The sequence below is a fragment of the Heteronotia binoei genome, chromosome 7 (genome assembly GCF_032191835.1).
Source record: "Heteronotia binoei isolate CCM8104 ecotype False Entrance Well chromosome 7, APGP_CSIRO_Hbin_v1, whole genome shotgun sequence".
Classification (NCBI taxonomy): domain Eukaryota; kingdom Metazoa; phylum Chordata; class Lepidosauria; order Squamata; family Gekkonidae; genus Heteronotia; species Heteronotia binoei.
The window spans coordinates 101,197,244-101,269,332 of NC_083229.1; positions in this window are offsets into that span (position 1 = coordinate 101,197,244).

A 72,089-nucleotide genomic window follows, 5' to 3' on the forward strand; every position below is an offset into this window, starting at 1 on the left:
CTTTTTACTGATGTAATATCATTTTTCTCTGTACCGTATCTTATATGCTATGCTGGTTCAAATTTCTGTAATACTTGCCCTAATACATTTCTTATTAGAGATTTTATACTGTGTAATCTGTTTTGAGACTCAGTGAGAAAGGCAGAGACTATAAGTACATTAAAATTTTAAAATTACCTCTACTCTTGCATGTGCAGATCTTTTCCGTGGGATCAAACCCAGGTAGGTTGGAGCCTCTAGGTATTATTGTGGCTGGGGCTCAGTGGCAGAGCATCTGCTTTGCATGAAGACGGTCCCAGGTTTAATCCCTTACACTTTCAGTTAAAAGAATCAGAAAGTACAAGATATAAAAGTCCTCTTTCTGAAGCCCTGTAGAGTTGCTGCTAGTCAGAGGAGGCAATATTTTTGCACTTCTTTCATTATTAATTAAAATAATTATGGAAATGGGGTGTTTCACTATTATAATATAAAAACAGAACAAATTCTTCATTTAAACAGCCTGTCATTAAAAATTACAAGATTTTCTTGTATTTTTATTTTATTAGATTTGTATCCTGCCCTCCCCACAATCTTCCCCCCTCTCCGCAAACTTGGGCCTCTCTGACTCTACTAGTCTCACTTTTATAAGGCAGCCAGTGTTTTCCTAATAAAGGCATAAGCTGTGTTCCTTAAGAAGAGGCAGGAAAGGGGAGCTTTAGTTTCATGACTGATGGCAAGCCATGGCCACAGGGTTGCCAGGTCCCCTTGCCCATTTGGGGGGGGGGGCATTCCGGGGTGGGAATGTTGCACAGTGGCATCTCTGTTTAGGAGAGAGGTTTCCCCTGCCAGCCAGCTAGTCCATGGTGGTAAGAAGCCACCCAAATCAGGGGATCCCCCTCTGGGACTAGGGGCTGGCAACCCTATGGCCAGTAGAATTACATACTTGTGTGAAGTATTCCAATCCTGAAGGACATGGGGTTGAACTTCCAATGCCTGCCTTTCTATATCAAATATTCCATTGCACTCTGTTTGCCTATTGTTCTCCACAGGGTTGCCAGCTTGAGGTCAGGAAATTCCTGGAGATTTGGGAGTTAAGCCTGGGGATGGTGGGGTTTGGGTAAGGGAGGGTCTTCAGCAGGTTATAATTACATGCAGCACCCTCCATTTTCTCCAGGGGAACTTTGCTGTTGAGTCTGGAGAACAGTTGTAATTCTAGAAGGTTGGCATCCCTATCTCCAAACCTTATTCTTTGTCCAAAAAAATCTACCTCCAGGCCCTCCTTCTGCCTGCCTGCTGCCCAGATGCCTTTCCCTCCTTTAGACACCTAATTTTCTTGCCTTGTCAGTCCTCTTCTCCCTCATGTTACTGTCCTTCAATATAGGTGGCTGCAGTGCCAGATTCACTCACTGAATGCTGCTGTCTGCATTACGGTGTGTTTGGGAACCTTCCTATCAATTTTCATATATTCTTTAATGTTAAATATAGGTGCCTTTTATTCCCTCAAAAAGAAGAACACCATTATTCTGTCTGTCTGACATATGGGAATGTGTATGTTCTAGGGGAGTGTTATAATCCCTCTGATGTTTGTCCCAGTTTGAATGGGAAAACAAGAAGGAATGGACCCAAGAACAGCAGGTGCTGTCTTCCATTGAAACCCATGGGGAATAACAACAAAATAGAATTATGAAAATGAACCAACAATAACAAAAGAAACAATAAAACAAAACAACCCAATGATAAATCAGTCTCTTTTGGAATTAATAACAAAAATGAAAAGTATGAAACAAATTCCCATGCACAAATCTAGTACTTGCCTTAATAGACAAGGAATCTGTCTGAATATAAGGCAGCTTCTTATGTCCCTACAAACTGAAACTCAGCCCAAGTAACTAAAAAGCATCCATCAGGGACAGATCTAATTACCTCTGTCTTTCACATTATATAACATTGTATCCAACCTGTCTTCCAAGCATATAGGGTCCTCTCAATCTCTACTGTGTCCTCAAGGTCTTGTAAGCATGTTGGTTTACCTAGCAGATGTTTCTCTCTTTAGGAAATGAGAGCTATCCACTGTTGGGTAGTGGTTAGAGAGTCAGACTACTGGAAGACCCAGGTTCAAATCTCCACTCTGCTATAAAACTGTTTGGGTAAATCATGCTTTCTCGGCCTAGCCTGCTTCACTAGTCCACCAGAGGGTAAAATGGAGGACGGAAAATAATTTCTGCTGTTCTGAGCTCTTTAGAGGAAGGGCAGGATAAACATTTTATTTATTGATTGATTTGATTTGATTTATATCCCACCTTCCCTGCCGAAGCAGGCTCAGGGCGGCTCACAGTATAAAAATCACAACAAACCAATAAAATCAATACATATTATAAAAATTACACATTCAATAGTTAAAACAATCAGAATAATTTGGTACTAATCTCTTTGATACTATACGTTTTCAATGGTGACGATATTTCTTCAGTTTCCCTACGATACAGGCTCTGCATCAGTTGAAAGTCAACCGGAAAAGAGCAGTCTTACGGGCCTTGTGGAACTGGACAAGGTTCTACAAGGCCCTCACTTCCTCTGGTAGTTGATTCCACCAGAAGGGGGCTGCAATCGAGAAGGCCATCTCTCTAATGATCTTTAATTTGGCCTCCTTCAGCCCGGAGATTACTAAAAGATCCAGATTGAAGTACACTCTGGGGAACATGTGAGGAGAGATAGTCACTAAGGTAGGCAGGTCCTAGGCCATACAGGGCTTTAAAGGTAATAACCAGCACCTTGTAATGCCAATATACTATTGGCAGCCAGTGCAGTTCCTGCAGTCCCAGCTGTATGTGCTCCCACCTGGGAAGCCCCAACAGCAGCCTGGCCGCTGCATTCTGCACTAGCTGCATTTCCAGGTTCGACACAGGGGCAGCCTCAAGTAGAGGGCATTACAGTAGTCCAGCCTCAAGGTGACCGTTGCATGGATCACCATTGGCAGGTCACCGCGCTCTAGGAAGGGGACCAACTGCATCACCCACCTAAGATGGAAAAAAGTGGATTTAGCAGTGGCTGCTATCTGGGCCTCCATTGTCAAGGCAGGTTCCAGCAGCATCCCCAAGCTTCTGACCCTGAGTGCCATTGTCAGTGGTGCAGCATCAAATGCTAGTAAGGGGATTTCCCTGCCCAGACCACCGTGACTCAGGCAAAGGACCTCTGTCTTCGCTGGATTCAGCTTCAAGCAACTCAGCCCAAGCCATCCTATCATGGCTTGCAAAGCCAGATCCAGATTTTCTGGAACACAGCCAGGCTGGCCATCCTTCAGCAGATAGAGCTGGGTATCATCAGTGTACTGGTGGCAACCCAGTCCATACCTCCGGGCAATCTGGGCAAGGAGGTGCATGTAGATGTTGAACATCGAGGAGAGCACCAGCCCTGAGGCACCCCACAATTAAGCACATCCCTCTGGGACAGCTCTCCTCCAATTGCCACCCTTTGTCCCAATCCATCTAAGAAAGAGGAAAGCCATTGCAAGGCCAACCCCTGAATCCCCACATTAGCGAGGTGGCAGGTCAATAACTGATGGTCGACCGTATCAAACGCAGTTGATAGGTCTAACAACATCAGTATCACCGAGCCGCCTCAGTCCAGATGCCACTGGAGATCATCCACCAGGGAGACCAGCACTGTCTCCGTCCCATGACCCAGGCAGAAGCCAGACTGGTAGGGGTCTAAGACGGAAGCGTCATTCAGAAAACTCTGTAATGGTAGCGCTACTGCCCTTTGAATAATTTTACCCAAAAAGGGTAAATTCAAGACTGGCCGGTAGTGTGCCAATTCGGCTGGGTCTAATGTAGGTTTTTTTAAGAGAGGGCGGACCACAGCCTCTTTGAGAGGTGTTGGGAAAAGCTCTTCAGAGAGGGATCTATTTACAATATTCCGTATAGGATAACTGAGTTCCCTCTGGCAAACTTTAATTAGCCAGGAGGGGCAAGGGTTCAAATCACAGGTTGTTGGGCGCACAGTGAAGAGAATTCTGTCAACTTCCTCCAGGCTGAGTGTATCAAAGCAATCCAAGACTGGTCCAGAAGACAGGCACGGGGCTCGAGTTCACATACTGTTTCCAATGTGGCGGGGAGGTCATGGCAGAGCAACGAGATCTTATCTGCAAAAAGTTCACGAAAGCTTCACAGCCAATCTCCAATTCCCTAAAGTTTGGCCTGCCTTGTGGCAGTATTGTAAGAGTCTGAATTGTACTAAACAGGCTTGGGATGGGACAGCCTCACAAGCCTTGAGGGCATAGTGGTCCAACCATGGCACTGCTTCAGCAGTAATACCGTCCACTAAGACTCCCGCCACAAAGATCAAATCTAGCATGTGCCCCGCCTGGTGAGTGGGCGTTGTAACAAATTGGGAGAGTCCCAGTATCGCCATGGATGACACTAGGTCCATTGCCTGACTGGAGGTCGCGTCATTGGCATGGACATTGAAGTCACCTAGGATCACTAGCCTTGGGTACTCCAATGCCCAGCCTGTTACGGCCTCCATCAGGGATGGTAAGTCACTGGCTGGTGTGTTAGGCAGACGATACACCAGCCATATCACCAACCCTTCCCCAACGTCCCACGCCAGACCGGCACATTCAATGCCATTAATCTCTGGGGTTGGAAGAGCCCAGAAGGAGTAAGCCTCTCGTATGAATAGAGCCACCCCTCCCTCCCGCCCGCTAGTCCATGATTGGTGAAAGACTGAGTATCCTGGGGAGCTGTTTGGGAGAGAGCTACAGTCTCCCCATCTCGCAACCAGGTCTCAGTCACTCTAGCCAGGTCCACGTCCTGCTCGAGCAGGAAATCCCGAAGGACTGAGGTCTTATTATTTATGGACCTGGCATTGCATAACACCAATGATGGAGGCAAGTAATTCAACCTGACCCCACTACCTGCCACCCTTGGGATGGGACACAGACTGGAAGGGGGCCGAGTGCCTCCATGTCTTGGCTTCCTTCCCTTATAGCGATGTCTGTTCCCACCATCATATCTTCCCCTCCACAAGAGTACTAGAATCCCCAGACCGGTCATCCCCTACTGGTCTCCACCACAGCCTCAGACCAGTTGTGCAGAACACAGCTCACCACCATGCAACTAACTAACTCACTAACCCTCTCCACCCTTGCCAATTCAAGTCATCTTCCTAATTTTGTTTATACCTACCAAATAATCTAGTCTAATAGTTAATTAATATTGAAAAACCACAACCCCCACTAATCTCCTCTTTAATTAATTAGCTAATAATAATTCAATTAATTCTAATGGCTCATTAATTGTAAAACCCTCCCAATCAGATTGATACACCCCTAATTAATTTGCCAGAAATACAATAGTTTATATCAGATAGCCAATCAATTAATCAATCATTTCATCCGAATTAACCAACAAAACAATAAATTTAGCAGTCAAAAATGCAATCCTAATTCACCCTTATAGATTAGCAGCTGGAGACAGTTGGAGGTAGATGTTATAAAATGTGGAGCAAGATAAAGTGCTGCAGTGCTTTACTTCAGCTGTAATGTCTCTAAAGTGCAAGATATTAAATGCAACTGTCCTTAAAGTGCGGCAGTACAGTGTAGAGACCCCACTTCCCAGTCCTTCCCAGCATAAAATTTCTCTGTTCCAGCTGATCTTATTGCACAGTTTAGCAGACTCGAGGGGGGTAAGAGCCCTCCTCGCGTCTCCCACCTAAACAGCTGCCTGTGGAGTTCACAGTCATAGCAGGAGCTGTAGCAGCAGTGCAACAAGCGCTGCAGCAGGACATGCAGGGACAACAATCACTGATTGAACTTGCAGGTAGTTGCGGGAGCCCTCAGTCACCAGCCAAACTTGTGGACAGTCACATCCCAACGGGCACTAGCAACAGGTAGAGAAGTGTAACCACAGGGATGAATTCTAAAGGGGAAGTCGCTGCACAGCCAGACCACGGCGGGGCCACTGATGGTGCCCAACCCAGCAGTTGTATCGAACACCACTTCCACAATGGCTTGGCAGTTCCCCACTGCTTCCTCCGGCTGTCCAGTCACTGCTGGTGTCTCCCTTCCACCCGCACCCAAGCTCAACCACCTTTTGCCTGGGCTCCGCGGCCAACCTCTCTCTCCGGTGTCTGACCACCGCCATCATCCCAGCGCTCCACCCATGGCTCAGCTCATCCTGCACTCCAGCCCGCAGTCACACCAGCCCTCCACGTTGGCACCAGCCCCAACCCGCTGGAATTGTATGCGACGTTTCTTATGTATTTTCGGGAGGCTAGTAGTCTGCAAAGTTTTTGAAATTCATGCTGCACCTCCCCCCCAACAGCATATTTTCAAGCCCACATTTGAATATTGCTAACGCAGGGCTGGGCTAGCCGTAGGCTTTTTCATTTCAGGAGCTCTAGCACCGGAGCTCCTGTGTCGTCACCATCTTGTTATGTCTAAAGGAGAGGTTATGTGCTAAAGGAGAAGTTACCCTGGAGGTCTGCTTGATCAAACAAGCATCTTGGGCAAACCTTCCATTTCAGAATAAGAGAAATGCCTACAAAGCAACAAACAATTATGTGATTCCATTCCATACCTCCTTCTTTTGACTTCTTGATCTGAAGGAGATGATTTTCCTTATCTAAGTTACTGGAGAGAACATAATGTCAGACTACTAGAAAATACAGGTAACATGGCTATGGAAACTCTTCCTGTCAACAAGTATGTGAATCTGAGCATCTCCATGTTATAGTATGCAACACTGTGAGTTTATTATATGATTGCCCTGAAAACAGGCTGCACTGGGAAAAGAATAATCATCATCAATGATGACCTGCTATACAGATAGTCTAAGTTCACAGATATCCAAGGGGTGCCTGCTGTATCAAAAACACCAGATGGATTGAGGCCATATGCATACAGTACCCATGCAATGTGGTTGCCATGGTTAAACCAATGTCATTTGAACTCACTAATGGTCAAACATTTTGTGTATATATTAGTGCTGAGAAGTGGAGTTCCACTGTGTGGAGAAGTTTTAAACTGCAGAAGTAACACCAAAATAGATTTGTTTTCTCAGACTCCTTATGCTAGCATAGGAGTTCTAGGGCTTGTAGGACACATTACCTTGTGCCAACAAAAGTAAAAAGGAAGAAGCAAAATCTAGCTAATGTGTAGTACAGAAACACTGTAGTATTGTGACTGCAGGAAACTATGGTGACTTGTTATGGCATGTGATAGTCCACCCCCTTTCCAACTCATGAGAGCACTGACTATTTGGCTAAGATCATCATGGCAGCATGTCTACAGATTATGCCATATGAGGTCCATATTGTGGAGACAGGACTCTGTTCAGTGCCATCTATCAACAGATTGCTCCTGTCAGTGTAATGAAACCCTTTGCAAGATTACAGAGAACACCAACTAGGAATATACTAAGCTTGCTAAATTAATTATTTAAAGATGCATTCGTGGTGAATGGCAGACATTTTTTTGGGGGGGGGAGGGGTTCCTCTCAAATATTAGAGAAATTAATTGTGTGTGTAGGAGTTCCAATGCACCTGTTAACACTGCACGATTTTATGCTGGTTTGGGAACTTCTGCATATGTACCATGGCAATAGCACTTCAATTTAAATATGTTTCATTTCATTTTGATTTAGTGCCCACATTTCAAAAAAAACAAAAAACCCTTCACTTAGCATAGAGAGGAATGATGCTGAGATCAGGAGATCCTGAACTTACACCCATAACAGTTTGCAAGAAAATAGGTATCATTGCAAGGAAGAAGCTTCCTTCTTTTTTACTATATATATATATTGTAAAAAAGAAGGAAGCTCTCTTTATCCTCCTATCCCTTGCAAAAATCTGCTATCAAACAATGACCCAGAAGAAATATGGGTGATTGCACTGCTCCCTTAAAAAAAAAAAAAAAAACCTAGGCTGGTATCAAGGGACCTTGCTAGGATACTTAGGAGAATATTTTCCATTGAAGTCAACTGACCATCCATCTCCCTTTTTAACTAGTGTCAAGGCTGGTTTACTTGATGATGATTTGATGCCCAGCAATTGCTCCCCCTTGCCCACTGAAAATGAGTGATGACAGGGGAACAGCCGTCAAATAGAACAAGCTGAGATATTGTAGCAGGGAACGGCGCTAAGCGGAGTCCTGAAAAAAGGAAACACTATTATAAAAGGATGAAACGCCAAAAAACAAAAGAAAGAAAGCTGTTTTATAGTCTGCTTTGCAGGAAATAGAATTTTTCCTCTAGATTTGTAGGGTGTATATTGCACATGAAACAAGCAGTTCAAGGATCCTCCATTTCTGTTTATGCTGATACATTTGCACATGGCCAAAATTTTTTTAAAAAGCCTTCAAACCATCTTCCATCACAGACAAGAAATAAAACTGAAGAGACTGGCTGTTTTCATTTTGTAAGGGTTACACGTTTCAGTTCATGATGGCAGCTCAAAATTCTTATAGCTTCAGATGTTTGCACCAAATTTCCCAGGCATTCGCTCTTGTGAAGAAAATACTTGAGAAACGTGAAAAGATGTGAAACATTTCATGTTTCTTTTAAAAAAATGCTTTGTTCAGCATTACAAAAATGTTAAAAGTTCAAGTATAAGGAATAAAATATTTACCCCTTAATCCATGAATAAGCACACAGTGACCATAATTTTTAAGCATGCATGCAAATTTTCCAACGTGGTGGCTCATTGTTTAATTAGCACATGAAAGTGTTTATCCACAAAGCAATACTCAAGTGTGGTCAAGACATGTTTTGATGATCAGATTTGCAATCACCAACAGCATTACCATTAAATAAAGAAAGGCATTCGGAACCCTCGATCAGGGATAGCCCTCCACACGCATCATTCCCAGTAAGCTGAACAGACGCTTGTGGGAAAGCTGAATTTTCGTTACAAAAAGACAAAAAACAGTTTAGTGCATCACACAAAGAAAGCTGTGTTCTAGCCCTTATAGCAGCATAGCTCTTCTGCAGACCATTTTTAATGAGAGGAAACAACAGCTCAGCTTATGAATCAAACAAATACCTTCTGATGTATATACAGGGTTTTTTTCCAGCATGAACTTATTTGCATATTAGGCCACAACTCTGACATCACCATTGTTTCACACAGGGCTTTTCTTGGTAGCAAAAGCCCAGTAAGAACTCATTTACGTATTAGGCCATACCCCCTGATGCCAAGCCAGTCAGAACTGTGTTCCTGTGCGTTCCTGGTCAAAAAAAGCCCTGTGTGGATGAATATGTCAATGTGTAGAGAATTTCTGCATGAACCGCTGTCCCCATTCACTCAATAGAAGAAGTAGTTCCTCACAATAGCATACACTCATCACTTTCTGTACACAGTCCTGCCTGCCCAACTTCTCCATGGAAGTGAGATTGAGGTAGGGAGCTTGTGTATTGTAGCTTCCATTCAAAATGGCTTACCAGCTATTCTCTCTGCTTCAGGTTGAAACTGTGGGTTGATACTTACTTTTTCTTCAATTTTTGCTTTGTACAGAAGTCCTGTGCACCTCCAAAAATTCACTTTCAGTATTATCTCAACATTTTCAATTTATTTTTCTCATGCTTCCTCTTCTGCAAGTGGAAAGGCGCTTTTGTTTCCACATACTGGGGACTGATTTCTACACATTTCATCTTTCACATTGCAAATCCACAAGCCACATCTCACACCATTTCTGGAGATCCCCAAACTCTCAGCATGACCTCAGAGGATAGCCAAAGGGTTTTGACAGAAAGGGGGAGACAAGCAAGATCTGTACCAGAAATGGGTGGTTTATATGTACATACATTTTTATAATGCAATATATAACTACCAGGAATAACTATATCACTTGTTAGTTTGGCAGGCCTCCAAAGCTACTGTTGATTTCCCACAAATTAAAAAGGGGGGGGGGGGACAACAGTGATTTATACAATCCAATTCTACAAGCCAGAGTTTCTTTTAGAAGCTGCTTCCAGTTAAGCTTAAATGGCCTTTTATTGCATAAAGAACTGTGAAGTGATATGAAAAATTAATTTTTTTTCTTCACAGCATGATTCCCTGTAAATCAAGCCCATTGAACACAGATCTAAAACCCCTGTCTTCTCTGCTCTGAAACACAAGCCCACAGTCTGCTGTTTTGGTGCCACTTTGCAACATTTGGGTGATGAAAGGTTGAGAGAGCTCTAAGGATGGATTCTGGCACAGTTTGCACTCTGCTCGAATTTCACACCCGCTGATTTAAGCCTAACAGTGGTGGAACATCCGCCAATAGCAAGTCTGTGCCAATGAGGTCAATACAAGACACTGCAGAGGATTAGCAAGCCCTTTTTTGGTGGAAGATATGGTTTGATTTTCAAGAAGAACTTATTAAAATGAACTGGCTCCTGTGTACATAGCAGCGATCCATCATAGAATTAATTTCAGTCCCCCTCTGTTATGTTAATGAGATATGAAAAGCCTCCTTATTCCTTTCAAAGATATCAGTTGTAAAAACATTAATGACATTGAATCCACTCCAGTGAATGGGAGAGAATGAGTTCACCTATGCTATGATTTATAATTGGCTCACTCATGGGATTTGAGTTCTTTGCATAAAAACTAGAGCTGCTGGAGCTTTTAAATGTGCGCCATTCAGGCTTGCATTGTCGCAAAAAAAAGGGGTCTCAAGCAATCAGCTTGAATCTAATTAAGGCTCTGCCATTTAGGCTGTGGCAGTCAAGACACTCTAGAGTAGTTCTGGGCAAATACTCTTGACTCCAATGAGACTGAATTGCACCCTGTATCAGCTGTTTGAAAACTGTTGTCTGGGTCTTACCTGCGCTGTTACCTCTCTTTATTTTCAAAAGCCCAAAAGAACAGGACATTAAAATCAAGGGGGGAGCCCAGCAGGAACTCATTTACATATTAGGCCACACCCCCTGATGTCACCATTGTTTCACGTGGGGCTTTTTGGTAGAAAAAGCCCAGCAGGAACTCATTTGCACATTAGACCACACCCCCTGATGCCAAGCCAGCTGGAACTATGTTCCTGTGCATTCCTGCTCAAAAAAAAAGCCCTGTTGATATGACATTCCAATGTGTTCATGGCATACCACATACATTATGTTATTGAGATCTTTACAACTACTTACTCTGTGTTACATTATTTTCATGTTCTCCCATAGGAGAAGGACCTGCATTATCTGTTTTCAGAACTCAGTTCCCAGGTGTGTGGTGCTAAATGGGGTCCAGATGATAATACGTGGGAACAAAAGGCTCCAGCCTTCTCCAGCCATGTCTTTTTCCCAACCTGAAAGGGCCCCAGGAAGTTGTCACTTGCCCCATTTAAGAAACCTACATATAACGATGGCAGCACATAGGGTATCCCAGACAGATTTGTTCCCAAGGGTGTTTCAAGTTGGAAAAATGGGGGAGGAGGCTGAAGACCCTGCCCTCTCATGCCATGATCATAATATAAATTGGGCCACTGTGTACCTGGAGACAGAGTTCTGAGCAAAGAGCTTGAAAGGCACACCTGATCAGAAGTTCTTTTGGGCAGACATTAGGAGAACTCAAGAATAATGTGACATTGTTAGGCTGATATAAGCTGAGACAGGGAGAGTAGCTTGTCTAAAGCCGTCTAGTGTAGCAGTTCCAAGCCTTTTCAGCATTCTGACCCAAAAGCCCAATTTTACTTGGTAAGGTGACATAAGAACATAAGAGAAGCCATGTTGGATCAGGCCAATGGCCCATCCAGTCAACACTCTGTGTCACACAGCGGCCCCCCCCAAAAAAAGCGCCATCAGGCTAGAAGCCCTCCCACTGTGCCCCCCCCAAGCACCAAGAATACAGAGCATCACTCCCCCGGACCTATCTTGAACTGTTCCCAAGTTTTTGGGAGGTCTGGGCAAGCTATGACCTTGGCACCAGTGTTCCCTCTAAGCTGAGTTAGCATGAGCTAAATGATTTTTAGCCTCCAGCTTACACATTTTTGTCTTAGCTCAGGAAAAATGGCCCAGAGCACAATAATTTATGCAGTAGCTCACAACTTTAATGCCAGTAGCTCACAACTTGACTACCAACAGCTCACAAAGTAGAATTTTTGCTCACAAGACTCTGCAGCTTAGTGGGAACATTGGCACCCATCTAGTTCAGCATTCCATTTTCTGCAGTGGCTAACAATTTTTTTTTAGAAACAAACATCACACAAAGGGTGCAGCTGCTTCCAGTATAAACCCACTGAAATAATTAACGGGACTATGGTGGATACAGAGCAACACTTAATATACATCACCATGAAATGTGCTGCATAGGTATACATTCTAATTTTACCTACAGAAATTATAATAAATACTTCAATAAAATTATATGACTCAATATATTTGTATGTGTTTTAATTTTTTTATCAAGAATCCATATTTTTCCAAAAATCCACCATGTATCACTAGCACATAGACAATACTTCAAAAACATATACAGATAGTAAGCTGTCCAATGACTCAAATATCTATGATATCTTATATTATATTGTGTTTGCATTGAAGAAAAAATACCAATTAATGTATGACATGCAAGATACTGTTTCTAGTATCAGATCTTGGTTTCCAAGATACAGAACTAAGCAATAGAAAGGGCAGGGGTAGCCATTTAGAAAGACTGGCCTGTGATCCATCTGTAGAGGCTTCTTGGGTCTCAACCCACAGGTTGGGAAACACTTACCTAGTGAGCATGTGACAGAAGCACAGATTCAAACTGGGTATTTCCTGATTTATACTTCAGTCTTTTAAGAATTTTTAAGATATTCTCTGGTGATAGGGTGAACATGCATAAAGAGGAATAATGATGAGGGCCACAAAGTTCCCTGACCTATATGGGATCATGTGCATGTAAAGAGCCTATGCAACTACAGCTGTCTTCATATGAAAAACAACCCAGGTTTGCAGAAGAATATGAAATCTTTTTTTAAAAAAAATGCTGAGGAATTACAAACCCTCCAAACAGTTGAAGCACTCCCTATAGCCAGTCAACTTCAACTGGCCTTCAAGCCTTGGTTTCTGTCAGTAAAATACAGTGAGAGGGCCCTTTCCAGGGCTGTTTTTATTTTATTTATTTATTTATTTATTTATTTATTTGGGATTTATATCCCGCCCTTCCCACGGATGGCTCAGGGCGGCTTCCAACAATTAATCAACATAAAATTTAAACAATTTCAGGTATAAAAACAATTAAATATTTAAACAGTTAAAACTTTAAAACAGAATATTTCAATTTACTGTAAACAGATGGCTGGCCAGTTACATCAGTTGTCATTCTGGCTATGTATAGGCTAGCCGGAAGAGGGTCATCTTACAGGCCCTGCGGAACTGCGCCAAGTCCCGCAGGGCCCTCACCTCTTCCGGCAGCTGATTCCACCATACGGGGGCCATAACGGAGAAAGCCCTTTCTCTGGTGGCTTTCAGACGGGCTTCTTTTGGCCCGGGGATAGTGAGGAGATTTTGTGTTCCTGACCTCAGTGCTCTCTGGGGAACATGTGGGGAGAGACGGTCCTTCAGGTAGGCAGATCCCAGGCCATATAGGGCTTTAAAGGTGATAACCAGCACCTTGTACTGGACTCGGTATATCACTGGAAGCCAGTGCAGAGTCCGGAGACCCGGCCGGATGTGTCCCCACTTTGGGAGACCCAGTAACAGCCGGGCCGCGGCATTCTGCATCAGCTGCAGTTTCCGGGTCCGAGACAAGGGCAGCCCTATGTAGAGGGCATTGCAGTAGTCCAACCTTGAGGTGACCGTAGCATGGATCACTGTTGCTAGGTCGTCGCGCTCCAGAAAGGGGGCCAGCTGCCTTGTCCGCCTAAGATGAAAAAATGCGGACTTAGCAGTGGCTGCTATCTGAGCCTCCATCTTTAAGGAAGGCTCCAATAGCACCCCCAAGCTCTTGACCCTGTCCGCCGCCATCAGCGGCACACCATCAAAAGCCGGCAGGGGGATCCCCCTCCCCAGGCCGCGGCGACCCAAGCAAAGGACCTCTGTCTTCGTAGGATTTAGCTTCAGCCCACTCAGTCTGAGCCACTCAGCCACGGCCCGTAATGCCCGGTCAAGATTTTCCGGGGCGCAGACAGGCTGGCCGTCCATCAGTAGATAGAGCTGGGTGTCATCAGCATACTGGTGACACCCCAGCCCATACCTTCGGGCCATCTGGGCAAGAGGCCGCATGTAGATGTTAAATAACATCGGGGAGAGAACCGCCCCCTGGGGCACACCACAATCGAGTGTGCGCCTCCGGGATAGCTCCCCCCCAATTGTGACCCTTTGTCCCCGACCTTCCAGGAAAGAGGAAAGCCACTGTAAGGCCAACCCCTGAATCCCCGCGTCGGCGAGGCGGCACGTCAGTAGCCGATGGTCGACCGTGTCGAACGCAGCCGACAGGTCTAACAACATCAGCACCGCCGAGCCACCCCGATCCAGATGTCGTTGAAGGTCATCCACTAGGGCAACCAACACCGTCTCCATCCCGTGTCCCGGGCGAAAGCCGGACTGAAATGGGTCAAGGACGGAAGTGTCCTCCAGGAAAGTCTGTAACTGCATTGCCACTGCCCTCTCAATGAGTTTACCCAGGAAGGGCAAATTTGAAACCAGCTGGTAGTGTGTCAATTGGGCCGGATCTAAAGATGGCTTTTTTAGGAGGGGTCGGACCACAGCCTCTTTGAGTGGCGTTGGAAAGTGCCCTTCCATTAGGGATCTATTTATGATATCCCGCACGGGATATCTAAGATCCCCCTGGCAAGATTTAATAAGCCAGGAAGGGCATGGGTCTAATTTACAAGTTGTTGGGCGAGCAGATACAAGAATCCTGTCAACTTCCTCCAGACTGAGGGGGCCAAAGCCATCCAGAGTATACTCCGAAGACAGGCTCGGGGCCTCAGGTTCGCTAACTGTCTCCAAACTGGCAGGGGGGTCGGGGCGGAGTGACGCGACTTTATCCGCAAAAAATTTCGCAAAAGCCTCACAGCCAATTTCCAATTCAATAGAATTTAACCTGCCTTGCGGCAGCGATGTGAGTCCTCTAATTACGTCGAATAATTGTGCCGGGCGCGAAGTTGCGGACGCAATCTTAGCCGCAAAGAATGCTCTCTTTGCGGATTTGATTGCCATCTCATAGGCCTTCAAACTCTCTCTATAAGATGTTCGGGTCGCTTCGTCTCGAGTACGCCGCCATTGCCTCTCTAGTCGTCTGAGCCCCCGCTTTTGTTGCCGCAGCTCCCGGTTAAACCAAGGCGACGGTTTCAGGCGGGGGCGCAGAGGGCACCTGGGTGCGATCTCCTCGATGGCCCTGGAGAGCCCATCGTTCCAGGACTCTACCAGATCATCCAGGGAATCGCCAGTGGGCCAGGTATCCCGTAGAGCCGTTAGGAACCGTTCCGGGTCCATCAGGCTCTGCGGGTGAGCTAAAATACGCTCTCCGCCTAAGCGGGTTTTGGGTGACACCTCCATACGGGCCTTAAGGGCAAAGTGATCTGACCATGGCACTGCTTCCATTGCAATATCAGTCACTGATATTCCGGCCGCAAAGACCAGGTCTAACATGTGTCCCGCCTGATGAGTGGGTGTTGTAACAACCTGGGAGAGTCCTAGTGTCGCCATGGATGACACCAGGTCCATCACCTGGCTGGACGCCGCGTCGTCGGCATGGACATTGAAGTCACCCAAGACCAAAAGCCTTGGGTGCTCCAACGCCCAGCCCGCCGCAGCCTCCACCAGGGATGATAAGGTGCCGGCCGGTGCGTTAGGCGGTCGGTACACCAGCCAGATCGCCAACCCCTCCCCAAAATCCCACATCAGGCCAACACATTCGACGCCTGGGATCTCTGGAGCCGGAAGAGCCCTAAAGGAGTAAGCCTCTTGTATGAAAAGTGCCACCCCGCCCCCCCACCCGCTAGTCCGTGACTGGTGAAAGACCGAGTATCCCGGGGGAACGGTCTGGGAGAGAGCCACCGTCTCCCCCTCGCGCACCCAGGTCTCGGTCACGCAAGCCAGGTCCATGTCCTGTTCGGTCAGGAACTCCTGCAGGACAGAGGTCTTATTATTAATAGACCTGGCGTTGCATAACACCAGTGACGGAGGCGAGTAATTCAACCTGGCCCTACTACCTGTCACCGTCGGGATGGGACGAAGACTGGAAGGGGGTCGAGCACTGTTATGTCTTGATCTCCTTCCTTTATAATTCTGCCTTGTCCTACCGTCATATCTTCCCCTCCCCAGGAGCACTTGGCATTTGAGGGATGATTCATTGGGCCTGGGCAGCAACCACATGGTCCCTTGATACCACACAATTTGATAAGTCACCCAGGACTGGTTGCTTTCTACTGTTCAACAGCAGCCACCCCATCAAAGCCAATGTAGCTCAATAGTTAGAGTTTCAGACTAGGAACTGGGGGACCCAGTTATGAATCACCACTCTGTCATGGATCATCAGTAAGTGACCATGATGGGCAAGGGGCAAAGAAGGGGGTGACATAGGGCAGGTGAATCTGTGTGGGGGCCACAGAGAAAAAAAGAGGTGAGTTGGCAGGCAGAGTGGTGAGAATGGGGATGGAAAGAATAGCTCAGAGAGGGGATGAGCAGACAAAGCAGTGATGGGGGTGGGTGGATAGGTCTAATTGCAAGGGGATGACTGGAAGGCAGAATGGCTAGGAGGTGGATGGATGGGTAAGCTAAGAAGTAAAGCAGAGGTGGGCAGGTAGACAAGTGAGGAAAGGGGTGGGGAAGAATGACAAAGAGGCAGTGGGCAGACAAAGTGGGCAATGGGCAGTCAGAATGAGGGGGAAAGGGCTGTATGGATGGATAACATGACAAGGAGGTGATGGGCTGGCACAGCAGCAAAGAGAGGGGTGGGCAGAATGGAAAGGAGATGGTGGATAATCGTAGCAGTGTGCAGACTCATGGATGGGTAGGATGGCAATGGAAGGTAGCAGAACAGAAAAGAGATGGGTGGGCAGGCAGAATGTCACAGAAAGTGGGAAGGCAAAGCACTAAGGAAGATGGTCCGTGGAAGAGGGGTGAGCAGGGTGGCAGCTGAGAAGGTAGGGACCAGTGCTGAAGCTTGAGTTTCTGCCACTAAAAGGTGGGGAAATCTTTCCAGGTCTATTCTGGCCTTTGAGGGAAGCTCATCAGGACCAGGGCCAGCAGCAACCACTGGGTGACTTGATACTATGTGACCTTCATGACTCATCCAGGGCTGTCTGTTCTGTTCAACAGCAGCAGCCCCACTAAAACCAGTGGGGAGACCTGGGTTTGAATCTCCACTCTGCCATGGAAGCTCACAGGGTGACCTTGGGGCAGTTTAAGGATAAAATGGAGGAGGAAAAAACAATGTAAACTGCTTTGGGTGCAAAAAGATGGGGTATAAATGAAACAAATAAATAATAAATGTAGCTGAATATGGGTGGTAGATAAAAGATAGGTTAGAGGCCAGGCGGGAAAGACAGAACAAAGCAGGAAAGATTATCAAGAGGAGGGAAAGAGGAAATAGCGTATGGAGGGGGATACAGGAGAAAGTGAGGTGCCATTGCAAGTCATTAAAGGTTCCACATTATGCTGACCTCAGCCCAGTTTGACATCCATAACTAGGCCCAGCTGAGTAGGCTTTCCCAGGCAGGGACTGCCAGGGAGTGGGAAGGAGGAAAACGTGAAGAGTGTATGTGTGTGGGGGGGGGGTAGATAAAAGTACATTGGCTGGTGACTGTAAAGGAAAGAAAGAAACATGGAAAGGGGAGAAGCGGGGGGAGGCATTTAATGGAAGGGAAAGGAAAATAGTGGGGGAGGAGAAAATGAGATGCCCCCCACAAGTCCTTGTGGATCCCCCACTTGTCATGTGAATATGTGTTGTCAAGTCACAAAAGTGAGAAACAGAGGTGACTTACAATAATGGATAGGCACAATCTGCATTTTTGTGTTTCATGGTTCATGGCTGAACCACGAACCAAACTACAAACCAAACACCAGTTTGCAAACCAAAACAGATCATATCAGTTCATGAGCTATCTGAAGTTTAAAAACCTGCTTTCTACTCATGAAAACCTGCTTTTGGGGGAGCAGAAAGCAGGGTTTAAATGGCTCCAAGCCACTTAAATCAAACAGCTGAGCTCCCCACCATGAACTGCATCCAAATTCATGGAAGTTCACTGGTTTTTAAGTTTGCGAACATTGCTTCATGAAACACGAACTGATCAAATTTCATTACAAACTTTAGTTCAGCACAGCCCACAGCAGCCTCAAACTCCTGGACTCAAGCGATCCTCCAGTTCGTGCCCATCCAAACTTGCAATTGCTTTCTTCTGCGCAGATTTTCTTGGTGGTCCCAAGATATGATGAGACTGGGCTATACCATTCTGCCTTTCCTCCCCACATTATATATATATTTAATGTTAAACAAAAAAAAAAAGTAATATTTTAGGAAGCTGTGTATTCATATACACTCAGCCTAACATCTCATAGGGCTGTTGTGTGGAAAAAACAGAGGAAAGAAGAAGAAGATGATGATATTGGATTTATACCCCAGCCTATACTCTGAATCTCAGAGTCCCAAAGTGGCTTACAATCTCCTTTACCTTCTCCTCCCCCCACAACAGAAACCCTGTGAGGTGGGTGGGGCTGAGAGAGTGCTCATAGAAGCTGCCTTTTCAAGGACAGCTCTGAGATAGCTATGGCTGATCCAAGGCCATTCTAGCAGCTGCAAGTGGAGGACTGGGAAATCAAACCCAGTTCTCCCAGATAAGAGTCCTCACACTTAACCACGACACCAAACTGGCTCTCCCATGCAAACTACTTGAGGTCCCTATGGGGGAAAGGGTGGGGTATAAATGAAGTAAATAAATATGTTTGCTGTTTTCCATTGGGGGGACAGTGGAAAAATTGTACTTTCATTGGTAAAATTACCTTGATTTGGCTCCATAAAGGTCTTTTCAACCTTTTGTTTTTTCCATAAGACTCATTAACACTGTTTGCTTTTTGTTTTGTCATCAAATTGCAGCCTATTTGTCACAGCCCTGTAGGGCTTTCAAGGCAAAAAATGTTCAGAGGTAGTTTGCCATCACCTGCCTCTGTCTAGCAATCCTGGACTTCCTTGGTGATCTCCCATCCAAGTACTAGCCAGGACTTGCCTTGCTTAGCATCCAAGATCTGATAGCACTGGGTTAGTCTGGGGTATCCAGATCAGGGAAATAATTGTGAGCCATCAAGTTGCAACTAACTCATGGTGACCCCCAAACCATGGGGTTTTCAAGGCAAGAGATAATCAAGAGTGGCTTGCCATTGCCTGGCTTTGCATATTGGAATGCTAACATGGAAAAGTGACTACCCAGTTAACACCCACACAGTGGGGTTTTTTGTTTTTTTTTGGAGGGGGGAGCTTTTGCTTTCCTTTCTTGCAATTAACATAACTATATGAAGCTATGGTTATATATAATCAGGCTACATTTTTATATGCTTGCATAACACTGGGACTTGGAGCAAATAAAGGCAAGGGATAAGTTTCTACTAATGCCCTCTCAGCCCCCTTCACAATCACAGATTCTGATCCCAAGCCATTGTTTTGCCTAAACTCTTTTTCTTCTTTCACCTAATGATATAACTTCATATATAACTCTTGGTAACCCCTCCCCACAAAGGTAAGCAATCTGATTACACATTGTTTTAATTTTATTGCCCGGGGTCACTGTTAATTTTGGCCATAGGTCATCCAGCATAAAGTCCTACAAGAACCAGGAGCTTTTTAATTGTATTGTGTGCCAGGAGCTTGATATTGCTGACAAAATTTGGTTCACTGCAGTCAACGTACTTTTCCCTAAAATATTGCCAAAATAAACACTTCCCACATTCTTTTTTCATTATTTATTCTTCTAACAATGATAAGCTATTTTTTTTTCCAAAGATTTCAGCAGCTGCTAGGAAATTATGTTGACATTTAAAGAAGATGTAAAGCATGCATCTTTGGGGAAAGAAATTGTTCTCAAAGAAGCACCTACAAAACCACTGCAAGGATATACAAGTTTTTCTTGACGTCTGGGTTAAGTTTGTCCATTCCAGCTTTGTAAAAAAGTGAATGAATTGGTATGACCTGTAGAAATCTCGAGAAACACTCAAATTTCTTTAACCAGCTGTATATCAAGTATACAATGAAAAAAGCCAGGAGAAGGAGAGTCGAAAAGAAGGGCAAAAGGCGAAATGGTTTGTGTCCATTTAAGAAAAAATCAATAATAGTATAAAATTGATTTAGTGCTTGTCATAAAACATAAGTAAGTGCTGGAAAATAGAGAAAATTGAGTCTCAATTTAATCTGCACAAAAGCCACACTGTACTGATGAAGTGATCTGAGGAGAAAGCTACATAAAACGTAAAGACAGATACTTAATTGTCATATTAAAGACTCTCTTTTCTGCCTGCTGGAGTCGAGGGCTAGAACCCATTAATCATGTGGATAAGGGGCATTGAAATCAAATCTCAATTAAAATCTGTTCAATAATGTCTCTAATATGTTTTTCAAGCATTAATTTTTTCCCATCGATTCTACACCCCATAAATCAGATATGTTGCAGTGCATGTAATAGTTTATGGAGGAGAGGATTATGGTTTTATGAAGTTAATGCAGCAGAACCATTTAATTTACACAGGCTAAAGTTTTATGTCTGTTGCTCATTTCTGTTATTTTCTTTCAGTAAAAATTCTTTGGGCTATAAAATGAAAACTGTTTTATTTTTTAAATTGTTCTATACATGCCTGGCTGGGAGTAGGGAGAAGCAGCTTAAGCTCCATAGAAGAAATACACCCTTCCTTTTAAGTTAAAAAAAAATCAGGACAAGGATGATTGAGGCTATTTGGTGAAAGAAAAGCAGTCTGCACATACTTAAATGCACTCTTCCTATTGATTCACATTTGCCAGTGCCAAGCTTTCTCAGAACAGATTCCCTGGTGAATTTAAATTACCCTGGCTCAAATTATTTTCTGTTTAACCCAGATCTGAAAGGAAATACCAATAGATGAATGTTTGACAATGATGGTGCATACACCAGTAGTAACCTCAAAGAGAGAATCCAATGAGAAATTGCTGAAGTAGATTTCATTAACAAGTTCAAGACTATGTTCTTCCCTGGGTTTTAAAAGGGGCCTGGGATTACCTGCTAGCTAATATCTTGTATATATCTCCTCTTTCAAGTGTCAATTAATTCAGTTGTTCCTCTGTAATTTCCTAGCATATCTTGCATCAGAGGTTATATTAACCTGGTTATATTAACCTTGTTTAGTCTAATAACAGCTAATAGATGTCCTCCCTTACTCAAAGTGAATTAAGTACTCTTCTTATCTGGATATTATTTTATAACATCCTCTCTTTGTAATACCCCTCCCCCAAGCTTTCTGTCTTGGATATCAAAGCATTAACTTGGCTGCACACTTCAATGCATCTCATGAAATGAACTCTAGCTCACAAAACCTTATATTGGAATAACATTTATTAGTTTTTACAAGTGACATGAAATCTCCTTTCTTTCTTTCTTTTTTGCTACAGCAAGCTAACATGGCTGTCCCTTTGACATTAGTTTCTGAGAATAAGTACTTAATTTGTTCCAAGACATCACCAGGCCTGAGACCCAAAGTTTCTTTTCAACTCCAGTTCTGTGAGCTGGATGAAAAAGGCCCTCTGAGCATGCGCAATCTTCCTTTTTCTTAACAGTGAATACCAACTGGTCTTCCATGCACTTCATAATTAAGTTTGTCTTTGAACACAGATTGAGGGAGGATTTTCCCAGTGTTAACTCCTTTCCCCTCATTTTCTCTTCCTATTCCATTTGCAAACTTTTAGCCTCTTTTAAGCACAACATTTATTATTGTTTGTTTGTTTATTCATTCATTTATATACTTTATACCCCAGTGAGGACTGAGAGTGGTTTATATCAATCTTTTGTCCTCCATGTATCCTCACAACAACCTGTGAGGTAAGTTCGACTGTATGAGAGAGAGTCTGGTCCATGGTTACCCAGCAAGCTTCCTTAGCACAGCAAGAATTCAAAACTGGGTCTCTCAGATGCTAGTCTGACACTCTAATCCAGGGGTGTCAAATATGCATCCTAGGAGACGAATCAGGCCCCTGGAGGGCTCCTATCAGGTCCGTGAGCAACTGGCTATCATCTGCTTCTGTCTCTCTATCTCTTGCTTCCTTCTGCATAACAGCTTGCTTTGCAAGGCTTGCTCAGTTGCACAGCTACAGAGCAAAACCTTTATTTTCTCCATTGGCTGAGGTTCCTCCCTTGGGGAGGCAGAGCTTGTTTTTCCAGACTCTCTCAATTGCACAGCAGAGCTACTGATCCAAGCCTCTCTCCTTTCTATTGGCTGAGGCTCCTCCCTCCCCTGTCCCCTGGCGAAGGAAGGAAAGAGCCACAGCTTTGTTTACCCAGTTCCCTGGATCCAATGGGAGAAATACAAAGAAAGCACCTTTAAGACCAACAAATGTTAACATTTTAAGAATATTTCAAGGGTTTTTTTCAAAAAAAATATTTAATTGTGTTTGTCTGTGTCCTTTATAAAGTTTTTATCTCTGCTACCTAATCTTAAATAGGTACACACATGGCCTGGTCCAACATGGCCCAGCCCAACCTGACATGGCCCAGCTCAACAAAGTCTAATTTATGTCAGATCCAGACCTCATAACAAATGAATTCGACACCCCTACTCTAACCATTCTAGCATACTTTCTCTCTCTCTCTCTCTCTCTCTCTCTCTCTCTCTCTCTCTCTCTCTCTCCCCTTCTCCCCAAAGTAATTCATGATAGCTTGGCCAGCACCCTAACCACTCAAGACAAGCAATGAAAGTGTGTCCTCAACTCTCACAGCCCCCCCCCCAGGCTGAAACAGACAGGTCCAGGCAGATGTTTGTTGAGGTAGATGTTTGCTGAGGTGCTTCTGGTTTCCAAGTGCTAACCTGGCCGACACTTTTAGGTTGAGCTCTGCTTCAAGGATCTTTCTTTCTTTCTTTCTTTCTTTCTTTCTTTCTTTCTTTCTTTCTTTCTTTCTTTCTTTCTTTCTTTCTTTCTTTCTTTCTTTCTTTCTTTCTTTCTTCTTTCTTTCTTTCTTTCTCTCTTTCTCTCTTTCTTTCTCTCTTTCTTTTTCCTTCCTTCCTTCCTTCCTTCCTTCCTTCCTTCCTTCCTTCCTTCCTTCCTTCCTTCCTTCCTTCCTTCCTTCCTTCCTTCCTTCCTTCCTTCCTTCAACAAATCAGAATAAAATCATTTGGAGATTTGTATTGATTCACTTGATAAGTAATTTTGTCCATTATATATATATACTTCATCCATATATATACTTTGCATAACTTTGGGTGCCACAAAACATCTGAACATTTCAGGTTCTGGCCCAACAGATTAATGATGGACCTTTTGTAAAAGCTAGGCAAAGTAGATTGGCAAACTTTTAAATAATGATGATTATTAATGATGGCTTAGAGTTGTCTACTTAGATGGTGACAAACAGTATGGACTGCCTGCCAAAGTCTCGAGGCAGCAGAAGGAAGGTTGCAGACCTATCTTGCCTGGGAAATTATAGATGTTTATATACAAGTGCAGCCCCGTGGCACAGAGTGGTAAAGCAGTAGTACTGCAGTACTATGGTCTGAACTCTCTGTTCATGACTTGAGTTCAATTCTGGTGGAAGCTGGATTCAGGTAGCCAGCCCAAGTTGAATCAGCCTTCCATCCTTCCGAGGTCAGTAAAATGAGTGCCCAGCTTGCTGGGGGGGAAGTGTAAAAGACTTGGGAAGGCAATGGCAGACCACCCCGTAAAAAAGTCTGCCGTGAAAACATTGTGAAAGCAACGTCACCCCAGAGTCAGAAACGACTGGTGCTTGCACAGGAGACCTTTCCATATACAAATGCTAAAACTATCTGAGGAAAAATCAGGGAGTTGGAATGCTTAGTGTTGGGTATTTCATTGTGGGTATTCCAGAAACTTGGTGAAATGAGGAGACGGTGATTCCTGGATATAAATTATATCAGACGTATAAGGAGGGAAGGGTTGGAGGTGGGGTGGCTCTGTATGTCAAAGAGGGTATACAGTCCAGTAAGATTGAGAGGATATACAGTCCAGTAAGAAGGTCAGAGAATTAGATTCCCCTCAAAAATGCTTTGGGTCAAAATAGTGGGCCCAAAAGAAAATTTAACTCTAGGAATTTGTTATCACCCACCAGATCAAAAGATAGAGGATGATTATAAAATGATGAAAGAATTAAAGATAGCAGCTAAACGTAAAAACTACGTATTTTTCGCTCCATAAGACGCACCTAGTCTTTAGAGCCGTTTGTGTGAATTTAGAGGCATTTGTGTGAATTTTTTGCAGTATTCGCTCCTTAAGACGCACACACTTTTCCCTCCACTTTTTTTTGGGGGGGGGGAAAGTGAGTCTTATGGTGCAAAAAATACTGTATGTAATAATAGGTGATTTTAACTACCCGCAGATTGATTGGGTCAATATGTGTTCTGGTCAGGAGAAAAAGATTGAGTTTCTAGACACACTCAATTACTGTGCTATGGAGCAGATGGTCACAGAACCTACCAGGGGTGGGGCGATCCTGGATTTGGTCCTAAGTAATGCCCAAGACCTGGTGAGAGATGTAAAAGTGATTGCACCACTTGGGAGCAGTGGCCATAATGTTGTTGATTTCACCATTTGTATAAACAGGGAGTTGCCCAAAAAGACCAACACAACCACCTTTAACTTTAAAAGGGGTAAATTCTCTGAAATTAGGAGGCATGTGAAGAGGAAACTGAAAGGTAAATATGGTCAAAACCCTTGGGGAAGCTTGGAGGCTATTTAAAACTACACTCCTAGACACTCAGATAAAATATATACCACAAGTCAGGAAAGGCACAAATAGGTATTTTAAAAAGCCTGCATGGTTAACAAACAAAGTAATGAAGCTGTAGAAGGTAAGAAGGATTCCTTTAAGCGGTGGAAAGCTAGTATAAGTGAGGTTAATAAAAGGGAATACAGGCTGTGGCAAATCAAATGCAAGTCTGTGATCGGGTAGGCAAAAAGGGACTATGAGAAGCATATTGCAAAAAACATAAAGACCAACATTAGAAGCAGGAAACCAGCCAGGGAGGCAGTGGGGCCATTGGATGACCAAGGGGTAAAAAAATTACTGAAGGAAGATAGGGAAATGGCTGAGAAGCTGAATGCATTTTTTGCCTCCATCTTCACTATGAAAGATGAGAAGTCTTTGCCCGCTCCAGAACCACTGGTTTTGGAAGGGATGTTGAAAGACCTGAGTGAGATTGAGGTAACAAAAGAGGAGGTCCTACAACTGATAGACGAATTAAAAACTGATAAGTCACCAGGCCCAGATGGCCTACAACCAAGAGTTCTAAAAGAACTCAAAGGTGAAATTGTGGATCTCCTGACAAAAAAATGTAATCTTTCACTGAGATCTGCCCCCATTCCTGAGAACTGGAAGGTAGCAAATGTCACCCTCATCTTTAAAAAGGGTTCTAGAGGAGATCTGGGAGATTATAGGCCAGTCAGTCTGACTTCAATACCAGGAAAGTTGGTGGAAACCATTATCAAAGAGAGAATTAGTAGGCACATTGATGAACAAAAGTTATTGAGGAAGACTCAGAATGGGTTCTGCAAGGGAAGATTTTAACTCACTAACATGTTAGAGTTCTTTGAGGGGGTGAACAAACATGTGGACAAAGGCGACCTAATAGATGTTGTTTACCTTGACTTCCAGAAAGCTTTTGATAAAGTTCCTCATCATCCTTAGTAAGCTTGAGAGTCATGGGGTAAAAGGACAGGTCCTCTTGAGGATCAAAAACTGGCTAATTAATAGGAAACAGAGAGTAAGTATAAATGGGCAATTTTCTCAGTGGAGGATGGTAAGCAGTGGAGTACCGCAGGACTCAGTTCTGGGTCCAATGCTTTTTAACTTGTTCATTAATTATTTGGAGTTGGGAGTAAGCAATGAAGTGGCTAAGTTTGCGGAAGACACTAAATTGTTCAGGGTGGTGAGAACCAGAGAGGATTGTGAGGCACTCCAAAGGGATCTGTCAAGGCTGGGCAAGTAAGCATCAATGTGGCAAATGAGTTTCAACATAGCGAAGTACAAATTAATGCACATTGGGGCCAAAAATCCTAACTATAAATACAAGTTGATGGGATGTGAACTGGCAGAGACTGACCAAGAGAGAGCACTTCGAGTCGTGGTAGATAACTCACTAAAAATGTTGAGACAGTGTTTGATTGCGATAAAAAAAGGTCAATGCCATGCTGAGAATTATTAGGAAAGGAATTGAAAACAAATCAGCCAATATCATAATGTCCCTGTATAAATCGATGGTGCGGCCTCATTTGGAATACTGTGTACAGTTCTGCACCTCAAAAAAAGATATTATAGCATTGGAAAAAGTGCAGAAAAAGGGCAACTACAATGATTAAAGGGTTGGAACACTTTCCCTATGAAGAAAGGTTAAAACGCTTGGGGCTCTTTAGCTTGGAAAAACGTCGACTGAGGGGTGACATGATAGAGGTTTACAAGATTATGCATGGGATAGAGAAGGTAAAGAAAGAAGTACTTTTCTCCCTTTCTCACAATACATGAATGCGTGGACATTCAATGAAATTGCTGAGCAGTCGGATTAGAACGGATAAAAGAAAACACTTCTTCACCCAAAGGGTGCTTAACACATGGAATTCACTGCCACAGGAGGTGGTGGTGGCTACAAGCATAGACAACTTCAAGAGGGGATTGGATAAACATATGGAGCAGAGGTCCATCAGTGGCTATTAGCTCCCACCCAGGACCTGGTAACCTTGTGGAAGCAACAAGTCTATTCTCTGGCTTGCAACCACGCTCCTTCCTGATTTCAAATCCTGACCTGCTTGATTTCCTTGGCACCCTGACCTTTTGGCTTTTGGACATTGACTTCTGATTCCAGTTTGTGATTCTGCATTGGTGACTTGGCTCCTGTTTGACTTCCTGGACTTTGACCTTGGACTAGCTTTGGACTCCTGCCTGCCTGCACCTTGAGAACGTGACAATTGAGTTCTTCCATAAAGAAGCAGGATAATCCAGCTCAAAACCTGAGGAAGTGCCCATACTCCAAGGCTGTTAATGTAATACATCTGACCACTTTTTTTCACCTAAAATCCCCTCTATGATATTTTCCAATATAGGACATTTTAGGATTTTTGGAATTCACTTGACAAGAGCTTTCAATAATAAAGCCCTTGATTAAATCAAAGCTAGAATGGCCACCCTTACAGAAGAAGGTAGAAAAGATGGTAGGGCAGCTATTAGTTGATCTAGAAATCCCTCTAGACCAGAATACAGGTTATAATCAAAATTCAAACCACTCCCTCCTGCAGCAGATGTATAAAATAACTCATTTGAGAGACATTGAGACAGATATAGAGAAGGAAGGGGGTGGGGATATATCTCCAGGAACAAAGTCATCTTCTGGTGGTGGAACAGCAACATATTAAACAAAAATTGCAGCAGACTCTTGCAGGGATTAGACAAGGTGATAATAATATCAACAGAAATTATAAAAACAACAATATTATTTATTTTATTTTATCATATTTATATCCCGTCCTCTCCTAATGGACAGCTAACAACAGTTAAAAGCAACATATGAGGTTAAAAGACAATTTATACAGTAAAAACCATTTTATACAGGGCTACAGAGTCAATAAGGAATTTTATGATTTTGAATTACTTTTAAAAAATAAGGAAGTTTATGTGTCACTTTACTCCTTCTGTGTAGGAACAAAATTTTAGTAAGTTGTTTTTTACCCTACCATTGTTAATTCAAAGGTTCCAGATATACTGGTGGCCCTAGAGAGGTCTCCAGTTGTTACTAGAGAAATATCAAGTTTAATTAAAGGATTAAAACTTGGTGAGTCTCCTGGTCCAGACTTATGCCCAGCTGAACTTTTTAAATGTGGGATAGAATTCTTGCTCCCATTTGCTTTAGAATAAATAGCTCAGGAGTTATGCCTGATTATTGGAGGATGGCTATTATTCAAATCAACAAAATTATTGACCTATAAGCCCATTGTAGGGAAATGCTATGTTTCATTACTGTATAATAAGTTAACATCTTGGATCTATTCATCTAACATTCTAGGAACTGAACAAGCCAGCTTTCATAAAGGCCAATCTCCTGAAGACCATAGTTTGGTTTTACAATTGCTAGTATCAAAAAAACCCACTGCGATAAAATGGTGAACCGTCTTTGCAGCATTTATGGATTTTGATTCAATCACAAGAGAGCAACTTTGGGGAAAACTAGAAAAAAAAAACCTTAATAGACAAAACACTATTATGGCTAATCCAACTATTATATTCTAATTCCTTGATCAAGTTTGAAAAAGAATTTTAGGATAGCTAACACAAGAAATCCCCCAAAATAAGAGGGTTACACAAAGTTGTTTATTGGCCCCTCTTTTGTTTGATCTCTATATAAATTATCTAGCTATCTTTTTAGCTCCCCACTTGTTGCATGCTCCTGCTCTGGCAGATCAAAAAATATTGTTAATGCTATATGCAGATGATACCTTGCTTTTTTCTTATTCCCCATTAGGCCTTCATAAATTACTTAAGGCCTTCACTGAATATTGTCTAAATGATGGGTTTATTCTAAAATCATGGTCGTTTCTAAAGCAAGAAATATTCCTGAATACAAATGGCAAGTTAATGGGCACTATATTTCAAGCAAATTTAAACTGGAAATTACATCTGAAAAACATTAAACATAAAGCAAAAATATCCAGTAATGCTCTAATTCTCTTTTTTCATATGTGGGGTAGGAATTTTATACCTGGAGCAATCAAAGCATTTAATGCTAAGGTAATTTTATTTGGTATTGGGGTTTTGATTGATATGGTAAATGAAGTAATTGACAAAGCTTTAACACAATTTCTTCATAGCACATCAGGCATGCCAAATTGTGTCTCTGGGGTAGCCCTCTGCATTAAATCAGAAACCTCTGGAAACTTTAGTGTGGCAAAGATAATTTTTGTTATAACAGAAGGTGCTCATTTCTAACAAGGGGCTCCTAATAAGTCTTATTAGAAAAGATCTGGATTCTGAACTCTTAAAAAAAGGTCACTGAAAACAAGCTTCAGTTGTTGGGCTTTAACCCAACAAAGCATATGAGACAAAACAAATCAAGTTAGCAGTGGTATCCTGGATTTTAGAAGTGTGCAGGAGAGAGCACTTTGGTTGTTGTCGCTCATGGCCTAATCTCCTTTAATTTTATTCTACAGTATATTTTTTAATTTAACGGTGTCACAGTATAGAAAGGCATTTATGCCGGCTAGGTTAAACAACTTTCTGTCTATGGTTACTGGGGGGCATTATGCAGGTATTTCTTATTTGAATAGAAGATGTGAGGTTGGGGATGTTCATACTGAGACTTCAGAACATATTTTGCTGTTGTTTCGGGGAGGATTTGAAGAAGAAATATTTAGGATACTTTTTCCCTTAGAATTTTTTATATTTCTTCACAGAGTCTAATCAGATTAGAAACAGATAATAGGATCACATTAGTAGCAGCATTTTTGTCAGCAGTAATTAAATATAATAGGAGATAATATAGGGTTGTTTGATGCTTGTGGCCAGTTGGCTGTTAAAGCACTATCATTTAAATAAGTAAATATGTTTGCTGAGGTGGATATTGATCCATGAGGCAAGTGTTGTGTTATCAGGTAGATGATGTTTTATGAAGCAAGTGTTGGGTGAGGAAGATTTTCTTTGGACGATAAAAGTAAAGGGGGGGTAGTATCCAGGAGTTGTCTCAGTTGGGGAAGTTCAATGAGCAAGGGCTGGGTGTGGGAAGCCTTTCTTGGAGGTATCGGTTATGAGGTAGATGTTCTTTTGTGACATAAGTGTTGTGTTATGAGGTAGATGTGGGTTCTCAGCCAAGGCATCCAGTAGTTAAACCCCACTGCTCAGTGTGAGCAGAGAGATGGGGTGGCTCAGAGCCCTGAGTCAACCTTACACTAAACTCCAACAGGGGAGAGGTGTTCACAATCAGGAGGGTATAAATGTAGGGCCTCAGCCAAGGCACCCAGTAGCGAAGTCCCTCTGCTTGGTGTAAGTAGAGGGACAGGGTGGCTCAGAGCCCTGAATCCACCTAACACCCAAACCCCAGAAAGGGAGAGTTCACAATCAGGAATACATGAATGTGCTCTGCTTTCAAAAGTTCCCTGCCTCTCTGTCAAACTGCCAACAGAGGAGAGGGTGCAGAGCTGAGCTGAGGGCATTCTGCTACTATAAAGTAGAATTGTAGCTTTGTTATTGGCAGCCAGCTGCTAAGCTTTGGAATTCTTTCAGAAAGTGATCAAACATGTAGACAAGGGCAACCCAGTAGACATTATATACCTGGACTTTCAAAAAGCTTTTGACAGGGTAACTCACCAAAGACTTCTGAGTAAACATAGCAGTCATGGGAGAAGAGGATGGGTTCTCTTATGGATTTTAAAACTGATTAAATAACAGGAAAGAAATAGTAGGAATAAATGGTCAATTCTCACAATGGAGGCAAGAAGGCAGTGTGATCCCAAAAGGATCAATATTGGAGCCGGTATTTTTATTTATAAATGATCCAGAGCTGGGGTGAAAAGTATAGTTGCAAGTTTGCAGATGTCACAAAATTATTTAGGATGGTGAAAACCAAATCTGACTATGAAGAGCTCCAAGAGGACTTACACAGACTGAGTGAGTGGGCAATAATATGGCAAATGAAATTCAATGTTATAAGTGTAAGATGATCTTCTATTAATCTATCTAGTCTCCTTTTAAAACTGTTTATTCCTGCAGTCATCACTACATTCTCTGGCAGTGAATTCGACGTTTTAATCACTCTCTGTGTTAAAGGCAGGATATAAATGAAGTTACTAACTAAATAAACAACTACCCCTTATTATCACTGAATGCAGATACTGTTCCTGATTTGATTAACTATATTAACCAACAAGGTCTCCTTAGGATTAGTGGTATGCATTCAGCTCTGAGCAAAGAAAAATAGCTGAAAAATACCTTATCTGTATTATCAGCTATTCTTTCAGCTGGATATAGAAGAGAGTGTATTTTCAGCTACTGAGCATGGCCAATTCTGAAAAAAAAAAATGGAATTATCCAGGAAAACAGGATAGGTGCAGTTAAATGGAATTTAAAGAGTCAACATTCCTTTTAAATGCCATTCTAAGTGAAGCTGCAGCTTCACAAACATATTTAAAAGGACTGCAACACTTTTATATGCCTTTGGTTCCATTATAGCATATGGGGACCATTATAGTCAATGATCCCCATAGCCTATAATGGGGCTATAACGGGGAAAACAATGAAGGATGTGGGCACCTTCTTTGGGCACTCTGTACATGTACTGGTTCTGCTGGACACTCTGTACATGTGCTGGTTGTGTTGGGCTTGAAACCCCCCATTGTTTGGATTTGGTGAGCTGGTATAGCCACAGTGGCACTGGTTCTGCTGGGCATGGAAAAATCCCCACACATCTTTAGTTTCTGCTGCAGACTCTCAGATTTGACATCAGTCTTTTTTCTTTTCTTTTCTTTTTTTGCTGTTTTACCCCCATCATTGGAAACAATGGAGGATGGGAGCACCTTCTTTGGGTTCCATAGAATTGAACCCCCCGGTCCAATTTTTTAAAAAACTGTGGGGGTGTCTTTAGAGGAGAGGCACCCGAAAATATGGTGAAATTTTGGTGCCTCTCCCTCAAAATCAGCCCCCTAGACCCCTGGATGCCCCCAGATAGATTCCCCATAATGGAAATTGACTATAATGGATCTAATTGGAATTCAGATTTTTTTCAGGAAACCTAAATTTTGGGGGGTCTAATATATCTGAATCCAAAAAATTCTGATTTTTTGTGTGTACAGCCCTATTTAGGATAAATTTTTAATAGTTGTTATCCAAATGCATTGTTCCAGCAAAGGGGCAATTTTTGCCTCACTAACAACCTTCATAGTGTTAGTGCACGGAGATTTTTACACACAGCTATACCAAAAACAAATTATCACCTGTGCAAGTCATTTATCAGCAACAAGACATCTGTTGTTTCACTATGCAGATGGTAGGACCCCTGTACCCAGTGCCAGTTGCTTTGGTGATACAATGCTGCTTTGCAGAAGTGGAGTTCAAGAATGGTTTGTACTGATCCAGATACATCTCCTAGAAGCATAGAGTTGAAAAGGACCAGACAGGCCATCAAGTCCAACCCCCTGCTCAGCACAGGATCAGCTTCTCTAGGTAGCTGATTCCTCTGCTGAACTACTCTTCTATAAATAAAAATTTCCTAATATCCAGCTGGTCCCTTTCCTGGTAAACCCAAGTTGCACCTATATCTGAAAAACGGTGGGAGAAAGATCCTATACTTGTGTCTCTCTGACAATATCCTGGAGCTGCTTATAGATTCTTGCCAGAGTGCAATATTGAACACCAAGGTTAGTCAGATCTAAACTTGGCAACATTCAGTGGCAAGCTATACAAGAGCAATTCAATTTCAAAGTTTAAAATGCTTGTATAGGAGACGGTCCTTTTAAACACTTGTCTTTTAAAGTAATAAATCAACCATAAATTTCCTATACACATAAAGGTCAAATTACCAGAATGGCTTGACCTGTTGAAGGAATGAAACCTGTTAAAAACAAATGTACTTTATATGAAATGGAACCACGGAGAGAAACAAATCTCCTTCGTTTATATCTATGAGAAAAAAATAATCCACCTGTTCATCCAGGTAGCAGGCATCACAGATTTCAAGTTGGATTCAGTCAATCATTTGAGCTCCAAGAGATGATGGGCTTTGTTTCAAGGTTAGTGGATTTTCCAAGGGGCCCTTCAAAGGGGGGCAGATAATACAATCAAAGCCAAACCCCTCACACCACTTTTCCTTGACATAATTTTAGCAGACATAGCCTTATTGCAAACAAGGGATCTTTGTGTCTGGTCTATGTGAAGACGATTGTAGGTTCTCTGAAATGAATTACAAGCTTAATCTAAAATCTCACCAATTGAGATCAACAAATAGGCTTAGCACCTCTCCCTCATGCCTCCCCCTTATTCAGGCTTACTTCACTGTTCCAGAAGATTAGCTGTAGGGAGACTATGTGCTCCAGTATGTAAAATCTTTCCCCAAAGCCAGCCATCTCCTTAAGGAAGAGACCAAACACTGTGTACTTATTAGCCTCCCCTCCCCAACTCCCCCCCCCCAAAAAAAACCCTTCTCAGTAGCAGCATCTTACCGTTTCTGAAACTTTGTCAAATAGAGGGGGAGGGGAGGTTAGGAAGTGAGCCAGAAAAGTTTCCAAGAGAAGATCTGCTTCCAAAGTTCAATACAAAGGTAGAGTACATTTTCTAGATTGGTGAACTTTCCTTCAGCATAGATAGGGGGATATTGTTAGAAAAAGGAAATTACCCTTAAAACAGGTATGTTTATTAGAAAACAGCAAGTAAATATCAGACTAACTTTGATATTCCCTAGACAGCTTCACATCCTGTTTTAAAATCACCTTGTGGCTTCAATATAAAAAAAAAAGAAATGTGATGATGAAGACATAACATGTTATTGTCCTCTCTTGTTGATTCCGTTTCATTTTCTTTGAAACACACATACACACTGTGCTAAGGGGCAGATCCCTTCAGACTGGTCAAAATGAAGGGGTCCTTTCTGAAGTAGCATTTTGTTTGATGGAAATTTGGCTACACAGCTGCTCACTGGAAACCTCCTCTTGGTAGCTTTAGGGTCCAAATGAAAAACTTTGAGTGAATTTTGTTATATTGTTGATCCCCCTTCCCATACACATTGTTCATTTGTTGCCACTGGATTTTGCTGTTAAAATACTGTTGGTGGTGCTGTATTGTGTTTTTAATTTAATTAATTGTTTTCACAGATTTCTTAGGGTCACTGTCTTGTAAGTGACCTTATAAGCCTCGAAATAAGAGCATTTCAGGATATAAACCTTTTAATACCCTGAGAAAACATCATTCTTCTACTAAAGTAGGGAGCAGGTGTGCTCAACTGCTAACCCCTGCCAATGCACTAGTCAAATTTTTGTTGCCTGTTTGCATTTCTGTTACAAAAATTTGTCCTCTACCATGCTTAAAAGTAATCTGGAGGGAAATTATGTTCCATTAAGAGAAATTGTTATGCATAGGGAGCCACCACCTCAAGAACTTTGGTTAAAAAGCAGACTGAAACTAAATAAAATAGATAAATGTATGCAACACAGTATCATTAAGAACATCTTCAAACACCGATAAAGAGCTCTGAGGTAGCTTTGCTTTGTGCTTTCAGAAATGCCTGGGTAGTCCTGTAGTAGCTGCATTGCAGTTATTATTTTGGTTCCAGTGGCACAAAGCGGTCTTGGCAGAGATCAAGTACTCCAGCACTTGTAGGCAAGGGAGAGGGTGACATCAGTGGCTGTTGATCCTTTCCTTCTAGAAACATTTTGTTTTGTGGAGTCTCCAAAGAGGAAAAGTGACCAAAGATGAAAAGTGGCAAGAAACAGCCATACTGAAAGGAGCCCTGCAGCAAGTCAAAACAGTGGCATTCTTTCCCCCCACATCCTTTCACCCTATATATGCCTCTCAAATGGCCATGGTGAAACACCTTAACTCAGCTCTGAGGGGAAAGAAAGGAGGAGGGAAGGGGACCACCTTCAAAGTGCAGCTGGAATTGTAAGCTGTCTGCCTCAGCCGTTAGAAATATGTGGAGAAATTACCTACCATTCCCTGTAGAGACATCCAGCAACCATCCCAGCCCAGCTTTTCAGTTCGGTGATAATATGCTCCTATCAGTTTTAATAGCCCCATGCTGGATTCAGGAGGTATTATGGATTGTACAGCAAGCATATTGTCATTAAATTAAATTTTCAGAACATTCCCCAGCTCATCACAAATACCACAGAGAGTAATCATAATCGGTTCTCAACACATGTGTAATTGCCTTCAGCTGGCGTTTTTTACAGTTGACATTGTTCAGCAGTGATAAGGTGATTGGTGATTTGAATACACAGCTTGTTTCATAGCTGCCGTAATTGAAATATGGTATGTGTGAATGGAAGATTACATTAAGACCTAGGATAATCACCTGACATGAGAGTAATTGAGTCTACAATCTGCCACTGAGTCTCTCAGGGAGGGCTGAAATGAAAAGAAGCCATTAGTAGATTATACCACTGCTGGCTCGGCTTTGTGCTGGAGTGCCAGGCTGGCATTCCAGAACTGCGGGCTATATGTGGATGCTGTCTAGGGCACCATAAATGAAAGGAACAAGAAAAGGGGTGGGGGGAAGGAAACAAAACAGTTTAAAAGAAAAAGTTGCACTTTTCCCCCCTCAGGGGAGAACAAGTCAAGCTCTGATATAAATGCTCTCCACATCCACTTTTGAAAGAAAATATTCTCCCTGAGATTTTCCTCACCTCTCTGTTTTCTTCATAGACAGAAACAAGCAAATATTATTCCCTGTTTTATTTATCATTTCTAGTGAATTCAGCGACAAGAAGATTATTTAAAAGTTACCTCCTTTGAACTATAGTGGGATGAAACCAATCCTGTTGGGTACTGTATAGTAGGGAAAGTCATAGTGGATTCACAAACTGTTGTGGGGGAGGGGTCTTAGTAAGATAACTTTGGAAGCAATTCTAAACAGGTCAGCTGCTAAGTAAGTCAACTGGAAAGGGTTCTTAGGACTTCATCCTTTGTGCCATTGCCTTATAGGGAAAATCTACTTGGCACCTGAGACTTGTGAATTGACTGATATTCTGGTATTGGTGTGGCAAGCCTCAGATGTCATGTCTCCTCCATACTGTTCTAAACTCATGTTTGACCACTGGCAAAGTTAGGATAGCGCAGTACACACAGCTACCATGAAGGGTCTTTAACAAGTGAGTACACAACAGACAAAACTGTCACTTGAATCCACTCAAAGCTGATTAACATGAAACAGTTTGGGGAACTAACATCAAATGTGCATGTTTAAGCATGAAATATGTTTTTTACAAGGTACTGAAACGTAACACCTAACTTTCTTTCTTGTTATTAGGTAAAAGCCAGTAAGTAGGATCTTATGAAGAAAGCCCCCATCATTCTTATAATTTTGCCTACATTATTATAATCAAAATTATTAAGGAAAGCAGTCTATGCTGTAAGAAGTTCTATGCATAGGTCACAGATAAGAATTGCAATGTCAGAAGAGACTGAAAAATTGACTGCAACTATGAAGGAGGAGGGATGTGGGATATTTCCAGTCCCATTCCCATTACTCTGAAGTTCCATTTCAATTTTCTTTCAGTTTAACTTGGTGGATCTGTAAAATTAGTTGCAGGCATGATTTAGAAATGATGTGTAATTTGTTGCAGTTTTCAACTTGCATCATTCCTCCCCACCTTTCCCCCCTACAGGTTAACAGTGCTCATGAGTGCGTATGTACTGTGATGCACTGTCTCTTAATCAAGATGCATGCAATTGCACAATCGTTCTTTTTCCTGCAGGAATCTGTGCACATCTACACATATAAGGGAATGCAAAGGTGTAAAGTAAAATCAGCACCAAACTGTGTATGCACAATAGTCTGGGGAGAAAGAGCAGAATTTATTTTTAAAGTAGAAGAATGGCAGATTGCTAATAAATTGGCTCTGGTTCAAAACAAGGATCGGTAGGAATTTAAATGGAGAAAATTTTATAAGTCTGGTGTCCAAGATGTTTAATGGCTTGAAAAGATGGCAGAGTATTTAAGTAGTCACTCTTCAAAATATATTACTGAGCCAATGAATCCAGTTATGATAATGCCAATCACTCAATTAAGCTTAGCCCAATGAGAGACTACTTACAATTATTCCAGGATGTTATTAATTCATAACGCACAAAATAATTACTAAGGCCATTTTTATGCTATCCTTCATCCTGAAAAAACAATCTCTTAATTCATTTCAACCTTGAATTGGTCTACATTATTAAGGGATTAATCAGATGCTGAAACAAGATAAAATTCAGTTTAAAAAAAGCCCCTGAAACATCAAGACAAAATCTGATTTAACCACAGAATAAATGATCCTGTAAGCCTTTATATTGCCAGTAGGGTTGACTTTAAACCACATATTTAATAAGAAAAGACTATGAAAATCAGAAGCACTTTTGAATAGGAATATAAATCACTTACCATTGCCTGCTGCTTAATGGCTTCTAACCTAGACAGAACAAGGAATCCTAGGTACAATCACTTAAAAGGAATAATGGACAAGCCCTAACTGTTCTGTGGTTAACACTGGTGTCATTTTACTTGTTTTTGTTATCTGTTCTTTCCACGGTTGAATACCAGTATAGCACTGGGCATCACCAATTCAGTGCACTCAGGGTGGAAGTTTGAAGCCCCACCAGGTCTCCAAAATGTAAGCTGTCACTATAGCTACTCCGCTATTCTAGAAGGTCTGCTCTCTCTCTCATTCAGGACCTTTGGGACCAGGAACAAGCAGAACTGCCTGTGCGATTACATACTGACATCAACATCATCAAGACAGAGGAAAGCAAAAGAGGAGGTGGGACCAAAATGTAAAGACCATGTGCAAAGAATTAGTAAAGAAAAGGTGAGCAGCTGTGAAGTTGAGGGGGGAATTTTCATTTGCACTGGGGGAAAAAACTAGTGAATTCAGTGTACCATGAATGTAGAATGGCTTTATATATCTTTACTCTCACTTCCCTCTATGATTTTATCTTTGGCACTCCATTATCTCCATGGAAAACTGCATCTCTATATTGTAGTATGTGTCTTTCTCTCTGTTCCCAAGACACTAGACAGGTACCCTATGGTCCTCCTTTCATTAAACTCTGGGACTGCTAAATTTAATCCAGGAACACCTCAGGGTTGAATTATGGGTTTGTTCATTTGTTTAAGTGTGAGAAGTTAAGTTCTTGAGTAGAAAAAAATGGAACCCTTCTGTCCCAAATAAGCAAAGGTATAGCTGAATAGAATCTGCTGCAACAGAAGTTTTGAGCATTTGGTGATTTGTTAAAAAAAAGGCTACAACCCTGTGCTTACTTACAAGCAAGGCTGCAGGTTGGGGCTATTGAGGCAGTGCCCCTCCCAAAGCTGCCAGGCACACTCTCTCCTGGTCACTTGACCCCCCCCCTCCTCTTGTTTACGCTTTGTTAGTTAAATTAGCATCTCTGATGCTCCTCCAGAAAAAAAATCCTAGATATGGGCCAGCTTACAAGTAAATCTCATGGAACCAATTGTATACATACTTACTCTAAAGTAACCCTCTGTTGAGCTGTATGGGACTTATCTCCAAGTAAGGGTATATAGGTATGAAGCAGTGCAGTCTGATCTTATGGACTCAGAGGCAAGCTTCAATGGGTTTAATAGGGCTTGTTCTCAAGTCAGAATGCCTAGAATTTGTGGCTTAACAAGCATGACCCTGTCAACACATTTGGTGGTGGAAAGTGTCATCAAGTCACAGTCAACTTAAGGTGCCCCACAGGATTTCCAATGCACAAGACAGATGGGGTTTGCCATTGCCTGCCTGTGAGTAGTAACCCTGGCCTTCCTTCGTGGCTTTCCTTCCAAGTACTAACCAGGGTTGACCCAGCTTAGCTTCCAAGAGCTGATGAGATCAGGCTAGCTTGAACCATTCATGTTAAATCATCACCACATTTAGGCTACTGAAAATGAGGAGGGATGGGCACAAGCCATGAAGTAAAGTTCGTCACAATTTTTGTTTGGTTTGTGGTTCACAAAGTGATGTTCATGGAAGGATGACTGGCACAAACATTCTTGAAATCTGGCATGGTTCATGGTGGTTCGTTAATGGATACATTTCCAGACAGACTGTTTCTGCTTGATTAAACTCTTTACAAAACACCAAAGCAACAGGGGGCAGAATTCCCCAGCTTTGGAAACACCAATAGGAGTTCTCCATAGCTTAGCAGGCACTGCTGGCTGGCAGTAACAGAATGTTATATATACACCCAGTTCCACACTTTCTCCTCTGTTGGCTGTTGACAGTTAAACAGAAAGGCTTGTTAAACTTGTTCAAAGCAGACCAGCTGTGCAGATTCATTTATTCCCTCCTGACTGTGAACTATTTTCTCCTGCTGGTGTTTGGGTGTTAGATGGACTCAGGGCTCTGAGCCATCCCACCTCTCTGTTCATGCCAAGCAGAACTTAGCTAGTGGGTGGCTCAGCTAAGGACCCACATTTTAATTGTAAACTCCTCTTCCGTGCTTGGGTTTAGGTATTGGGTAGACCCAGGGCTCTGAGCCATCCCCTTGCTCTGCTCTGCTGATACCAAGTGGTATTAGCTATGGGGTACCTTGGCTGAGAACTCACATTTTATACCCTCATAGAATCATAGTTGGAAAGGACCTACAGGGTCATCTAATCCAACCCCTGCATAATGCAGGAACATCACAAATAACTCCCCTCAAAGATGGAGTGGCTCAGAGCCCTGAGTCCATCTAACTCACAAATACCTCCCCCAGTGACCCCTGCTTCATGCCCAGAAAATAGCAAAAGCCTCCTAAATCCCTTGCCAAACTGGCTGGAGAAAAATTACCAAATGACCCCAAAGTGGCAATCAGCATTTCCCTAGGAATGTAAGAAACAGCCACAAGAACTAAGCACTGATGCAACCCTTCCCATGCTCCTTCTCATGATCTGCCTAATTCACAGAATCAGCTTTGCTATCAGATGGCTATCTAGCCTCCACTTAAAAACCTCCAAGGAAGGAGAGTCTACCACCTCACAAGGAAGCCTGTTCCACTGAGGAACCGCTGTAACTGTCAGAAAGTTCTTTCTAATGCCTCAAAAGAGAAGTTAACTCTTCCACATCTTTACACAAACATAATGGAGAGCTGCAACTTTGTCTGGTTGACTGTGAACTTCTGAAATATATGAATGTTAAAGAAATACAGTATGACTATGATGCTGTCAATGTCATTTATAGCACAATTTTACACAAAGGCAGAACCATCATAAAAAAAGCAAGCCAAGTCCTTTCAAATGACCAAAAAGAATTCATGTTATAAATAAGTCAAGTTTCTGAAACGGAAGTCATAAAGTTGTAGCAGATTTCTCAATAAAATAATCATCCTGACCTCTCCTAGTAAATGTACCATAACTTTCCAAGGAGGACCCCCCCCCCAGCATATTCCTTTATATAGAGAAAGAAAGGACACACCTGGCATATCTCAAGATTCCAGTGATGTACTAATTTGAAACGCCCATAATTTTCAGGAGAAGAAGGAATAATGGAATATGAAGCAGCCAGTTTAGATGAAATATAGGGCAAAAACCGCATGCACAAGAGGAAGACATTGGCCACAGTCCAGCTTACCTGTGAAAAACTAGTCATATATAATAAAATATATGGTGGCTCTCAATATGGATGTACACTACCATTCATATTAGAAGATGCAATCATGAGGTTAAACAGAACTTTAATTAGTGTTACAATGCAGATGTGCATCAGATAAGTGCTTTTCTATTTTTAACTGGGGTGGGCATGAAACACATTTTTGTTTAGCCACGAACCAAACTATGAAGCCATATGAACCGAGAGGCTGTCCCATGAACTGACACAGTTTGTATTAGTTCATGAACCTGCTTTCTGCTCCCTGTAGCTTTTCATGGGGAGCAGAAAGCAGGGATTTAAATAACTCTGAGCCACTTAAACCAAATAGGTGAGTGTCACAGAGCTCCCCACCACTCAGCTGTTTTTCCTGAAGTCCAGAAAGCAAGCAAAATTAATGGAAGTTCATAGCAGTTCTATTCACAAGCATCGCTTTGTGAACCACAAACTGGTCCAAATTCATGATGAACTTTAGTTCATCTTATTCAGGTGTGCAATAGAATAATGTAATATGAAGCAGCCAATTTAGACAAGCACAAGAGTAAGACATTAGCCACAGTCCAGTTGTAACTGTGAAAAACTAGTCATATCTAATAAAATATATAATGGCTCTTGATATGGATGAGCAATACCATTCATATTAGAAGATGCAACCATGAGGTTATCTTATGCAGATGGAATCATCCTATACAGGTGGAGATCTCTTTTCCTTCCCTGACTTTGTTCCACTATCCCCACACTGCCATGACTCTCAGTATCCTTTAATCCTAGTTACTCATGACACTATGAATCCTGATTCTCCAGGGTGTTATGTTGGCCTTTAATTCCAAGAAGTTCTTCCAAACAAATCATACACCACTGTCTAGCTGTAGTAGAACTGATTTTCACCATTCAAGGTCTATGCATCCTCTAAATGTTTGCAGACATTCTGTGACCCAGCATATTTCTCTAACTTCTTCTGAGGTCTGGAACTTTGCTTCACGTTAAGTGGAACTTTAGGTTAACTCAACAGATACTAGATAATAAAAAGCTCAATCCTACAATTATTTTCTGGTCAATATATTCTGGAAAATGATTTTACTGTTTTGCAGACTCTTGATTCTAAATTGGGAAGTAAGCTAGATGTACTTCTTTGAGTCTTCTAATTCCAAAATGCCCCAAAGTTACTCTCTAGAGACAAGGCTGCTGCTGACTTATCCTAGATCAATCATCATTGAAGGTCGCCTGTCCTATTTGACAATATTTGCTCAGTAACTAATAAAGATCGGCCTCCAGATATTTATATTAGGTTATCATCTCTCCAGGGTAAGACTTAATCTATTTTGCAATGTACATTTTTAAACCAACAAGACAATATAGGATACTCTGCCTGAAAATGAATTAAATTCATGGTTCCTAAATATGAGATCTGACATTGTTCTTGTTACCCAAAAGCCACTTATTCCCCAAAAGACATACACTTCAAAGGTTATATAAAAGGTTCAAATAGCAATGCTATTCGTTTTTTAAAAAATTACTAGGTTTCCTAACACCTCTGGCTTTCAGATAGATAAACTGTGGTATCAGTGTCCCCTAGGTTTCCAAATGTGCATCTTGGAGAAAGCAAATTTATTATAATACACTGAGCAGCTTTCAAAGCAGTGGTAACTGGATTGTTTCCCAAAACACCATAGAACATATCAAATGACATCTTGAGATATTTATAAAGAGTTGCTAATGACTGGAATGCCTGGATAAAGTGTAAAGAGCCTGACTACAGATAGTCTCACTTGGAAACATATAATGTGGTAAGAAAGTTAAAAGGAAACAAGTACTATGATCTTATGAAAAAAGAGTAAAGGAGAAACTCACCAGCTACTCAAAATACAGTGCTTGTACGAATAGGCATTCTCAGTGATAGGATAGCTACTGCATTTGGAAGTTCTACCATTGTACAGCAAAAAATAAAATCAGGTATTTGAGAGGCTAGTTTATTGTGCTGCCAGGTCGTATCTTTAGCTCACAAATAGATTCTAATTATTTCAGTGGGATTCTCTCCCAAGGAAATGTGCATAGGATTGTCTTAATTATTTATTACATTTAACATACCACTTTTTTTGCAGTCAAGATGGATTGCATTCAAAATAATTACCTGTAATATAATCTATATGACACAAAGGGGGGGGGATGAGAAGGAGAAAGCAAGGAGACTCAAATACCAGGAGCCTGATTCATAAATGCAGGAGAATTTCACGTAAATAAGGTTACAGAGTGCTGTGGTGGTAAAAACTGAGTGCACCATTCTCAGAGTGCAGGTGGTAGATTCTGTCTTTGAATGTTCTTTGTCACTAAAAATAAGTTTAATAAAAACAGAGAACTAGCATACCAGAAAAAATGGCTCTACTGAGTTGGAACCTATGAAAGCAGTGCTTCTGTCTTTCTGTTTTCATGATCTTCCACCTGCATTCTTGAGAGTGGTGCAGTCCATTCTCTCACCTCAGCATCCTACCACCTCATTCTCTTGCATGTCTGAACCATGCTTCAACAATTTGGAAATACTGAGTTTACAGGAAAGTACTTTGCCACCAGTATGAGATTTTCTAAACACTCATTTTTTTCAAAAAGAGAAAGGGGGATGACTGCAGCTAACTGTTGTGGTTAATCTTTGCCACTGCCCTCACTCGTTCATTTAATTCTATAAGGAAACCTAAGAAGCCAGTGCACTGGTGACCCATTCCTTTGTGTTCCTGATTCTTGGCCCAGCCTTTTTACTTTTTATGCCATAGTAAACATTTCCTTAAAAACTGGAATGGCTGTTTTACAGCTGAAGAAGTGGGGATCATGGAGTGGAAGAAAGACTGTCCCCTCCCCTCTGATTCATTCGTTCTCCAATTTGTGGTAGGGTTAACTGCCTGAGAATAATATTATGCTGCTAATGAGAATATGATGCTTCTTTGACTGAACTATTCTAATTGATCAATCTGTCACATCAGAAAGCACTGAAATATTTATTCCTTCCAAAACAAATAAAAATTACTTTTTAATTATTGTCAATATTTTATGAGTAATGTTACAGTGAACTGTACTAACATATTTATAGGCCAACTGTCATTTCATCTTGAAAGCCTTTCATAAACACAACTTAGTCATAGCAATCGCTCACTCTGATCCAAATAAGGAGACTGCCACAAGCAGGCAATATTTCCTGCTCATATCACTTATAGATCAGAAATATATCTATAAGCACATCGAAATGCACAGAAATGCTGTTTGTATGTACTGCATTGCTTACAATTGGATATGATCTTAGACATACATCCAAAACTTAATCGGGGATGCCTGCCTGAATATGCATCCTATTGAAAACAATGCAGTGCAGGTAGGTTACATCTGCATTTAGATGCTTATCTTGATATGTATCCAGTTAATGCCAGTTCCTGGTTCTGCCATTGACAGATGCATAGAAGTTTGCTTCAATTTATGATGGCCTTATTCTTACTTGCATTGGAAGTAAGATGGCCTTATTCTTACTTGCATTGCATTGGAATGTGTGTATTCTTACTTGCAATTGAATAGTTGGACTATATAGGACAGAATTAATATATTGGGATAGGATTTAAAATCAACTCATTAAATAAGGGAACAAAAATAGAAGAACAGAGTACTATTTGCATAAGAATTGTTGCCAGCAGGAATCAATATGTTGCAAACATCCTCATATAATACCTGATTCTTAATGTGATATAAAGTTCCTGAAGATTCAGATTAATATTGATTCTCTCTCTCTCTCCCCCTTGTGTGTATAAAGATTTCAGTATGGAATGCTAGATTCCCCAGTACATCACAGATCTGGAAACAGAATTAAAAGAGCAACTTGTTCATCTTCTTGAAGGGAAAACAGGACACAACTTCTAAACTGGGCATAGTTTTATTAAGTATCTGCAGAATGGGAAGTTTCTACCTCAATCCAAAATCTCCAATGATGTTTCAGTGCAGGAACCTTATTATCTTCCTTAAAGCAAGGATCTCTTATAGCTGCCCCTCTTTCAGATGATGCAGTGCTACCTCTGGTCTTGGAATAGGATTACCTACCCCATTTCTGTTTTCTCATGACTCTGAAAGAAGGGCTGGGCAGGGTCTATCCAGACAAGCTGACTAAATTCATAAAATCCAAGTTTAGAAGACCCAAAATGAGCCAGTTTCAAGGGCTGTGGTTCTCACATCCTTTCTGGTAACAATTACCTACTTGACATCATCACTCTGGGGTAGATGAGAATTAGGCCTTCTGGTTGTCAAAGAAATGTGATTAGCACTTTTATACTCTGTCCCTTTGTCAAAAGGACAGAGTGCCTGGTTGAATACCCATTTAATGAAAGCAGGACTAGAAAAATGGACCCTTATGATGTCTCCTTTGTTGTGGACAGGTCATTACTGATTAAGACTGCACTCATGGACCTCTCCAGTGTCTGTGGGCATAGAGGATCATTAAAGTGGCTCATTCCCATCCCCCCTTGACCCAAAGGCTACTGGATCTTTTGGATTTCCATGATGCAGCTGGGGAAGGATTGCCAGATTCAGATTAGGAAACTCATGGAGATTTGGGAGTGGAGCCTGGAGAAGACAGAAACCTCAGTGGGGTATAATGCCATAGACTCCATTCTCTAAAGCATCCATTTTCTCCAGGGGAACTGATCTCTGTAGTCTGTAGTTCAGCTGTAATTCTGGTGGATTTCCAGGTCCCACCTGGAGGCTGGCATTCCTAGTTCTGTCAACTGTACAAGCTTTGTTGATAATGTTCTGGTTTATTTTTAGAACAGGGAATTGATGTAGGTGGTTGACTCAGTTACTCCTAGATGTTCTCTCATACCGCATATGTCAGGTAGTCAGTTGTTACTCTGAGAAGCTGTTGAGAATTAAGCAGTTGAGGAGAGAGCTGAAATGCAGTTGTCAGAGAAATAAAAGCAAGGCCAAATGCAGTTTAGATCTCATTTGAAGGCTTGTTCTATGGCAGCGTTGTCAGGTAAGGTACTTTGTGTGTGACATTACCCACTGGAGATATTCTAGAATTATAGTCTGCTTTTCTCCCCTATGGATACACAAAGTAGCTTACATCATTTTACCCTTCTCCATTTTATCCTCAATAATCTGTGAGGTAGGTTAGGTTGAGAGTGTCTGATTGGCCAAGGTCATCTAGCAAAATTCCGTGGCAGAGTGGGACAGGGTCTACCAGATCCTAATGTCACACTGTATCGGACTTGCTCTCTTGTTCTGCCAGACTTTAGAGAGAGCAGCTACTGTTTCCTACTTTTTAGAACTGTTGTCAGGTTGCTTGTTTTACTGATGGTTGGATACTGTTTTTTAATATTCACTTTAATTGATTGTTGGTAGAGTATATTCCTTCAGTTAATAATGATAACAACAACAGAAGACCCAGTGAAAACAGCAAATATTGACTTTGCAAGAAAAGGAATGAAGCAGTTGACCACATGGTCAGTGCCTGCAGTAAAATTGCTTAGTCTGATTATTAAGAATGCCATGATAGAGTTGCAGTTATGTTGCACTGGAATCCTTGGTATGGTTTACCATACACCAGAAATCACAAGAGTATGGCTTACCATCAGCCAAAAATTCACAGGAGCACATACCAGGTAAGATCATGGAGAATGATGAAACAAAGATGTTTTGGAACTTCTGATTACAAACAGATAAACATCTGGAGCATAACACTCCTGATCAGTGGTATACTTTGCATATTTACATAGCACCCAGAGAGGATCATTTCTAACACCCCCTTCCTCTGTATAACAGAATTGTTTTCAGTAATAATCATGAAATAAATGCACCGTTAACCAACAAGATTTTCAGGGAATAAGTGTTCAAGAGCCAAAGCGTCTTTCTTTAAACACAGCTAAGAATGGAGACACAACTTTTCTATCTCCCTTCTAATCGAACCTACCTCTTGATCCAGTGGGAAGCTCTCCTGCACAAGAGCACAAACTGGATTAGACAAACTTCCCATGAGCTTCTGGGCCTTTAAAAAATCAGAGGTATACAGCCAAAGGCATCCATGTCAAAAGAAACCTCAATAATTTAAATGATTTATATAATGAAAAACTACTTGTAGTCAAAACACATGTATAAAGAGCATCAATAAAGTGCAAGTAGAGACCACTCCCATATACAATTCAAATACTCATAGCTGATAGTTCATTCTTTCAATTTCAAAATCCGGGATGTGGTATAATGAGCAGTAGAGTAGAACAGAGTCCAACGCTCCAAGTCCTCTTTTAGCCAGTGGAAAGGATGGAAGCAGCAAGACAAAAGTATGCAACAGGGATGCGCTGTATGCCCTGTTTCACATGAGGCTTCTACAAGCTTCAAATAACACTTAACAATTCATAATGGAGACCAGCACTCCAACCATTCTGCAGACAAGAAACGGCTGCCAAGAAGGATGTTGAAATCCATCAAAGGTAACACCACTGGTGGCCAAATCCAGCTAAACTAGAATATGATGTTGCTACTGCAGGTGCCTCCATCGATTACGCCTGATGCAGATGCACAGTCATGCATGACCAGATAACTCCCTTTGTAGAGGGAGGGAAGTTTGGAGCACTCCTGAATCATTTTGATTCTTCACTCCACACTGTGTTCCCTGGCTTCAAACCTAAGCTATTCAGGGGTGTTTTTCCCCCACACTTCATGTTACAAATCCTTTGGACTAATAGTTGGGACAAAAAAAAATGTTTTCTAGATTAAGCAGAAGTCTCCCCTTCCTTTTCCCCCCTCCATTTGATTTATTATTTCATTTTATTTTAGTAGTTTTTTTTTATTCCGCCCTCCCCGTGAGTGGGCTCAAGGCAGATCACGACAGCAGAAAACACAATACAATAGTTAAAAATCCAATAATTCAGGAATTAAAGCAGTTCAAACCATCTAATAAAAAACTGGTGACAAAATCTACCAGATTTCCACAGACCGCGGTTTTGTTTTTAAAATATCGAAACAGTTTGTTTGATGCTAACCGAGGGCTGCGCAGGCTATCTTTATGCAATCCTAAGCAGAATTACACCTTCAATGGATTTAGAAGAGTGTAACTCTGCTTAGAATGTCTCTAAGCCAGTTTGGTGTAGTGGTTAAGTGTGCGGACTCTTATCTGGGAGAACCGGGTTTGATTCCCCACTCCTCCACTTGCACCTGCTAGCATGGTCTTGGGTCAGCCATAGCTCTGGCAGAGGTTGTCCTTGAAAGGGCAGCTGCTGTGAGAGCCCTCTCCAGCCCCACCCACCTCACAGGGTGTCTGTTGTGGGGGAGGAAGGTAAAGGAGATTGTGAGCCGCTCTGAGACTCTTCGGAGTGGAGGGCGGGATATAAATCCAATATCTTCTTCTTCTTCTTCTCTGTTATGAATGTAAATTCTTTCTTAAAGGCATTTCTATTTACAAAAAAAAAAGACTCATCTTTTTTTATTTGCTCACAACTCCTTTGCCCCAATGGCATGCAAACGGCTATTTTTAAAGGCTCAAGACACACCTCCAGGCAGTTTGAGCCAAAATAGTTCAAAGGGGGGCGAAATGCTCTTCACTGGGGCTTGCACAAGAGAACTGCCAGCTAGCTTGTGCCCCTTGAGTCTTGCCTCCTAATCCTGTGCACATTTACATGGAAGTGTGTACCACTAATGAGGCAATCCTAAACAGATCTACTCAAAAACCCATTGGAGTCTACTCTCAGGAAACTGTTAGGATTGCACCATTATATTCTTAAAATAATAGCACATTATCTGGCCATTTCATTCAGCAGGAGAAAGGAATGGAGCAGAAATCAGTCAATGAAACTGACAAGGAGTAATATTAAATAATGATTCATGGAGATGTATTCTGAGCAAACAACAGGAGGAAATCATCTAATCTTCTGCTTTTTCATTCAGAAGTGAGAATGCAATTCTAAGAACACTTTCCTGGGAGGAAGGCCCATTGAGTAAAATAGCACTTTTTTCTGAGTAGACCAGCTTAAGATTGCTCTCTAGGGTCCACTAAGTACAATGTTGGGGCTTACTCCTCAAATAAGTCTGGGTGTTGGAAGTCCCTTCTGCTGCTTTTGTGAAAAGATGGAGAAGAGGAGCCTGTTCCTTCTTTGACTGTTGCTGTGGCTGTTACAGTGGCTGTTACTTTCAAGTCAGTGCATTGAAGGGAAAGGCTCCAGACTTCAGTGAGGCAAGTGAATGGCAACATTGTTCTGAGGCAGTGGTGGGCCTCTAGCCCCAGGAGCAGTCTGGCCTACAGGGCACTCAGAATCACCCCACTTGCCACGTCCAGCTGCAGCTAAGGCTAGCTTGACAACAACAACAAAAAGTCCATATTACGTGCCTTAAAAGAGCATGGCAACATGCTGATCCAATGCCACAAAGGCATTGGTGCAGTCAAGCCACCCCGCAGGTGCCTCAACTCCCAGCCTCTCACCAAGAGTCAGCAGCTGTGCACTCCTCCTCATGGGTAGCCTTGTGTGAAAAATACTGGGGGGGTGGGGTTGGCTCAGCCTTGGGTGGGTCTAGCATTTCCAGGGAGAGATGGGGGTGTCTGGGGAGGTCTCCAAGGTCATTTAAGTTGACATGAACTCCATACTATAGAGATCAGGCTTCTAGGCACCCCCTTATTGCCAACACGAGGAGCAAACTGCTCCTACCTCACTGCCCTTGGTATGCCACTGCCCTGGATATCACAGTTGTAGAAAATATGAGAAATAGGGTTTGGATGATTAACATGGCAAAGCAGAACAGAAAAGAGAACAAGAGAAGACCATGAAATACCAAGACTTACAGAGTTAGAGTGCCTCTGGGAGAGAAGGTTATCTTCATGCCCATTGTCATTTAAGCCCTTGAAGCAATGCCCAGAAGTCTCAAGAAACACCTTGACATTCTGGGTATTGAGCAAATAACACCAGCTCACCTCCAGAAGACAGTGTGTTACACAGAACAGCAAGAATCCTGCTGCAAGGATACCTCTGCAATTCCCAAGAACTTGACTAGATCTCAAACTGCAGAACACCATCTACCAATCAAATATCTGATTGTGACAACAACAATAATTTGACCTAAATACCAAACTAAGCAACACTTGCAAACTAGTCTGTAGGGTGTAGGAAAAGTACCAGACGCCACGCTGGCAAACCACGTGGAAGCCTGTGCTGCCTGCACCCGATGTAGCCCAATCAGCAAGTGCCTAGTGTCTCATGGCGTAAAGAGCATGTGCAGTCCTGTGGCCAAACTGTCCAATCACTGGCTTACACATGGATTTAAATAAAGCAGCGCTCCCGCTCTGGAGGAGGTCAGCTTTCACCCACGGTCATCTCGTCTCGTTTCCTGACTCCCACAGCTGGTGACCCCGACGTGATCAGCTCCCCGCCTCTACTCGCCCGACCTCTCGGTCTTCACGGTGCACCTTCTCAGGTGAGTATGGGGAAAACATTGTCCAAAGAACAGGTAGCGCATGCGGATGAATTACGGAAATTATGTCAGTCACAGCAGCCCGACAGATGTCCGTCAGGGAAAGAGATCCTTGAGCTCCTGCGGGAGATAGACTGCCAGTGTCCATGGTATCCACAATGTGGTTCCATGAAGCCCAGTGACTGGGGGGAAATCGGAGCGGAGTTGCGGCAGGAACCCCGCGCTCCTATGTCTCTGCTCATAACCTGGCAGCGGATTCATCATGCTATTTGCCAGTTCACTCCGACTGATAACATCCTCTGTAAGCCCCCTGAGGCGTCGGGTGAAACCCCCCCCCCTTATCTCTACCCGGCCCTGGCCTCTTCGCCAGAGGCCTCAGCTCCCGCGGGAGCTCCCCAGACGGTTGTGTCTCCCAGTGAGCCGCTGGGCTCAGCCCTCCCGGCGCCCCAGTCCTCTCCCGCCATCCTTCTCAGTCCCTTAGAACGCTCCTTGGCTCGAGCCCGAGAGGCAGGGGAACTGGACTTGTCGGAGGATTGGGGTGGGGAATCTCCGGGGTTGTTCCCCATAACACGGACCCCGGATCCTCGGCACCCTAACCAGGTTCAAGTAACTTGGACAGGGTTGCCCTATTCCGTCCTGAGAGAATTGAATAAATCCATTAAAGATTATGGCTTGAAGTCTACCTTTGTGCAGGGGACCTTAGAAGGTATCGCACAAGGTTATTCTATGTTGCCCTATGATTGGAAGGCTCTTGCTCGTATGATTCTGTCCCCCTCCCAATATGTCGTGTGGGACAGCGAATATCGGGCCGCCGCCATTGCTGCGGGTACTGCTCAAATTACCGCCGACCAGCTTTATGGGGCGGGGCAGTTTGCTGACCTGGCTGCTCAAGCCCAGCTCACTGACGCTCATCTGGCAGGCGTTAAAGCTTGCATCCACTGCTCCTTCCGCCGGGTCCCAGTTACAGAGAAGGCACAAAAATCATTCAGTGCCATCTGGCAGGGCAACGGGGAGCCTTATGGCGCCTTCATCGATCGCCTCCAAGAGGCCATCCAGCGGCAGCTGGATAACATCGAGGCGCAAAGCGAGTTGCTGGTGAAGTTAGGCTATGAGAATGCCAACACTGACTGCAAGCGGGTTCTGAGCTCTGTCGTCAGCCGCCCTGGCTACACCTTAGCCGACATGTTAACAGCCTGTGCTGAGGTGGGCTCCAAGCAGCACGAGATGGCGCTTCTGGCCGCAGCCCTTCGGGGAAATGGGGACAGAGGCAAACGGCCCGCGGGGAACTGTTTTAAATGTGGGAAACCAGGCCACTTCCGGGCTCAATGCCGCGCCCGGACCCCCCAAGGGGGCTCCTCGGACAATAGGCCATCGAAAAAATGTCCGAGGTGCGGGAAGGGCTATCATTGGGCAAATCAGTGCCGCTCTGCCCCCCCTAGCGCCTCAGAGCAAAAAAACTCGTAAGCGGGCAGTCTCCTTGCCCGAGCCCAAAGGGAGACCCTTTACTTTGGACCCTGGAGACGGTGTCTGCTGCCGCCCAACCTTTACCAGGAGAAGTAACCACCTTGGCTGTCTCTTTGCCTCCAGACTTCCCCGCAGCGGCAGCCTTGCTCTTACCCCTGCAGGAGATGGGGGAACAGGGAGTGTTTATCATTCCTTCTTGTGAGGAAGCCCCTCCCCCGGGGGTGCCGCTCCTAGTACAAGCATGGAGCCAACTCCCTTTTTCACTTCCGCCCGGGACTCCCGTCGTTCACGCGCTTCCCATAAGGGGGCGCGAGGGTGGTTTCTCTTCTTCTTCTGTTTTTCAGATCGCTCTGGTGAACCAAGAGATCCTTGCTTCCAAGCCTTTACGAACTTATTTAGTCAACGGAAAACCCTTTGAGGGCCTTCTGGACACCGGAGCTGATATTTCTGTTATTGATTCTGCTCAATGGCCGGCCGAGTGGCCGTTAGACGATAGTCCAGCGGTGCATGGTGTTGGTGGGACCAGGGCCGCCCGTCAAAGTCAGCGGTCCCTCCCCGTCGTTTCCGCGCACACGAAAACTCTTTTGGGCTATATTCAGCCCGTTGTGGTCCCGCTGGGGTTAAATCTCTGGGGGAGGGATCTTCTCAATCAGCTAAAAGCAAGCCTGATTCTTGATGAGTAATGGCCAAGCCTTCCGCAGTGGCCCTTTCTTGGCTTTCTCAAGAACCCGTTTGGGTAGAACAATGGCCGCTGCCCCTTGAAAAATTACAGGCTTTGCACTCCCTGGTCGATGAGCAAGTAGCCACAGGTCACCTCACGACCTCTACCTCGCCTTTTAATTCTCCTGTTTTTGTTATTAAAAAGAAATCTGGAAAATGGCGCTTACTACATGATTTAAGAGCTATTAACGCCATTATACAACCTATGGGTCCTTTACAATGCGGGTTGCCAAACCCATTGTACGGATAGCTTTTGGGTGGGAGGGGGTAACAATACTAGTCAGATTTAGATCCCAAAATAAAGTATGAGTCCACTGGCATGTTTAAGACCAACCAAGTTTTATTCACTGTATGAGCTTTCAGTGCACTTTCACTGGAACAACAACAACAACAAAATTTTATTTGTATCCCGTCCTCCCCGCTAGAGCAGGCTCAGGGCAGCTTTGACCTAAATCAAACTTTGTTCTACTTTGTTGTTTGGAATCAAACTTTGTTCTGCTTCTTCAGACCAACATGGCTACCCACTGAGATCCCAGAACAGTTATTGAGAGAGCAATCCTAAGCAGGTGTTTTCAGAAGAAAGTCACATTTTATTCAATGGTGCCTACTCCCAGGAAACTGTCTTCCTAGGATAGCACTGATACTTGTGCAGAAAAATTGACTCCTCTGCTATGCCAGCAATAAGTATAAAAACAATCTTTCAGCCTTTCAGTTCTAAAATTCTGTGGAAACTCACAACGGGCCCAACTGTTTAATGAATTCATGAAGATGGCCATAGGAGAAAAATGCTTTTGCTTTCTTACATTCTGTACCTGAGAGCAGACAAAGATCTCAACTGGTACTAGAGGTTTTATCTTAATTAATATCACATATCAAGGTCTCACCTTAAAATGTATCCTGTTGCAACTCATTCAGTTATTTATTTGCAACATTTTGCAGCTCTGTTCTCTAAGAAATTCTTGTGTGATTTGCACAAAAACATTTAATTAATAATTATATTAAAATGTATTTTACCTTTTTACAAAGAGGAATTTCTCTGCAATGAGTATGCTATATTTAAGTGATAAGGCTAGCATTAGTGCATCATAAAATGTTTTGCCTCCAACATTTTTCTTCTGTTGCTAATGTCTTTAGCAAGACAAACACACTAGCCTAAATTAGTTATCTCCTTTCTTCTATTGATAATTAGTACCAGAGGGGGTGGGTCTGGGTTACCTATTAACGCCAATTGCTATGTTTAGCAGTGCATCCAGAAAAAAAAATACATTATCAGCCACAGTAAAACCAACTGCTTTTCTCATGTTTATTTTAAGGACTTATCAGCTAAAGAGAACTTCCATTTGCATTAGATGATCAAGCCATATATTGTTTAGGCTGATATTTGTTTATATTCTACACCCTGCATATCACTACCTGCATTTCTGTTGAGCAGTAGGGTGGGCATGAACTGGGAAAATGTGGTTCCATTCAATGTTCCCTCTAAGCTGCATAGTCTTGTGAGCAAAAATTCTACTTTGTGAGCTATTGGCATTAAAATTGTGAGCTACTGCACAAATTAGTGTGCTCTGGGGTCATCCTTCCTGGACTAAGACAAAAACGTGTGAGCTGGAGGCTAAAAATCTGCGAGCTAGCTCATGCTAACTCAGCTTAGAGGGAACACTGGTTCAGTTTGGTTTGGTTCATGGCTGAACCACAAACTGAACTGAGAGGGTTATTTACAAACTGAATGGGGAGGCTCATTTACAAACCAAATCAGTTCGTGGCCCTGCAAATCTTGTTAAAATGGACTGAAGTCCCTTTACATGGGGTTTGCAGGAAGCCCTAAAAACACACTTCCATTTAGACCCTGCTTTCTGCTCTTCACAACTTTTTGTAGGAAGCAGAAAAGCCATGGAGACCTAAAAGTAGGGTTTAAAATGACTGGGAGCCATTTAAACCCTGCTTTCTGCTCCCTGCAGCTTTTCATGGGGAGCAGAAAGCAGGGCCAGTTAAAGTTCTATTTTCTGCTCCTAGCAGAGAACTGCAGAAAGCAGTGGTGGTTTAAATGGTTCCAAGGTATAAAGCAGTCTTCAAACACATAATTGATAGGAACTTCCTTTTACAAAATCAAGATCTGATTTTCAAGATGCTGCATGAACTTAGTTCCAAAGTTTATAATTTACCAGTAATCAGTCTACAGTCATAGAAAACAAAAAACCATTTTGGTTGTGGACAATGATATGCATCCAATCTTTCTCCAAGGAGCTTTCCTCCAGCCTATGGAGCCTTCCTTCAACTTCAGCGGCTGTTCCTTTGGAGGAAGAGCCCCGTAAATTGGAGGAAGGCTCCTTAGGTTGGAACACAGCTTCAGACTTTGCTCAGTAGAGTGGTAGGGCAGGAGTAGGAACCTACCCAACATTAAGAGAAGCTATGTAAGTAACTTGTACCTCACTTTTAGTACATCCATGGTAACATCCCAAGTGGTAGTTAGTACATCCTCCCCTCACACATATACATGAGGTACAGTATCATTTCAGACATTACATCAGAAATGTAGAACTTCATTTATACACACTACACTTCTTTGTAATAGACAAAGCTGCTCTCAATAACACCACTGATTTTGATCATATGCAATGCATACATGATCCTTTCTTAAATCTTTAAATGCTGTCAAGACTTTAACACAGATTAAAAATAATAAGGATTATGCATCCACAATGCATAATTTTCTTTCTTAATTATCATCTTTGGGAGATATGCATAAAGTCCTGAAATCCATTTCAACTGCAAAAGGCCAGGTTTGAGAAGCTTGTTTTCATTATATTGATGAACTATAGTAATTATATCTAGATTGTTTATAGAATCTCTATTTAACCTTATGGCGATCAAATTGTTTTAAAGTTACAGTTTAGTTATTGAGCTATGTTTTAATGTAAACTGTAGTACACTGCAAATTGCTAGGAATAATGAACCTCTAATTACAACATAAGAATCCATATTAACCAAGGAGAAGTCTTTGACTAAATTATATTTAGAAGCAACCACTGCTCTAAGGCAGTGCTTTCGAATTGTGTTCCAGGGAATCCTGGTACTCCTTCCATGGACAGTCAAAGTCTGTCAGTTACCCTTCAATGAAAACCTGTCACACAATGTCAGACAAGTCTTGTGCAATAATTTGTCCATTCTTTCCAATCTTGCCTGCAATTCACAGCTGAAGGGAAGTTCTTTGTGTGAGTTTGCGGATGCACAACTCATGTGAGGATCCATAGTAATGTTCAGTTACACTCATCTGTGCTTCCTGTGAGCCAAGTATGCGTCTTACATTGTGTGGTAGTTTCTCATCAGCAAATTAGTTGTGTAAAAACCTGTCGGATAGTAGAAAATGTTTTTAAAATCATTTTCTAAGAGCTGTTATATTGAACTCATGCTCTACTTCAGACTTCATTCTATACACAAGTATAAAATAGATACATTTTAAATTGACTAAGAATAGTGCATATAGTGAATGCCTGGATTTTTTTAGCATGAAAGTCAAAAGTGGTCTTCTGGAAATGATAGAATCCTTGATTCTATCATTTATTCTTATTTTTTGCATAAGAAAAGCATGTGTGCCAATGTTTCATGATGCAAAGCACTAATATCTTTGGGATCTGCACCCAAGTAAAACAAAGTTCAAGTTCAGCAGCACCTTTAAGACCAACACAATTTTATTCAAGGTATAAATTTTTGTGTGCATGCGCACTTCTTTGGATACAGTGAAACAAGACATCATCAACCATTGCATATAGGTGGGGGAGTTAGTTGCCAAGAAAAGCTAGTCAGAGTCAAGATGCATAAGTAACTGGGTGATTATAGCTGAGATTGGATTAAAGTGGTTGCTAAGATCTGTGAATAGCAGTAAATTAGCATACAAATACAAGAGTTAAACAGATATGAGAACTGAGAGTCCAGTGGCACATCCAAGACTAATAAAATTCAATTCTGGGTTTAAGCAAGAACTGAGATACTTAAGATATGTAGATTCACACTTCTTAGAAACATATTTTCTCAAATAATACATATAGGTGTGGGGAGGGAGTTGCCAGGAAAGACTAACTGAATAATATATACAGTTAAGATTAGAATAGTGCATTTGAATAGTGCATTTTTTCCCTTTTTCCCTGCAGCCACTGTGGCCGGACCTGCCTGTCCCGCATTGGTCTTGTCAGCCACCAGCAAGCCTGCAGCAGACGTGGACTACTACACCTTTCTTAAATCTTCATTCGTGAAGTCAAGCCGAGAGAGAGAGTGCATTTGATAAGACCAGTGCATAGCAGCAAACTGGCATACAGATAATAAAAGAGTTAACAACAAATGTGAGAAATAAGTTTAATTCCAGTGGCACCTTTAAGACTTTAACTAAGTTTAATTCTGGGTATAAGCAAGATCTGAGTGATTGAGTATGTATAGATGAGATAAGAAGCCAATATCTCTGTTAAACCCTGGGGGTTCCATTGCCCAATCCAGTCTGTTTCTGAAATTCCTTTGAAATAAAACAGCTACTTTGAGGTCCCCATCAAGTGCCCTGGGAGGATGAAATGTTCTCCTACAGGTTTCTCCATTTTGTGGTTCTTTATGCTTCTGGCGTAGTGTTTGACCTGTTTGTCCTATGTAGAGAACTGAAGGATATTGTTGGCATTTAATAGCATATACAGTGTTAGAAGATAAGCAAGTGAATAAGCCTGAGATGGTGTATATATATTGCTAAGGACAGTGTTGTCTGGGTATATGTGAAAGCAAAGTTGACATCTGAGTTTATTGCAAGTTCTGGTACCAGTGTCCATATTCAAATTAGATGTTGTATTATTGTGGATGAGGAGTTTTTTTGAAATTAGAGGGTTGTCTGTGCACAAAAAAAGCCCTCCCCCCTCCCCAGTACTTGTGAAAAGAGAACTGTCATATCCAGTAGAGGCTGTAACTTGCTGATGATGAATTGAACCGTTTTGAGTTGAGAGTTCCATGTGACTACTAATGGTGTTCTGTTCATTGTCTCTTTTGGGACTGTCTTGCATCAGATTTTCTCTGGGTACCATTCTGGATTCTGTTTCTTGACTTCATCAGATGGATACTTTAGTTCCAAATATGTTTTTTTGTAGATCCTTCCGGTGAAAATCTCTGTCTATGGTGGAGCAGATGCAGCTGTATATAGAGCCTGGGCGTAAAGTGGATCATTTGGTATGTTTAAGATGTAGCTGGAGGCATGTAGGTATATTTGTTGGTCAGTAGGTTTCCAGTATAAGGTGCTGTTTATGCATCGACTGTGTGTTTTACAGTAGTGTCCAAAAAATTGTATTTCTTGCATAGATTGGTTCATTGTCAAGTTGATGGTGAGGTGAAAGCCACTGAATGCTGGTGGAATATGTTCAGACTTCTTTACCTTGTGCCCAGACAATGAAAATGTCATCAATGTATGAGAGATATGAGCAGGTAGGAGTTTAGGAAGCATTGCTCCATGTCAGCCATAAAAATGTTAGCATACTATGGGGCCATGCTTGTGTCCATTGACCTGAAGGAACAAGTTGTTACCAAATTTGAAATGTTTATAGGTGTGAACAAAATGGCACAGTTTGATAGCAATGTTAGCTGTGGTGTTGTCTGAAATCATATTCCTTATGGCTTGCAATCCATCTTTGTGTGGAATGTTGGTATACAGAGATTCTGCATCCATGGTGGCTAAAATAGTATCCTCTGGAAGGCTATTCAAAGATTGTATTTCCTCAGAAAGTCTGTGATGTCACACACATAACTAGGAGTTTTGATGGCATAGGGTCTTAGAACACAGTCCATATATCCAGATGCCCCCAGAGTGACAGTGCCTATGTCTGAAGACAATGGGGAGTTCTGGTTTGCTGAGTTTGTGTATTTTGGGTAGAAGATAAAAGGTACCTAGTTAAGGTTGCTATGATGTGTCTGGAAGGATTTGATCCTGAACGCACTGAGGTAATTATTTGATAATCTTGTTTAGTTCTTTTTTTTAAAAAAAAAAATTCCTGTGTGGGATCAGAGTCCAGTTGTTTGTACAAAGCATTATTTCAGAGTAGTTTTTAAGCATCCAAGTGGCCTCTTAGAATTAAAACTGATATCCAGACTACAAATACCCAGTTCCCTGGAGGAAATGGCAGCTCTGGATAGTGGATCCTGTGGAGCCACATCCCTAGTGAACTTCCTCTCCAAACTCTGTCCTCCCAGGATCTGCCTCCAAATCACCAAGAATGTCCTAAGCTGGAGCTGGCAATCTTAGCAAACTCACTTCTGGTGCAAATTTGGAAGTGATGGTGCTGACAATGTGATGCTCTAGAATCCCTCCAGAACTCTATGGCTTGAAGTTAACTATAATATTGGGAGGGGGGGCAGTCCTATGGCATAATGCTGACATCACTTTTGGACTGGTACAATGAATGCCCCCCATTTTTAACCCCACCACTCTGCTGAGTGTCAATGCGGATAGGGTGGGCACCAGGAGGTTACCCACTAAGTGGCTCAGCTGCAGTACAGGAAGGTGCTTGAAGCTAGAACAGAGCTGCTGGTAAGGTGAGAGAGAGTTGATTTGCTTTTCTAAAACTGCTGGGGAGCATTACCTAGGGTTGCTGTGGGAGGAAACTGTGTGAGTACTTGATGCCTGCTGGAGAGGGTTTCTAATTGCTTTTGTGTGTCTTTTGTGTAGCTGTTGCTAAGTGTTGCTGTTGTTTGCCTGGGGGTAGTTGCTGGCCCCACCCTCTGCTGTTGCTCTAGCTGTTGAGTCAGAGGTGGGTGGGGGCCTGAGCCTTTAATTTGCAAGGCTCATCCTTGCCAGAGATGCAAGGGCTCTTGACCTGTGGCTCTTAGCCTGGAGGTTCTGTAGAAAGGTGGGTAGTTACTCATAAGTAGTTTCAAGTGGCAGTTGATAGTGGGATTTAAAGAGAAGTCAAGATAAAGAAAATTTTGAAATGGATTGCAGCAATATGGCTGGTGAGGGAGCAGAGGCAGTGACATGTAAAGACTGTGGGATGTTTGTATTTCTAAGAGTAGCAGCAATTACACTTGCAGGAAGTGTAAGGAGGGTCCGGCCCCTGCCCAGCCGAGCCAGCTTGCAGGCTATAGGCTGGGGGCCGTCTTTGAATCCCCGGAAGGAGGGAGGGGCAGCAATATCACCCGACATACGGGTGTTTTTACAAGGCGCGGAGTTGGGGCTATATAAGCCCCGGCTCCCGCCTTGCTACGCAGTTTTGTCTCGGCTCTCTGTGGGAGAGCCTCGTCCGTAGGTGCTGCTCAGGGTTGTGGCCTGGGCAGCTGGGGCCGAGCGCGAGCGAACAGCTGATCAGCGCAGGCGGCCGGTGCTTGAGCTGCGAGGCACGCCTGCGGCGGCTGATTGAAGTGGCTTCCGGGGATCGGCTGTTTGGCGCGCTTGCGGGGAGCTTCGGAGGAGCGCGAGCAAACAGCTGATCAGCGCAGGCGGCCGGTGCTTGTGCAGCGAGGCGCGCTTGCGGCGGCTGATTGAAGTGGCTTCGGGGGATCAGCTGTTTGGCGCGCTTGCAGGGAGCTTCGGAGGATCAGCGGCCTGGAGTTTTCGCGCTGTGGATCGCGCTTGCGGCGGCTGAGTAGCGCAGCTAAAGGGCGGTGGTATCTTGGGCTTTCAGGGAGGCCGGGAAGGACCATTGCAGGTCCAGTTCTACCTCATCGCCTTTGCCCTACTGGGCAGTGTGCAGCGGCCACTAGTCGTGGGAGGTGGGAGGCTGGCCATTATTAGGCGGCCCCTTCTCTTGACGTTTTCTCCCGGAGGGGGAGCCGGGTTCCTTTGTTGGTGGTGTGGTCTGCCACGCTCCCCCCCCCCCACCCTGGTTTGCTTTTCCTGGGGTGAGAGTTGTTGGTCCTGGTGCTGGGGTTTGTGCATCTGGCAAATTTTCCCCCCCCCACTCTTTTCATTACCCCTTCCTTACCCTTGGGGTTAGCAGTTCTGAGGGCGGTGCCTGCCCTGGGTTTGGACAGGCAGCTTGGGCGACCCCATTGTCAAGGGCGTATATATTTTTCCTCCTTAGGGTAGGGGGTGGGACTATAAGGGGCCTTAGGGTCGTCTGTAAGCCCCAGCCTTGTTATTGCTGGTCATCGGTTGAGGATGGCTCCAAAAAAGGGTCAGGGCAAGTCTAAGGGCAAGCAGCCCGCTCGCCCACCCCGGGGGCGGGGTCAGCAAGGAGCCCCTGCTGAGGACCAGGGCCAGAGTGAGCGGGTTCGTCTCGCCATTATTAGTCAATTGGATGCCCTCGAACAGGAGCGTGTGGCCAGGGGTGCACCCATTTGGGAGGGCCGTCGCCGTGCCACCGGTCGGTCGGCGCGGCTGACTTTTGAATCCGAATTGCTTGCAAGGTTGTCTGCTTTACAGGGTGGGCAGCCGGAGCCCGAAGAGCCGCTGGAACCCGACCAAGAGGAGGATCCAGGCGAAGGCCCATCGGGCACGCCATCGGGTGTTGGGGCGTCTGGAAGCGGGGGGATGCAGCCCCCTGGAGGTTCGGGCGTATTTCCGGGTGACGGTGGTAAGCCCCTTACTCAGCCTGTTCACGGTTGGCCTTGGGGCCCCGCCCAGCCAACCCCCCATCTGCTGGGGGCGAGTGGGGTGGGATGGGGGCCCGGGTGGTTGGGTACCAAGGAACAGTTGGGCCCCGCTCAGCCGTGGGCTTGGGGTTTGCATGCACCCAGTTGGCTGTCCAGTGCAGTTCCTACCCCTATTGGTCAGCAGGCGGGCGCTGGGGCGCCCCCTGCAGCCCCTCCCTCACTGCCCACGCCGGGCATTTTGCCATGGGGGGGTCAACAGGGGGCACAATCGCAGGGGGCATGGCCTGCAGCTCAAGTAGGTGGGTGGTTCTATCCACCAAACCCCTATGCAAGTATCCCCTTTCATGCTCTCCCTTATGGCGACACTTCTTTGCCTTTGGGGGAGCATCTGACGGCGGCCACGCGCGAGAAAATTCTCCGTGGGGAGTACGTCGATGTTTTTGGTCTCATGTTTAGGGAGCTCGAGAAGAAAAGTAAGGAGGAGCTCGACGACAGGGACAAGGAAAAGATAAAGCGCAGGAAGGTTGACAGGGCCTGGGCAAATTGGTTGCCCGGCTTCCTTATCTATGCCGGGGTCATCGCAAGGGCACAGCCGGCTAGGGCGGCCGCCCTCTTTCAATATATAGATATAGTCTATAGGGCTTACACGGACTTCGCTGGGGCAGCATGGCTGCAATATGACGAAGCTTTCCGGATGCGGGCTGCCGTCAATCCCGGAATGCCGTGGGACCAGATAAATCAGCAGCTGTGGTTGCAGCTGATGGCCCCGGCAAAACCAAATTCCGGGGATAGGTCCGATAGCGGCCATTTGGTTCAGAGATCACAGCAACAGGAGACTACCCCAGGTGCCCGCGTTGCCACGGGCCAGTCGGATCATGCCCGGTTGCTGTGCTGGGAGTTCGCCTCCAAGGGGGTCTGTCCCAGGGAGCCTTGTAAATTCCGTCACGAATGTCCGCTGTGCAGTGGGCCACACGCACTGTCGGCCTGCAGCAGATCAAAGCCTGGAACGGGCGGTAAGCGCCCCGGAGGCGGCGGCGGCGGTTCGCAGCCACCTGGAAAAGGGGCCCAGCCCCATCCGCCAGCCGGCTCTCAGTAGATTATGGGCTACATACCCGTGCAGGGCTGATTTAGCTAGTTACGGGTGGTTTTACTCTGGGTTTACCATTCCGTATGAACGGTTGTCCGGGTTAACATAGTTAAGGAATGCAGTCCTCCACGGATTGTTTGGGGGTTGGCCTAATGTCTGCTCTTCCCCGTTGGAGCGGCATTGTCCCACGCTATGGGCTACGCGCCCTGTGCCATCCAGCATATTGGCCGATGGTGGTCTGTGGCTTATAAGCTTATGTGTTCCCCTTGGTCACCTAGCAAGCAGTTGGGTGGTTGGTTAATTTTGTGCATGTTGCTGACTGTGTTTGTTTTTTCAGGTGCTGTGGCTCGGGGTGAGAGAGGGCGGTTCCTCATCTGCGGGCACAGCATGGTTTTTTGGGCTGCCCATTACGCCAGACGGTCTTCTGTGGGCACCCGGCTTGGTTTCAGTGCATGGGCTCCTGTGGAATGGCTGGGTCGTCAGGGGCCGCGCTGGCCCGGGTCATGCCACTGTTGTTCAGGGGATGTAATTGAAGGGCCAGACGTAAGGCCAATAGGGCCATTCAGACGGCCATGGAAGAGTGACGGGGAATTTTCCTCCCTCATCCGGCCATACGGGTCAATCAATTTGGCCTGTACCGGCCGGATGGTGTTCATTTACCCAATTTGGGCAACCGGGCCTTTTTTAGATGAAATTCGGCAGGGGGCGCGGTTGGCTCTGGGCCACCCGTTGGGGCGCTAATGCCTAAGCAGAGGCTTGGCATTGGCGGTGGCTGGATGAGGTTTGGCCACTGGGTTTTCCAGGGGAGCACCTATGGCCTAGCACCGTCGGTGCGGTGGTCTGCAGGAACCGTAGATGGGCTAAACGGCTCAGTACGGTGATGCAGATCACAGGGAGCCTCACCTGGGTGGATCTTTCCATGGGGATTGATGCCAGCCCGGTTGGTGATGGCTGGAGGCCTGGCCGCTCAGTTACAACCCGATTACGGCGGGTTTGTGCTGGGGGCAGGGTGGCTCGCCCTTTGGACAAGGCGGGGTCCAGGTGTTGACCCCAGGGCTTGTCTGGTCGGTTTCCCCCCCCCCTGCCAGTTATATTTGTTAATTTTAATAAAGCGGCCCGGTTTAAAACCCAACAATTGTGTCTGCCTCTTCATTCCGACTGGGGGGGCAAGGTCCGGCCCCTGCCCAGCCGAGCCAGCTTGCAGGCTATAGGCTGGGGGCCGTCTTTGAATCCCCGGAAGGAGGGAGGGGCAGCAATATCACCCGACATACGGGTGTTTTTACAAGGCGCGGAGTTGGGGCTATATAAGCCCCGGCTCCCGCCTTGCTACGCAGTTTTGTCTCGGCTCTCTGCCCGCCCACCCTTCCCATTGGCAGTACAGGTACATGCCGGTCGCCTTTTGGGGCCAGGTAGGAATTTTTTCACTCCCGCACAATTGGCCTATGCGGGGGTGTTTTTCGCCTACCTTGTACTGCCTAGCAGGTTAGGTTTAGTTGCGTATTAATTTGGTCGCAGGCTGGATGAGGTTTGGCCACTGGGTTTTCCAGGGGAGCACCTATGGCCTAGCACCGTCGGTGCGGTGGTCTGCAGGAACCGTAGATGGGCTAAACGGCTCAGTACGGTGATGCAGATCACAGGGAGCCTCACCTGGGTGGATCTTTCCATGGGGATTGATGCCAGCCCGGTTGGTGATGGCTGGAGGCCTGGCCGCTCAGTTACAACCCGATTACGGCGGGTTTGTGCTGGGGGCAGGGTGGCTCGCCCTTTGGACAAGGCGGGGTCCAGGTGTTGACCCCAGGGCTTGTCTGGTCGGTTTCCCCCCCCCTGCCAGTTATATTTGTTAATTTTAATAAAGCGGCCCGGTTTAAAACCCAACAATTGTGTCTGCCTCTTCATTCCGACTGGGGGGGCAAGAGAAGATACAGGGACTGGAGGCACGATTGTCCACACTGCAGTGTATAAAGGAAGGTGAGGATTTTCTTGACAAAACACATGAGGTGCTCTTGAAAAGACAAGAGGAGGGAAAGGAAATGGTATCTCAGCAATTAGAAGAGAACCCAACACAGGAGGAGGGTTCCTGGAAAATGTAACCCGAAGAAGAAAGAAAATCAGGAAATGTTCTGAGCCTCTGCTTCTCAGTAATAGGTTCCAGGATCTCCCCCACAGTAACTGATTCTGAACCATTCGAACAAGAGCTACTTCCTCAGCCTCCATGAAGCTTGAACAAAGTTTCTCAGGATCCTGTGGATAAGAAGCCTGGAGCTTCTGCTCCCCAATATAGGAAGAGGAACATGGTGGTGATAGGAGACTCCTTGCTTAGAGGGGTGGAGCCCAATGTGTGCTGACCAGACTTGTCATCCCAAGAGGTCTGCTGTCTGCTGGGTGCACGCCTCCAGCATGTGACAGAAAGGATTGGAAGACTTATCAAGCCCACGGATTACTATCCTTTCTTGCTGATCCACGTGGGAATGAATGATACTGCTCGTCTTAGCCCTGAACGTATTAGAAAAGACTATGTGGCTCTGGGTCAGAAGGTGAAGGAGCTGGGCACACAGGTTGTGTTCTCGTCAGTGCTTCCTGTTGAAGGCTGTGGCTTAGGACGAGAAAGAAGAATACTTCAAATAAATGACTGGCTACGTCGATGGTGTCATCAGAAAAGATTTGGATTTCTGGACCTTGGCTTACATTTTCGAGATGGTAATCTGCTATCGGGAGATGGTTTGTACCTTAAGGCGGTAGGAAAAAGGGTGTTTAGTAACAGCCTTGCTAACCTAATAAGGAGGGCTTTAAACTAAATTGTATGGGGGAGCGAGATAATAATTCAAAGCCTCGTATGATGCCAGAAACTGGGGATAATAACATTAAAGATTTGCAGAGAGTGGCGTATATGCTAGTTAATGTTAACTTGCAGGTTTGTACGGAAACTAAACCCTCAGGATGCATAAAACGTGGATTCCGATGTCTCTACACTAATGCACAGAGTATGGGAAGCAAACAGGAGGAACTGGAAGTCCTAATACAGGAGGGAGACTATGACATAATAGGCCTTACTGAAACTTGGTGGGATGACACTCACAACTGGAATATTAGGATTCAGGGTTACAACTTATTTAAAAGGGACCAGCAAATGAGAAAGGGTGGAGGTGTAGCAGTATATGTGAAGGAGGTATATACTTGTGAGGAAATATGTGAATCTGAGCATGGCAGCTCATTTGAGAGTCTCTGGGTAAAAATAAAAGGAGTAAGAAATAACAGTGATATTATTATGGGGGTCTGCTATAGACCATCAAGCCAGGCAAAGGACTTGGTTGAGATACTCCTACAACAGATTGCAAAGTTCTCCAAGAGAAGGGATACAGTGATAATGGGAGATTTCAATTACCCAGACATCTGTTGGAAGTCCAACTCTGCTAAAAATGAAAAGTCAAATAGATTCCTGATTTATCTTGCTGACAACTTCCTTTTCCAGAAAGTGAAGAGGGAAACAAGGCGGTCTGCTATCTTGGATTTGATTCTCACCAACAAGGAAGAATTGATTGAAGAAGGGGAAATAGTGGGCACCCTGGGCAGTAGTGACCACATAATTTTGGAATTTACAGTCTTAGGGAAGGGAAAAGCTATAAACTGTCAGACTTACAGACTGGACTTCAGAAAGGCAAACTTCGATAAACTTAGAACTATACTGGGTAAAATCCCATGGTCAGAAATACTTAGGAAAAAGGGGCTTCAAGAGGGGTGGGAGTTTCTTAAAAGCAAAATACTGAAAGCACTATCACAGATGATTCCTATGAGAAGAAAAAATGGAAAAAGCCTAAAGAAGCTGAAGTGGCTCCATAAACAGCTCTCTAAAGACTTGAGAAATAAAAAAAGTTTCCTTTAGGTGGGCCTTATAACCAAGGATGAATATAAACAAACCACCAGTGCTTGTAGAGCAGGGATGGGGAACCTCTGTCCCAAGGATCAGATACAGCCCTCGAGGTCACTTGATGTTGCCCTCGGGAATTACTGGACTGAATCAAGTCACGTGGCAGCCTTCCTGGGGCCTGGCTGGCCAGCGAAGATCATGGGGCCCAGATGTACTGTACAGCAGCCTCTCTGGGGCCTAGCTGGCCAGCCAGAATTGCTGCAGGGCTTGGAAAAGTTACTGTCATAGTTCAGTTTGCACTTGATTATCCCAGATGGTGTGGCCTAATATGCTAATGAGTGTGTGACCTAATATGCTAACGTTAGGGGATATGGCCTAATATGCTACTGAGTTCCTGCTGGGCTTTTTCTACAAAAAAGTCCTGGACCTATGCATTTGCCTAGGGCGGCAGGCCATGTCTGTGTGTTTGAGTGTGCCAGATTAGGCTCTCTCCACATACTTCAAATAGAAAAACAATTATTTTCATTAATTTTGCTGGCCTGAATCATTCGCCCTCAGCAGAGCACTGTTTTTTAAGCTGATAATTTTTTATGGCCCGCGAATGATGTTACAAATATCCATATGGCCCTTGGCAGAAAAAAGGTTCCCCACCCCTGTTGTAGAGAAGAAGTTAGGAAAGCTAAAGCTCAGTATGAACTTAGGCTGGCCAACGATGCCAAAAATAACAAAAAAGGGTTCTTTTCTTATGTTCAGAGTAAGAAAAAGAGCAAGAACATGGTAGGCCCATTGCGAGGGCAAGAAAGTGAAATTGTAACAGGTAATGAAGAGAGGGCAGAACTGATCAATTCCTACTTTTCCTCAGTCTTCTATTCTGAGGGAAACAGTGCTCAACATGGCAAAACAGAACATATAAGGAGGGTATAAAATTCCAACCTAGGATCAGCATAGGGGTAGTACATAAGCACCTAGTTTCTTTAAATGAAACTAAGTCCTCAGCACCAGATGAATTGCATCCAAGGGTTCTGAAAGAGCTTGCAGATGTAATTTCTGAGCCTCTGGCTATTATTTTTGAGAATTCTTGGAGAACAGGAGAGGTGCCGGAAGATTGTAGGCAGGCGAATGTTGTCCCCATCTTCAAGAAGGGAAAGAAAGAGGATCTGAGTAACTACCAACCCATCAGCTTGATGTCTATACCTAGAAAAGTTTTAGAACAAATAATCAAACAGTCAGTCCTGGAACATTTAGAAAGAATGGATGTGATTACTAAGAGCCAGCATATGTTTCTCAAGAACAAGTCATGTCAGACTAACCTGATCTCTTTTTTTTGAGAGAGTGACTACTTTGCTGGATCAGGGGAATGCTGTAGACATCATTTATCTTGATTTCTGTAAGGCTTTTAATAAGGTTCCACATACTATCCTTGTTGACAAGTTGGTAAAATGTGGTTGGGATCCTGTTACCATTAGGTGGATCTGTAACTGGTTGACAGATCGCACCCCAAGAGTGCTTGTGAATAGTTCCTTGTCCTCTTGGAGAAGAGTGACAAGTGGAGTGCCTCAAGGATCTGTCCTGGGATCTGTTTTGTTCAACATCTTTATAAACGATTTGGATGAAGGAATAGAGGAAATGCTTATTAAATTAGTCAATGATACTAAATTGGGAGGGGTTGCAAATACAGTAGAAGACAGAAACAGGATACAGGATGACCTTGAAAAGCTGGAAAACTGGGCTAGAATCAATAAAATGAATTTTAACAAGGATAAATGTAAAGTTCTGCATTTAGGTAGGAAAAACCCAATGCATGGTTATAGGATGGGGGAGACTTGTCTTAGTAGTAGTATGTGCAAAAAGGATCTAGGGGTCTTAGTGGATCATACGCTGAACATGAGTCAACAGTGTGATGCAGTGGCTAAAAAGACAAATGCAATTTTGGGCTGTATCAACAGACATATAGTGTCCAGATCATGTGATGTGATGGTATCGCTTTGCTCTGCTCTGGTAAGACCTCACCTGGAGTATTGTGTTCAGTTTTGGGCACCACATTTTAAGAAGGATATAGACAAGCTGGAACGGGTCCAGAGAGGGCGACAAAGATGGTGAGGGGTCTGAAGACCGAGTCCTATGGGGAAAGTTTGAAGGAGCTGGGGATGTTTAGCCTGGAGATGAGGCGGCTGAGAGGTGATATGATCACCATCTTCAAGTACTTGAAGGGCTGTCATGTGGAATTGTTTTCTGTGTCCCCAGAAGGTAGGACCAGAACCAATGGGTTGAAATTAAATCAAAAGAGTTTCCGGCTCAACATTAGGAAGAACTTCCTGACAGTTAGAGCGATTCCTCAGTGGAACAAGCTTCCTCGGGAGGTGGTGGGCTCTCCTTACTTGGAGGTTTTTAAACAGAGGCTAGATGACCATCTGACAGCAGTGAAGATCCTGTGAATTTAGGGGGAGGTGTTTGTGAGTTTCCTGCATTGTGCAGGGGGTTGGACTAGATGACCCTGGAGATCCCTTCCAACTCTATGATTCACTACAGCAGGAGACCTGATAAGCCTACTGAGCAAGCCAGAGTATTCCTATCATCCCAATTCATGGTTTAAGCAGTCAAAGACCTGGGTTTAATTACAGCCCTTTAAATAATGTGGAATGGTCAATAAAGCTCCCCTTCCATGTTAGTTTGAACGAAATCCAAACATATCCCTGGTAGGCCCCTAAAAGGCCATAATCAAATTCTACATTATTCTATATGAAGATAGGGTTGCCAGCCAACAGCTGGCACCCAATGGAAGTTGCGGGAGGCATGAGGGCACTGGCATCATATGAAGCATGACATCAGTTCTGGGGAAAAACAGAAGTAACTTCCTATTGCTTTAGAAATTGCTGGAAAATCTACAGGAATTGCTGGAAATAGAGTTTCCAGCAATTCCTATAGCATTTCCAGCAATTTCTAGAGCAACATGATGTCACTTTCTGGTTTTTCCTTGAAGTGATGTCATGTCACTTGCAATGCTGAGAATTTTGTTTTCTCCTACCAACTGAAGGAACAGCAGCAAGAACAGGTTACCAGTAAGAGGTCTTCTGCCATAGTAGTTTAGCAGTTTAAATAGTTGCTCTCAACTTGCCACATAATTGGCTGCAACACACAAGAGAAAAGGATCCAGTCATAGCCAGTGTCATCTGTGTTATTTAATACAGGGGTTATTACAAAATGCTGTACCCCAGCCCAGTAAGCTGGGAACTGGATTCTGTCCACAGCCTCTTGCATTCTTAGTGCCAGATTTCACTATTCTAGTTTAGCCTTTATTCTGTACATTGTTTAACACAAGCCTTTTTCATTCTTAGAATTGCTCCCTCAGAAAACTTAAAAAATACTGGGGCCACATAGCTCAGATATGTATGGTTTCATAACAGGCTGAATGCAAAAATGAGGATTGTGTGTATCTGTTTTTGGCCCAAATGCATATGGAAGCAGGTCTTTTTTTGTAGCATGAACTCCCTTGCATATTAGGCCACACACCCCTGATGTAGCCAATCCTCCAGGAGCTTACAGGGCTCTTAGTACAGGGACTACTGTAAGATCCAGGAGGATTGGCTACATCACGGGTGTGTGGCCTAAAATGCAAAGGAGTTCCTGCTGCAAAAAAAAAAAGCCCTGTAGGGAAAAACTTGCTTTAAGGAGGCTCCTTTCAAGGATCCCAAAGATCCTAATTTTATAACTTTCACCATACAGAGTTCATCAAAAGATATTAGAAAAAAATGACTCATAGGCTGATTTCGCACTGACCTTTTACTGGCGCGACCACCCTCCTCACGCCGGCGGATCTGCAGGGATTTCGCACCAGAAGCGCCGGCGCAGCCAAAAGAGCCGGCAACTTCCGTCGCGAAACCAGCTCAAACGGAAACCGCCAAGAAGCAGGAAAACGTTTGAGCGGGTTTCGCGATGGAAGTAGCCGGCTCTTTTGGCTGCGCCGGCGCTTCTGGTGCGAAATCCCTGCAGATCCGCCGGCGTGAGGAGGGTGGTCGTGCCAGTAAAAGGTCAGTGCGAAAACGCCCAGAGTGTCACATTCAGGGCAGAACCTAGCACTACCCAGGGTCACCAAGATGCATAAATACCAGGCCTCAGATTCAGTGGGAGCTCACAGAAGCACAGCTCCTGAACCTTTTTGAGAGTTCCACCTCCTTGTCCATTGAATAGTATGTGCAGCTGCATAGCAATCCCTGGACGAGCTCCACCACCTATTTTTCTTCAAAATGACCCCTGATAAAAACTAAAGTAAGATAGAATGCAAAAGCACAGTCTAGTCTACTAACCAGCCCAAAGTCAGGGAGCCAAAGGTTCAATCCAAAGGTCAGGGGAAAAGGAGGGTCTGGAGTCTGAGGTCTAAGGCATGGAAACTAGGTCATGATATAGGGTCTGGGTCTCTGGCTAGAAAAGCAAGCACAGGCTAAACTGAACAAAGAGCAAGGCAAGGTAGCACTCTCTTCATTGAGTGGGTCAGCTCACAGAGGAGGTACACACAACAGTTGCTTCCACAGCAAGCCTTGCTCAGCACGTTCCTTTTAGCTGCCTCCTTTTGCTGACTCATCCCCAAAGCCAGTGAATTCCTCATCCTCCCAGTGAATTCCTCATCCTCCAGGTGTTGGTCCATGCTGTTTTCTATCAGCATCTCAATCCTGATCCTGTAAAGACTCTCCAGGAAACAACATTGATCACTGCTGTGCCATGTCAAGCAGTCTGTCTTGTGTCCAAAGTTGTCAAGTACTCCTTCCTTCTTCTATGCTGCACTGGTTCAGGAGAACCCAATGAAGACTGAGGCTCTGGCTTCTGCATCCTTTTTGTTATCTCCATTGTGGGACCTGATTTCTCCAATTCTTCCTCCAAACAGGAGGTGACAGCTGACTGACCCACAAAACATAGGTGCTCAGATTTATAGAAACACATTAAATGATCTAGACTTGTGTCTCAATTAAATTATACACAGAAAATCCTGCAGATAACACAGGGCTCATACAAAGCAGGGTTGCCAGGTGCATATTTATGGCTAGAGGGCTCCTGGTATCTATGGAGAACAGATGAAGACAGGTGTTGGGGTTTGTGCCCTTGCAGACAGGAGTGTGGCACACCTGGCACTCTGACACGCAGGGGTTACTGGGAAGGTATGAAAATGTTTCTACATGGTGGCTGGAAATGGAACTTCATGCTTGGAGCAGGTGGGACTAGGCACAGCTGATTTCTGGGACTGAGTTGGGAAGCACCAAAGGGGGGGGGGTGTCCTATGGCAGTAGGGAGTTGAGATGTGGAAGGGGAGGATGCTTCCTATCCACTCTCAGAGCCGCTGCTATCAGAGTCCTCTGAAAAGACTATTAGCAACTACTGGTCTCTGGGCAATGCTAAAAACGCTTTTGCTTCTTGGGAGAGCCCCATGGATGGAGCAGAGGAAAGAGGCTCCAAGACGTACAGTAATGCCCTGCTGGAGTGGGGCTCCCTCCAGTTAAGTCCTTATACTTGGCATGATCAGAGAGACTTGATATCTCAGAGCTCTAAGACCACCCCTGACACCTTAGCCATGAGAGGGTATATAAATGTGGGCCCTCATCTGAGGCACTCACAGGCTAAGCCCCTGTGCTCAGCATGAGCAGAGAGACTGGGTTGCTCAGAGCCCTGAGTTCACCTACACAAAAACCCCAGCATCAGAGAACAGATCACAGTCAACAGGGTATGAATTCTGGGTAGGGTCGCCAATCCCTAGGTGGGGGCAGGGGATCTCCGAGTTTGGAGGCCCTCCCCCCGCTTCAGGGTCTTCAGAAAGCAGGGGGAGGGGAGGGAAATGTCTGCTGGGAACTCTGTTATTCTGTATGGAGATTTATTCCCATAGAAAATCATGGAGAATTGATCCGTGGATATCTGGGGCTCTGGGGGGGGGGCTGTTTTTTGTAGTAGAGGCACCAAATATTCAGTATAGCATCTAGTGCCTCTCCCCAAAATACCCGCCAAGTTTCAAAAGATTGGACCAGGGGGTCCAATTCTATGAGCCCCAAAAGAAGGTGCCCCTATCCTTCATTATTTCCTATGGAAGGAAGGCATTGAAAAGGTTTGCGGTCCCTTTAAATGTGACGGCCAGAACTCCCTTTGAAGTTCAATTATGCTTGTCACAGCCTTGATCTTGGTTCCACTCTTAATGTCTCCTGGCTCCACCCCCAAAGTCCCCAGATATTTCTTGAATTGGACTTGGCAACCCTAATTCCGGGTCCTCTGCCAAGGCACCAGTAACTATGCCCCAGTGCTCTGTGTGAGCACAGAGACTTAGTGGCTCAGAGCCCTGAGTCCACCTACTCAAAACACAGCAGCAAAAAGATTGCAAGCAGAAATCAATCGATCTGCTGTGCTTTTAACAAGCTCCATGCCTCTCCATGCCAACACAGGCAAGGATGGTAGGGAAGCTGATTGAATATATAATATTCTGAGCTCATAGAGCAGAATGAGAATTCTGTGACAGGCAGCTTGCAGAGTCTGTTATGCTTTTGGAGAGCTCCTATTGGTGTTTTCAAGGCTGGAGGATTCCACCCCACTATGGCTTTGGAGTCTTATAAACAGTTTGATTGATTGGCATCAGTCTGTCTCTATTCCGTC